This window comes from Euphorbia lathyris, chromosome 2, assembly GCF_963576675.1.
Source record: "Euphorbia lathyris chromosome 2, ddEupLath1.1, whole genome shotgun sequence".
Lineage (NCBI taxonomy): Eukaryota > Viridiplantae > Streptophyta > Magnoliopsida > Malpighiales > Euphorbiaceae > Euphorbia > Euphorbia lathyris.
In genome coordinates, this window is record NC_088911.1 from 43,329,426 (window position 1) to 43,401,514 (window position 72,089).

The 72,089-nt window shown below is 35.4% G+C and overlaps 4 protein-coding genes and 1 pseudogene across 23 annotated transcripts; 2 read left to right on the forward strand and 3 right to left on the reverse strand.

Moving 5' to 3' along the window:
* The first annotated feature begins 10,029 nt into the window (after positions 1 to 10,029).
* Positions 10,030 to 11,592, forward strand: LOC136217953 (uncharacterized). Its single transcript, XM_066004662.1, has one exon. It carries the CDS (start codon positions 10,343 to 10,345, stop codon positions 11,024 to 11,026), a length of 684 nt encoding a protein of 227 aa, XP_065860734.1. The 5' UTR covers positions 10,030 to 10,342; the 3' UTR covers positions 11,027 to 11,592.
* Positions 11,593 to 12,391: 799 nt separating this feature from the next.
* On the reverse strand, positions 12,392 to 16,370 carry LOC136217954 (uncharacterized). 12 transcript variants are annotated; one of them, XR_010683579.1, is made up of 5 exons: positions 15,442 to 16,370; positions 15,090 to 15,167; positions 14,859 to 14,936; positions 14,184 to 14,251; positions 12,392 to 13,976 (listed from the first exon to the last, which is right to left on the reverse strand). XR_010683579.1 is itself a non-coding variant. In XM_066004666.1 (3 exons), the coding sequence occupies exons 1-2, from the start codon at positions 16,036 to 16,038 to the stop codon at positions 15,093 to 15,095; spliced, it is 672 nt and encodes a 223-aa protein (XP_065860738.1). In that variant the 5' UTR covers positions 16,039 to 16,370; the 3' UTR covers positions 12,394 to 13,976; positions 15,090 to 15,092. The 12 variants fall into 12 exon arrangements, 5 of the variants coding, with proteins under 5 accessions (XP_065860738.1, XP_065860740.1, XP_065860739.1 ...); XR_010683577.1 differs by having other exon boundaries at positions 12,393 to 13,976; positions 14,859 to 14,942; XR_010683575.1 differs by having other exon boundaries at positions 12,398 to 13,200; positions 13,281 to 13,976; positions 14,859 to 15,167; positions 15,442 to 16,369.
* Positions 16,371 to 33,550: 17,180 nt separating this feature from the next.
* Positions 33,551 to 36,438, reverse strand: LOC136216900 (serine carboxypeptidase-like 40; annotated as a pseudogene).
* A 2,102-nt stretch (positions 36,439 to 38,540) lies between these two features.
* Positions 38,541 to 42,066, forward strand: LOC136217957 (uncharacterized). 5 transcript variants are annotated; one of them, XM_066004675.1, is made up of 5 exons: positions 38,541 to 38,977; positions 39,166 to 39,251; positions 40,172 to 41,322; positions 41,444 to 41,522; positions 41,602 to 42,066. In XM_066004675.1, exon 3 carries the CDS (start codon positions 40,238 to 40,240, stop codon positions 41,255 to 41,257), a length of 1,020 nt encoding a protein of 339 aa, XP_065860747.1. In that variant the 5' UTR covers positions 38,541 to 38,977; positions 39,166 to 39,251; positions 40,172 to 40,237; the 3' UTR covers positions 41,258 to 41,322; positions 41,444 to 41,522; positions 41,602 to 42,066. The 5 variants fall into 5 exon arrangements, with proteins under 5 accessions (XP_065860747.1, XP_065860746.1, XP_065860745.1 ...); XM_066004678.1 differs by having other exon boundaries at positions 38,542 to 38,977; positions 39,122 to 39,251; positions 40,172 to 40,343; positions 40,432 to 41,322; positions 41,444 to 42,066; XM_066004674.1 differs by having other exon boundaries at positions 39,122 to 39,251; positions 41,444 to 42,066.
* A 1,084-nt stretch (positions 42,067 to 43,150) lies between these two features.
* LOC136217955 (zinc finger protein BRUTUS) lies at positions 43,151 to 57,731 on the reverse strand. 5 transcript variants are annotated; one of them, XM_066004671.1, is made up of 15 exons: positions 57,274 to 57,731; positions 56,143 to 56,352; positions 54,568 to 54,762; positions 54,115 to 54,479; positions 53,468 to 53,696; positions 52,964 to 53,132; positions 51,617 to 52,858; positions 51,326 to 51,497; positions 50,399 to 50,620; positions 50,178 to 50,315; positions 47,571 to 47,805; positions 47,409 to 47,468; positions 46,376 to 46,447; positions 45,808 to 45,970; positions 43,151 to 43,526 (listed from the first exon to the last, which is right to left on the reverse strand). In XM_066004671.1, exons 1-14 carry the CDS (start codon positions 57,550 to 57,552, stop codon positions 45,833 to 45,835), a joined length of 3,726 nt encoding a protein of 1,241 aa, XP_065860743.1. In that variant the 5' UTR covers positions 57,553 to 57,731; the 3' UTR covers positions 43,151 to 43,526; positions 45,808 to 45,832. The 5 variants fall into 5 exon arrangements, 4 of the variants coding, with proteins under 4 accessions (XP_065860743.1, XP_065860742.1, XP_065860741.1 ...); XM_066004670.1 differs by lacking the exon at positions 43,151 to 43,526 and adding an exon at positions 45,494 to 45,596; XM_066004669.1 differs by lacking the exon at positions 43,151 to 43,526 and having other exon boundaries at positions 45,494 to 45,970.
* Between the last annotated feature and the right edge of the window lie 14,358 nt (positions 57,732 to 72,089).

Consider the following 72,089-nt stretch of genomic DNA (forward strand, 5'->3'; position numbering starts at 1 on the left):
AGCAAAACATGGAGGCATATAGACTGGCTAAGTCTGCCGCTAAAATAGACATGTGGAAGTGCCTAAAGTTCCATTTTGAGGTAAAGAGCATCCCTACTTGCACATAACCAGTCAGAAGCCTATCTACATCATATGACCTTTCTCCACTTGGAGGATAGACATGATAAACCATTTGCCTAAAAAAAATAAGGCTATGCAAATTCGTGATAGTGGTAATAGACCAATTCACCAAAATGGGTTGAAGCGGAGGTATATGTTCAAAATAACTCCTAAGGATCATCATTATATTCGGTATATCGAATACTATAGTGTTAGTCCCAAGTAGGCTAGAAAATATACTAAATGGAAAGGGGGTGAATAAAATATTTACCAAAATAAAATTATTATTGAAAAATAATATTTTTATTCAAAATATATTTGCACTTAAAATTAGTCTTACAAAAAAAATGTGAAATTAAATATTCATACAAATTTGAAAACAGTTTAATAGATAAAACTGAATGAATATTCTAAATTTCTCTAACTGATAATTTTTTCTATGTGAAAGCTAAATTGGTTCTTCTTTAATAATTATATAACTAAATTTATATTTTATTCCTAATTTTGTTACGTGAGAGAATTGAGAAAGAGGCGGTGGATTTTGATTAATTGGCATTCTAATACAAATCACTTTTAGAATAGTTAGAAAAAAAATTGAGTTCGAGTCCCGAACTTCCATTATTTTATTCATAAAGTCTTTAATCAATAATTTTGTAATACTGAGCTTTTGAACTATTAATATTATGATTTCAAACTTGATTTTTTGATATATATTTTTAAACTTAAACATTATATTTATATTAAATATAAAAATTGAAGTGCAAATCAAAGAAATTTTATTTACAAAAATTAACAAAATAATGATTTGGACATGATTTGATGATTTAATTATATCATTGACTTCTTTTTTTATGCATATCCACCATAACTTAAATTATGGTTTTTTTTTTTTTGAACAACTTAAATTATGGTTAAATATCTATTTTTTAATCATCATTTCACCAATATTTAAATAGATTTTTCGGTTTGAATTTTAATATTAAAATATAATATAAAGTTCAAAAATTTTTTATGTCACAAAATTAAGTTCATGAGCATAATATTAGTAAAGTTATAATCAAAGATCATGAATATATTTTATCTTTATTTATACATAAGGCATGTATTAATTATTTGATTACATTCAACCTCTTAATTTTCATCATTTTATGTTTAAAGCTCAAATCAATTATGTTTTGGTAAAAAATTATTATTGAGAGACTAGTTTATATAAAAAATCAACGTGTTGCAACCTGTGAAAAACAAATCATATCCAACGGTCGAAAACACTATTCACATGTTTCTAATAGAATACGAGTATGCCCGCGATAAAAAATGTAAGTGAGCAGTGAGTTAATGTGGAAAATAATACTATTTAAGAGCTTAATGTGGTAAAATAATTGAATATTATGATCTACTTATTTATTACAAAATATTGTGCAGAAAAAGTTTTTACTAATTTTTCAGTATTTGTTTACTCTGACAATAATTTTTTTAAATTAATCAATATATTATATTAAATAAATTGAAAAAAATGTTTTAACCTAAAAAAAACATATTTTGCTAAGCTTTTGAAGAGAAATTATACGGTGTGCCTAGCACACCACATCAAAATCTGATGTGGTATGCCATAGCCAATTAAATTTGGACACGTGTCATTAATATTTGTTTTCCAAAAATTAAAAATTTATTTCACTTCTCCACCGCCTGCGACTTTGTTTCAGGTGAACTCCACCATTACCCCGTTTGTTCTCCTTCCTTGGACACAATACCCAGACATTTTCTCCCTAACTCTAACTCGTTTCTTAATCTTCAGTTTTGTGTTGTTTCTGATCAAATTAGCAATCTTTAATTATTTATTTATCTGATTTTCAGATTTAAATTTCTTATTTTTATTTACTGCTTCAACCTCAAATTTTTGGGTTTCTTATTGGGTGATGTTAATCTTTTTTTTTTTAAATTATCTCTAATTCGATTTTCACCCTTTTTTTCCCAGAACCAAACTATGAATATGATGGGTTTTAAAATGAAATTGGATTTGGATTTTTTGTTTGTATGCCATTAACAGTTTCAGATCTGAGAAAATTTTAGAGAGAGAAATTCTCTCCATTACAGAATTGATTGTCGTTGTCCTTTTAATCTAATTAAAGGGCGAACGGAGAAGGACGAGGTGGTGCCGGAGAAAAGCGAACGAATATCTGGTGGCCAAGGGAGCAGCAGATCGGCGGTGGTGTTGAGAGGGAGCGCTGCACAGTTGAGAGAAGCTATTTTTGGGATTTTTGAGAGAAGATAGTTTTGGAGCAGATTCGGAATAGGAAGGAGAAGGGAATGACGATGGTGAGATGTGAAATTAAAAAAATTAAATAATTTATTATGTGTCCACATGTTTTATTATGATTGGCTATGGCACACCACATCAGATTTTGATGTGGTGTGCCAGATGTCACGGGGGTAATCCTAGGCCCGGCCTAAGCCCCGTGTGGCGCCTCGACTTCCCCAAGTCTCGGCCAGCCAACTCCTACCGAAGGGTCCCGTCAATGCCTCTGTCGGTATTCCGTCCCGGAAGGGTCTCTCTGTGGGGCGAGCCTCGCCCTAGAATGAGCTCGCACTATGGGGCACTCACCGGCCCCCATAATGTCCGTAGGGTTCCACCCTACGGAGACATCCGCCTTCCTTCTCGAAGGACGTATGCCCGACTCTCCTAGTCTCTAGTAGACTAGGGCGGATCACTTAGGCCAGTACCGATTACTGACCCCGGGGGCGGCGGAGATCCATACGCCAGGGTAGTCCCTGTCCCCCTATAGTGTTTCTTATACCAACTCGGGTCCTCCCATCCGCGTACGTTGGTAAGCTCCATACGCCACACAGCTTGCCACTAGGGTTGAGTTTGCCTATGGCCAAACTCCCCCCCTTACACTCTCCCCCACTTAGAGGATCAACGTCCCTGTTGATCGGGTTTGCCTCTTCTGACGAAAGCTTCCCCTTTTGGCTTGAGTGTCACTAATGTTTCGCTAAGCTGTCGGCCTTCTTCCACTGATCTCCGCTTGCCTTTGAACTTTACTTGAGTCTCTACACTGCTCGCTTTTCTCTAAGGACGGCTTGAACTTCAACCATCCTTTACTTGAGTTTTCACATTGTTCACTTGTCACTAGAGATGGTTTCCACTCCGACCATTACTTTGCTATTTCTGTAGCCTGCGACTTGAACATCTTTGACTGAAGATCTTTTCTTGCGCTGCAATTATAAGCTTTCTTCGTTGGTGCTAGCAGAAGTACTTTTCAAAGGGTTGTGAAGTTTTTGACAAATTCTTTTCACATCCGCTAGTGTTTCCATTTGAGTACTCTTCCTCCACGGAACATCCTCTGATACTGTTGCTCCCCGGATCACCCTTTAAGTCTTTTTACTGTTCCAAGTGTCTCCTCCCGAGTTCCCATACTCTATCACCACATCTTATTATATACATCTCATCATATACTAGAGGGTCTTCCTCTAAGTATTCTAACTCTTCCGTAATATACCATAGTATACCTTAATCTCCTATGATACACCATAGGGAGGATTTGCATAGGGCCTACTTGAACTCTCCCCCACTTAGAGGGTCAATATACCATAAGGAGGGTTTGCATCACTTGAACTCTCTCCCACTTAGAGGATTAATATACCATAAGGAGGGTTCACATAGGGCCTACTTGCACTCTCTCCCACGTAGAGGATCGACGTCTCTGTTGATCGAGGAGATTTTGGAACGTCTTCGAAAACCATCGATGTCGATGAGCCAAGAAAGAAGTCGCTAATCCTTGCTTCGATTTCAACATGTTCATCTTGCAATTGTTGACCTATTTCCTGTCTTTGGAAAGAATTTACCTTGCAAAACGGACTATAAGGAAACCACAGTTTCGTAATATGAAAATGTGAATGTTGGTAGCCGAACACGTTTTTGTTAAGCCTACCCACATTCGCAACGGAAGCAAAATATGAAGACAATAATATTACCATCATTATTCATAATAGAGGGATAAGAACTCTTACACGATTTTGCAAGTATTCAAATACTTGATTTACCAAAGGGTTGATATTGATGGTAAGCCGGCCAATGGAACTAGATCACTCTAGCTGCAAAGATCACACGCAAGGGTTAGATAGGAACCACATATAGTGAATATAATAGCGTACATACGATACCAACATAAGGGCAAATATCTCAATCATACACACATATGGGTAACATACAGAACACTCAAGAAAGAATAATACACGGATGATGTTATTCATAGATAAGTAACAATGTTACACCAAGGGTCCCATCTCGTAGTAGTAGGGGGGCAATTACTAGAGATAGTAGACTACCAACAATCGAGTGACTGTTCAGGATGACAGGTCACTCCCCCCCCCCCCCCCCCCTCTTTTTACCCTTATTGAATTGTATCGCTGAGATATACTCCTTCGCTCGAATTGAGCTCATCGTTACAAGTATGATGCACTGATCCTGGTTCGGAAACAAAAGGCAACTTGCTGATGCCATGGGTACTGCAAAAACTCTGTTTCCGAAAATCCAGCCCCAACACGACATCAAAGTCATCCATACGTGCTATTGGGAACCCTATCATGCCCGTCCAGGGTCCCAATTTGCAAGGTACATGTTGGGCCGTTCCAGTAATCGACTGAGCAGCTGAGTTCACCGCCTTCATCATTCATATCCCCCTTACCACATGGAGTCCTAAGCGGGAGGCTTCAGTGTCGGTCAAGGCTCTCGTGTTCTCTCCATTTATTACCATCTCTACATACATGAGTCCCTTCTCTGAACTATCTCCTGTCTCTTTTATTTGTTTTGCCAGGGCTCCCATGAATTGAAGCGATCCCATTACTGAGGGTTCTGAAGGTTCGCGTTCCCTTCCCCTTTTCGACACTCTATTCTTCTCGTGTCGCAAGTCGTGAAGCCAGAGATGATCTCTGTGTGTAGGGACTTGTTGTTCTTGGAGGAAGGTTTCTTCTTTCTGAGTAGTTCCCTAGGTAGGGTCGACGCTCAGAGTTGTTGGCGTTCCACGGTCGCCTTTCACTTCCGGATGAGGAATAGTTTCGGTCATCTCCCCCATTCCATGGTCTGCTCCATTTGTTAGTCCTGGGGTTTGAGTCTACTCTAGAAGGGGATTTCCTCTTCATGTTACTATTAAAATCCTCTATGCTTTCAGCTGCCGTGATTGCTGAGGAATGATCTGTGGCTCCCCTTATGATGTACCAACTATGTAGCCGACATCCTCTCATTGTCATTTATAGCCGAGGAGGAGACATGCGGCAAGTTTGGACTTGTTTGCTGACGGTTCAGACCCTGCTTCGTTTCCTGCCTCCTTTTCAATTGGACTTCTGCCTCTATTGTCACCATTGTTGGGTTGTTTCGCCTTCTCCCTCGAGATGAGTTCAAAGTCGATGGTGAAACTCAGAATTATAACTCTGGAGTTTTTCCATCGATGGTCTTACAACTGGCCTCCGTCAATTCTCTGGTTGAACTCGAACTTTACCGATCATTGCTTTCATAGGATCTGATAGGATCTCCTGGATGTCTTACGTTTCAGCTCACTAGTGGAATGCCTCTTATTTTGTTGGACATGTCCACAGTCTGCTAAAACCCTTTATTTGTTACTTGTCAGTCGTTAGACTCGTTTGCTTAATGCGCTTGTCTGACTCGAGCTTCATATAGCTCAAATACCTGCATAAAACACATATGGTACAAAAATATGCCATGTATGGGATATATTCCACACCAAAACCATGTTCTGCAAGATACTGCGTCCTACAGGAAACATGTCTTGTCTAGAACATATTATGTCTGTTGTTGAGACTGCTCGCCTTCGTCACGCTTGCTCGGGTTTTCAACACACCAAACCACCCTCATTTTCCTCTTGAGGCTCCGCACTTTCTCAAGTTTGTTGGGGTGCCAGTACCTGCACAAAACACATTTCAAGTACAAAGTATGACCTGCATGAGGTACATTTTGCACCAAAACTAGATTTTGCATAAGAACTATATTCTGCACGAAACTACGTTCTGCATGGAACACGTCTTGTTCGACACTTATCCTGTTTGGTGTTGAGATTTCACATGTCCTCCAAGTTTGTTGGGGCTCTGCAAAAACGTGCCCCTTTTTGCACATCAATCTTTGCCTTCATGAGTCCCACTAGGACTTCCTTGTTGGTGCATGTTCTAGCTCGCTAGTGGAATGTCCCTTCTTGGAACGGACATGTCTACCATTTGCTAGAACCATTGCTTGCTGATTTGCCAGCTGCCATTTCCCTTTTGCTTATGCCACCATTTAATTCGTTTTATGTTTGCTTGGGTAGGCTTTAAGCCGCTTCGAGTTTGCCATCGCTTTTTTGGGTGTTTTTGAATGCTCCATTTCTTTTAATGGAATCCCCCTCACTCGTTTGACAGTCGAAACTCCTCACTTTTCTCAAGCTTTTTGGAGTACCTGCACAGAAAACATGTCCTTCTTGTACATGAGTTTGTTTTGGGTGTCACAGAGCTCATTACAAGCAAGGATAAAACCTATGAATTATCTCAAGCATCCCCTCGATACATTCATAGTATTAGAGCTATTCATCTTCAATATCAGCCTTTGTGGCCTCGGCCCCTGCCGGAGTTGTATTTAGCCTTCATGGCCTCGGCCCCTGCCGGATTTGTATTTAGCCTTCATGGCTTCGGCCCCTGCCGGATGAAAATTAGCCCTCAAGGCTTCGGCCTCTGCCGTATGTATATTAGCCCTCAAGGCCTCGGCCCCTGCCGGATGTAGATTGGCCCTCAAGGCTTCGGCCTCTGCCGTATGTATATTAGCCCTCAAGGCCTCGGCCCCTGCCGGATTTTTTTTTTTTTTTTTTCATGGTCTCGGCCTCTGCCGGATTTGTATACTCGAGTGATCTCTTTTCCATGTCTCTTTCTTTTCTTTTCCTTTTTTTTTTTTGTATGGACTTGCAACCATAATCTTTACTCAATTTCATCTCGTGACCATCTATGGGTCAGATGATAATTTCGCAAAAGATATATATGTATATTTTTTTTCCACGACCTTCTATGGTCAAATGAATCTTCCGTCATTTCATCTTCGCAAGGCCTTCTATGGCCAGTGAACCATTTCACTGGGTTGTTCTCACCCGATAATCCCAATTACATCCGATGTCTATCCTTTGCCACGATAGACTTGGGCCAATATATCTATTGTTGCCCACAGTTTCCGCATAAGGGTCTATTTCCGTATGATGGACAGTGTCCATGTAATCCGAAGACAACTCTATAATGAGTTTTCCTTTATTCTTGAGAAGGCACACACAACGGAATTCAACAATCCATTCATGTCCTTCCCCCGATCCTTCAAATCCCACCTGAGTTTTCTCGACTCATGGAAGAGGAAAAGTAATGTCTAACCGAATCAGAATGATTCACGCACAAATTACGCCTCAATAATTTGGCCATGATAACCATCTATTCGCTAGATCATCCCCATGCTACTTCACATGAGTTCCGAATTCCGAATATCCATTACACATTCTCCCCCCATTAAAGGGATTGAATCACACGCAATCCCATCGCCTACTACCGTAGGGGAGTATGCATTCACTTTCTAGCATTCACATGCGTTAGTGAACTTAGTTCCCTTTTGTTATTTCCGCATTCCCACACACTGGGTAATATCTCGCCATGCTAGCCTTGGTAAACCATAGGCTTTTATCAATCCGAAAAGCATCATAGATTTCCATCCGTCAATTCTTTGGGGAAATTTAGGATCTTTAGTATCGCAAGCCCGCATCTCCAAGGTCTCGCTTAGTTAAAGATATGTTCGCTCACACCACGATGAACTCGATTAGTTAAAGCAACGTTGGCTCACACCACGAAGAACTCGTTTAGTTGAAGCACTGTTGGTTTATACTACGAAGAACTCGCTTAGTTAAAGCTGGCACACTCTCTTCAGGGAGAACTCTTTTAGTTAGAGCTTACTTGCCCACCTTGCAAAGGTCTTGCTCAGTTTGAGAAACTACCACATACTTCGCAAGGCCTTTGCTTAGTTCTGGCTCTGATACCAAATGTCACGGGGGTAATCCTAGGCCCGGCCTAAGCCCCGTGTGGCGCCTCGACTTCCCCAAGTCTCGGCCAGCCAACTCCTACCGAAGGGTCCCGTCAATGCCTCTGTCGGTATTCCGTCCCGGAAGGGTCTCTCTGTGGGGCGAGCCTCGCCCTAGAATGAGCTCGCACTATGGGGCACTCACCGGCCCCGATAATGTCCGTAGGGTTCCACCCTACGGAGACATCCGCCTTCCTTCCCGAAGGACGTATGCCCGACTCTCCTAGTCTCTAGTAGACTAGGGCGGATCACTTAGGCCAGTACCGATTACTGACCCCGGGGGCGGCGGAGATCCATACGCCAGGGTAGTCCCTGTCCCCCTATAGTGTTTCTTATACCAACTCGGGTCCTCCCATCCGCGTACGTTGGTAAGCTCCATACGCCACACAGCTTGCCACTAGGGTTGAGTTTGCCTATGGCCAAACTCCCCCCCCCTTACACCAGACATATAGTATAATTTCTCGCTTTTGAAACAATAACTACTTACCACTTTTTTTCAATTTTCTAATATTGTAATCACATATTAATACAAAATTTTTCCTTAATTTTTTTTCTACATATATTAAAAAGGGGACAATTACAAAACTAGCACCTTTTAAGGTGTTAGTTTTCTTTTCTAACTCCTTTTGAAAAACTAACCAAAACTAACACATTTCAATAAGTAACTTCCAAGTTTACCCTCATCTTCTTCCTTAACATAACTGTCTTTGTCTTTCCCCCTCTCTCTCTCTAAAGAACAGAACAATCTACAGAACGACTACGAATACTACAACAATCCATCCAACCAATAGTTCCTATAACAAAATTTCTATAATCATATAAGTTTTTCATTGGGTTTTAATTTTATTGAAAAGATTTAAAGCTTAGTATATTCATTGTTAAGGTGAACGACGAACGGCGAATGGAAGAGGAGGAAGAAGCGACCATTTTTTCCGGCAATCTCGTCCCAATATATATTGTTTCTCTTCCCTTTTTATGTTTTTCCTGGTCGTGCGAATCCAAAAAACAGTGGCATTGTTATCTGAAAATGGATTTGAGTTGGAATATCAATTTCAGATTTTTTCCCCGACAGTGTCGATATCTGTAGATATTTGTAGATATCTGTCGATATGTAGATATCTGTAGATATGTGTAGATATCTGTAGATATGTGTTGTCGATATCTGCAGATATCTACACATATCGACAGATATCGACAGATATCTACAAATATCTACAGATATCTACAACACATATCTACACATATCGACAGATATCTACAACACATATCTACACATATCTACAGATATCTACACATATCAACAGATATCTACAAATATCTACATATATCGACAGATATCTACAAATATCTACAGATATCTACAAATATCTACAGATATCGACACTGTCGGGAAAAAATCTGAAATTGATATTCCAACTCAAATCCATTTTCAGATAACAATGCCACTGTTTTTTGGATTCGCACGACCAGGAAAAACATGAAAAGGGAAGAGAAATAATATATATTGGGACGAGATTGCCGGAAAAAATGGTCGCTTCTTCCTCCTCTTCCATTCGCCGTTCGTCGTTCACCTTAACGATGAATGTACTAAGCTTTAAATCTTTTCAATAAAACTAAAACCCAATAAAAAACTTATATGATTATAGAAATTTTGTTATAGAAACTGTGGGTTGGATTGATTGTTGTAGTATTCGTAGTCGTTCTATTCTTTAGAGAGAGAGGGAGTGCGAGAGAGAGAGGGGGAAAGACAAAGACAGTTATGTTAAGGAAGAAGATGGGGTAAACTTGGAAGTTACTTATTGAAATGTGTTAGTTTTAGTTAGTTTTTTAAAAGGAGTTAGAAAAGAAAACTAACACCTTGAAAGGTGCTAGTTTTGTAATTGTCCCTATTAAAAAGAACATCAAGGTAAAATAAAGTGGTAAAATTAATAATTCCCTCATTCTCGGTACTATATCAATTAAGTCTTTTCCTTTCCTCCTCCTCTGACTGTTTAGCTGACAACTTCCCTCTGAAATATCCATATCCTGCTTCATTTCAGAGGATAACATTCTTCCTCCAACTCCAACTACTTCCTCTCCCTCCTTTCAAATCTTTGAATTTCTGCTTTCTTTGACCCTCCTTTTTCCATACTCTAACCATCTTTCAATCTTCTCAATATGTGCTCCGAAACAAGCCCTCGTATTTCATTTTCTAACGATCTAGTTCCACAAGATGACCAGGTTCGAAGAGATATCGATCTCCTGGAATCAAATTCTGATTTCGAATTCAGCATATGCAGCAGCTTAGGTCACCAATCTTCTTCAGCAGACGAGCTTTTCGCTGACGGCATCATTCTTCCCGCTGCTGCAAATCAAACACATCCGCGAAACGTTTCGCTCCCTCCTATTCCTTGTAATTCCAAGAGAGAAGAAGACAGATCAATTTTGAATCCAGAGTCGGAAGAAAAGATTCAAAGCAAGTCTTTCTGGGGGTTTAAAAGAAGCAGCAGTCTCAATTGTGATATCAAGAAGACCTTAATTTGCTCTTTACCTCTTCTATCCAGAAGCAATTCAACTGGATCGGCACCGAATCCGAATTCAAATCCGAAGCAGAAAGCGTCATCCTGCAAGGAATTTAACAAGCAAAAGCAACAATTAGGGAAGAAAGTAGCAGTGCCTGGTAGTAATTATGTCTATTCGTTACCGCAGAAGCCGCCATTGAAGAAATACTATGGAGGATCTAACGGAAATGGTGTTAATAAGGTCTTAAATGTTCCTCCTCCATACATTGGTAAAGGAGCTGCAAGTCTTTTTGGTTTGGGATCTTTTTTGCGCAATGGAAAAGAAAAGACCAGAAGATAATTTTTCTTCATTCTAATTCATTTTGATTATTGTTTGTAAGCTTAGCGTGAGCTAATTGTGTCCAAATATGATTATATATTATTATTGTTCGTGTTACGGGATGTAGCTCAGTCGATAATACAAACTTAAATCGTGACTAAATCTCGATCAGGATTACGGACTTAAAAATGAAGAAGATGAAGAACAGGGAAGGATGTTCTTGGAGGTGTAAATATGATAGACATAGCAAGAGGTAATCAATCCTTCTTTTCTTTCTTGGGTTGTCTATTATGATTTCCTTATGGGAAAGGCAACATTTTGATTTTTTTGGGAAATTGTTGTTATTAATGTACATAGGAGAAATTAATGTCGCTTAGTTAGGGTTATCTTTTGTGGGATTAAGACAAAGGTTGCTTTTGATCAACTTTTCTAAAATTGTTTGCATAATTACTTTGGGTTCAGTTGCCCATCTAATCTAAATCAATGAGATAGGGCCACTTTTTTGCCATATCTCTCACGTGCTAACATAGCTCTAATTTGTGTGTATGTTTATTAATGTCAAACAATCTCCTCAAATTAACACTTCATTGAAATTCACAAATGTTGGAGAAATAAATAGTAGATTTGTTTCTTTCTGTTGTCTAATTAATCACAATTTGTTTTATTTTAAAATATTTGTTTCAAGGTTTTTGGAAAAGATAATTTATTCTTTACTGTTTACAATTTCACTTCCAACGTTTATTGTTTATCAAGTGACACAAACAGAATTGACAAATCAAGGGTACGATTGTTTCGACTTTTCTTGTTTGCTAATTCCTGTTTAGGATAGGCAGCAGATATTAGTTGATTTTTATCTGGAAAGCAGCTGTTTTGAATTTTTACCAAATAGGCAGTTCCAAAAAAGGGAAACAAACACACCAAATGAATGTGTCATACATACAAGCACCATGTCATGCTTCCACCTTCTACAACTGTTAGTTTGAGATTTCACACTGTAGAGTTAACAATACGTAAACCCTTTTAATTGCGTTATTTGACAAATGTTAGAACTGAAATTATACTATTCTGTATTCTGTATACGTGAAGGTTACATTAATTTTTTCTTAAAAACTTTGAGATTATTTTGATAAGTCATCTCTAAAATTAATTGGTTGGAGATTAATTTATGCATCTTTTAGATAGCTTTTTCTGTATCATCGCTTGCACTAAAAAACATGGACCATTAATCAAAGTTTCATTGTAATAAGGCCCAAATAAATTGCAATCGAGCTACAGCTTTTGTGGGGGATGTTCCCCTAAAATGTCATGAAAATGAAATTACAATTGCATAAAAGTGGGGACTAGCAAATTCCAATAATTGTACGTGGCCTCCTTACAAATAATTAAGCTAATGATTTGAATTATTAGATTGTCAAATAGGTTACTGTTTCCTTCATAATACAAGAGATTAAAAAAAAATGCATTCTTTGGCATCCACCTTCTTTGTCTTCTCTGATCTATATACAGAAGAATTTTCAATATCTTTTATTTATTTTGTTCAGTAAAATCAAGGGCAAATCAGAGCCTGTTAATCTTAACCATAGTAATTAGTCATATACGAAATTACTTCAGTATTTCAACTTAGAGCAGCCTAAAGACTTGACAAATTTACAACTTCTGAATTTATGTATCCATCTGCAACCTCTTATGATGGCAGGCAACCCCATATTTAGTAAGTTCCCATAACAATTTTTTAACATGAAATTCTGCAAAAGCACCAATCATATGAAAAACCCGGATAGGAATTTACAGTTTGTCAGCAAACTTGCAAAAGGGAAATGCCAAATTAGCACTCAATGGTGAGTGCAGATTGCAGAATCAGCAATATTTTTGTTCAATATTCAGAATGAGAAGTACTTTCACTTTGATATGCATGAGTTGATTCCAGATTTATCTGTCTGGACTATGGTATCGATAAGTCTTTTTCATCTGGAAGCTAAGTAAACTTTGAGATGAGATTAAATGCTTGAATGCAGAAAACATATTATGAAAATGAAATTTACCCTTGAATGATGAAGTGAGGAGAAGATGCAATAGCTGGTGGCTTTTCATGTGCTGCTTTCTAAAGGTTGAAGAAGATCCTGGTAAAAGGATCATTTTGGCATCAACCAAATCAGGAATTTTGATGGGATGTTATCAGATAGCATGAATGAGCCCTAAAATGAAAATTATGACAGAATTAACATTTAACAAATTAACAAATGCTAGAAACTAGATGCACAATGTCAAAGACAACCATAAGAAGCTTCTCCTGTAATAGGTGTAATTCACTCTGATATCATATCTTGGGAATACTGCCAATGCTGTGCGATAATTTCTTATCATACTAAAAACTGTTTCTGTAGAAGCAAAGTCTTGAGTTCGAGTTTTGTGTATGACAAAAACAGCGGTTGGGAGAGCTTTATTCCTTTTGAGCGTCCTCAGCGGCTTGAATCTAGATTCCACCGGACCATAAAATACCAAAAAAAAAAAAGGTTCACTAGACTTTAAAGATGGGAAGAATCTTATTAGTCGTAAACTTACAACCATTAAGAACCCAATCTGCATTATTTGTAATCTTGCTATGCTATATGCAGCAGCTATAAGCCAATCCCATAATTAAGAACCACCTCAAATTTACTCCTTGTCCATATATCCGACCTGAGAACAGAGCCACAAGCTAGCATTTCCCCACATTGTTCATGCAAAGTTATCGAAGTTCTTAAAAAAGGCAAGCAATTTGGCTCTGAGTAATAGGCATTTGAATAGCAAAAGAGGATATAGCTAAATGGATTACCCATTATAGTTAACAAAATGATTTATAACTGTAAGAAGTATTCACAAAATTGGCAGCTGCATATGCACACAAATTTTTAACTGCTATAGACTCACTCTTGTGCTCCTCTGATGCCTACCAATATTCATACCAAAATTCTGCAGTAGCTCCCATCTACTGCTGACAAAGTGCCAAGAAATGGTTGTATATTAGTGAGCTTACTTACTCGAGCAATGACCAAATATCGCATGATGAACTGAAAACTGCTGTTTTTTATTTGCTTTCACTTTCCATGCTCTATCACTAGTACCGAAAACTAAGTCAAAGGTAAAACAATTAAGACATGGATATAAGTTACTATAGCATGTAACTGAGTGCCAGTACCTTGAATATAAGATTGCTTAAACAAATATTCATGTATCCCTATTCTGTCGAGCCAACAGCAGCAATACCTTTTCAAATGCATAAGAAGCAGCTTCATATTATTCATTAACTCAGATATTGAATTAGCTTTTGCAATGTCATTTAGAGACCCCGAGTTAGCTCTAGGAAAGTAATTTGAAAACTTTGTGTTAATAAACAAAGCAAATTAAAACAAGTATAACATGTTTTATAGTATCTGATACATGAACACAGAAACAAATATTATTGGCAGCTAATCTACTGAATCAGTTGAGGAAGCTTAAACTGCATGACCTCAAACCAGGAACCGATTAACTTTGTTAAGCTGTATATATATATATACAAGTACACCAAGTATCTATCTAGTCATAGAGTGTGAGATGGCTCCTTTACATTGCGACATCATGATGTGAAATAAATGATCCAGAAGAAAAATTCAGATATATGATCTTTAATTCAAGATGGGGCATAGTTAACGTCTGTGAGAAGTGCGGTATGAACTTCATCCAAACAAGGAATCAATTTGCAATAGTGTTTTCATGCCAAAGAGGAATTAGGCAATGATATTACATCTCAAAGAACAAAAAATAATTAAGAAAAGACATTTGAATCTTTATTTCATTAAATTTCGAATTTACAAAGATGGTGCAGTGTTACCATTAATTGAGGTCAAATGCACCACTGTTAGAAATCAGAATAAAGAAATTCCCCAGAAAAATTGCTAGGCTTTCATATCTGCCCCTGACAAACCAGTTTTTGATTGTCAACATCCAACTCCAAGAATACAGAAAACCCCATAAAAATGGAAGCAGGGAATACTTGATGAATTGAAAATTTATCGGAAGAACAAAAAGGAGCAAAAACACCAATAATGAGAATAATCATCACCTCTCATGACTCTGGTACTTCAGGAACCTTATATGCATCGGCTGTAACTTCTGTTAGCCACAATCCCGGAAAGATCGACTGCAGATCAACCATAAGCAAAATTAGAATCAAACATTCTCAATGCAAGTTATAAAAAACTAGATCAAAACTAGCAAGAGGAGATAAGGAAATAGGACATAAATGAAATTCACGTTACTAGATGACAAGAAAAGGAAAGAACTTTTCAAAAGTTGTGTGCATTTAAATCTTATCTCAAGAACTTCTAAAACTGAATTGAACTACTGAGTCCCCAAATTGAAAAATTACGAATATTCAACATCAAATAGAAGAAGAGAAAAAGAAAAATCCTTACGTCCAAATACTTCTGCACAATTCGAGGTCTCTTTTTAGGTCTCCTTGGAGGCCTAATCTTAGCCATCTCCATGAAATCCTGCTCAATCTCTCGTTTAGACAAGGGAACGGAAAACTTGATTTTCTCCTTGACCGGCTGGACACAGTGCTTGTTTACCAAAGAAGTCTCATTCCGCCTTGGGGTATCAATCTCCAAAATTTGTCCTGAAAAATCAGCATTCCTCTTCTCTTCTGACCGTAGTGGTGCCTTACACGCTGCCCTTCTGGTCCTCAAATTCCAAGGCTTAGCAGAATCGTCAATATCAGCGGCTTTCTCTTCTTCGAGAAGAGGAGAAACCTTCAATCGCTTAGCACCTCCATTGAATCTAACATCAGGAGAGACGGGATTTTGTTGAATTGAGATTGATTTATGATTCTTTTGGGTATCGAAGTTGGATTGAAAGCCATTCGGCATCGAAGAAGAAGAAGAGCGACGACGATGATCACCACCAGTGACTTTGACACATCTAAGAACTCTTTGGTTACCCCATTTCAAGCAAGGCAAAGAGAAGTTGTGTAGTGATTTTGATCTATCTTGGGATTGGGACGCCATCGCCATTGCTGATTATTTTTCTCAGACGCTGTGTATAGAGAAAGAGAGAGAGTCTGTATCTGTTATTCGTTAATCATATGTAAAGCTGTTTATGGTTATTCAGGTCAGAGTTTCTTTGATTGATCTGAATAAGGTTAAAGTTTTTTAGGAGATTGAGGAAAAAATTTCAAAGAAAAGAAAGAGAGAAAAGAGATTTGGATGTTGGGTGTAATGTGATAATCGCCGGGAAATTCATATGTATATATGAGCTTAAAAGAGAGAAGAGAGAGAGGGGGGCAGGCGGTTTTAACGTTCGGGTTGAGTTTCGGTGGATTGCTCTTTCCAAGCAGATTGTTCCTATTTCCACAAGGAGTCCTTTTTGAATTTTTTTTTTCTTTTTCTAGAAATCGTTGAATGTGTAACTTTAATAGATTTATAAACGCCTAATGCATACCCAGACCTTTAAAGTTGTCTGTTTTGTTCATTTAATCTTCTCATCTTACGGGACAACCCTTTAACCCCCTAAACTCCATAAAAATGGTATTTCTCACCTCCTTAACTTGTCCATTTATCCCCCAACTCATAGAATATTCTATTTACCCCCTTAACTCCATAAAAGTGGTATTTTTCACCCATTACAATCCGTTATCGAAGCCTAAATTGATAATTTTTTTAAACGTTAAACCTATATTTATGTTTTCCATAAAAGTAGAACCTAAATTGATACTTCCCCAAAAATCATAGGCCCATTTCGGTATATTATCTCTACATATAATGTATTTAACTTGTTTATATTAATGTTCTTGTTATTTGTATTTTTTATTCGTTCTTTCTCCATTCAACTTTTTTTACTACTCATTTTTATGAAATTAAGAGGGTAAATAGGATCATAAGTGGTGAGAAATACCACTTTTATGGAGTTAATGGGGTAAATAGGATATTCGATGAGTTGAGAATGGGTAAAATGACAAATTTGGACAAGTTAAGGGGGTGAGAAATACCATTTTTATGGAGTTTAGGGGGTTAAAGGGTTGTCCCGTAAGGTGAGAGGGTTAAATGAACAAAACGGACAACTTTAGGGGGCTGAGTATGCATTAGGCCATTTATAAAACATAAAGTCCAAAAATACTTTAATTTTGACGGAATTTTATCATTAACATCTAAAATGATGCAAGTTTACTTTTCAAGTAAGCCGATAAAAACAATTTATCCATAATGTCATCAAGTTGGTTCAGTCTCAGATATCATTATAAATTACACATATTTTGTTTATTATTCTGTACCGATTACATATCAGTTGATTTTAGAAAAAATATTTAATATTTTTTATAATTAAATAATCGAATTAAAGATTAATATTTATAAATTGGACGAAATATTTATGATCTATTATCTTTTTAGAGAAAAGAGCATTTCATTAAGATTAAACACTCACATACTTACATAAAGCACCCTCTAAGAAACTACGAACACAAAAAATATAAAAGGATTAGCATTGGAACAAGAATGACGAGCTAACTCGTGAGCAACTTCATTAGCTATCGAGGAATAAACGTCATTGAACAAATCAGACGATTCTGAAAAAGTTTCGTGATGTCCTGAACTACTCCACCATACTCTGTAAGATCATTATGGTTCAAGCACCAACTATTCGGTACTCCTTTTGCGTTAACTTCAAAATTGATATTGGTTTAGCCTAAAGAAGACGTCCAAACAATACCATTTCGTAGCGCCAACACTTCAGCCAGATCGGCCGATATCAAACCATTCGAAACCGAGCTATAACAAGATATAAACACGCCCTCGTGATTACGTAGAACATTACCATACCAAAACGAGAGGAGGTCTGCAAAATAGTTTGCATTTCACTCGCTCTTCACTATTCTGATCCCCCAGTAAGTCTAGATTCAATATTGGTCATCTGCCCTTGCCCCCAATCATGTAAAAACTGCATTGAACTTCTTATGCCTTCACTGGGATTCTGGCATGACTTCGACTAAAGCTGAACATTCCTCTGTGTCCAAATCGACCATAGAACCACTACAGAAACAAATACTGATTCCGGATTCACCGCTTCATACAGATCAATAAACCAATCTTCGACGTGCTCTCATTCCACTCTAAAAGCCGGTAACTGAATTGATGTCCAACATTGCTTTGCGTTTAAACATCCCGCAAAGAGATTCCGGTTGTGTTCAACATCGTTCGTATAAAAAAGCTCCTAATAAAAACACTAACATACTTCCTAATGAGGCAAATTCAAGTACGCAACATCTAAAGGAAAAACTCCAGTTTAGAGGCAAGGACTAAGCTCTATAAGTTTATCCATCCTTTTCGGATTTGCACCATGCTACGAGCAGACTCAATAATTCGATACCCAACTTTTGATGCGTATAGCTTGTCCTTTAAGAAATACCAAATGAGATAGTCATCCCTATCCGAGAAAGGTACCACCATATTGCAAATGATATTTGCCTCTGAACGATTGAACCAACTCTCGACTTTGCCTCGATCCACAGTCTCATACCAAGGATAAAAAAAGGAACCCATAGTATCATTACAATTCTTCTTAGTAATACGTGATGTAACCATCTTATTATCAACATTAACAAACCACAGATCCTTCAAAATAGACACCTTTTCTCCCCTCTTAATTTTTCACTGTAAACCTTGATTAAAGACCTCAATAGAACTCTAGAGACTCCTCAAAACCATAATATGGTTACTGTCTAATTTAGAAGAAAGGAAAGACTCAATAGGGTAGTATTTAGCTTCGAACAAACGACTCACCAAGATGCGTGGATTACCAATAAACTCACATCCCTGTATACCCAATAACAAAAGATTAAAATCCCAAAGATCTATAAACTCCAACCCCCCATTTGTCTTTATTGGTCAAAACTTTGTCCATCAAACCAATGTATATTCCTCTTTTCATCTCCATTCATACCCCACAAAAATGAATTCATCATCTTTTGTAGATCACCGCACAAAGTTTTGGAAAGAAGAAAAGTGCTCATCATAAAGTAGGCAGAGCCAGAGCCACTAATTTAAGTAGAACATCTTTCCCTATTATCGAGAGAAAATGAAAACTCCAACTACTAAAACACTTATTGAGCATGGCTTTCAGAAAATTGATCAAATATTTAGATCTACCAATAAGGGATGGTAGACCCAGATATCTCCCAGTATCAAGAGGTGAAACAACACCCAAAATAGAATGAATATTATTATGAACCTCCTCCTTCCCATTTGAACTGAAAAAGAAGCCAGACATAGCCAAACCCACTGCTTGCCCAGAAGCTAACTCATATGCTGAGATAATCTTAGTGATTTCATTACTTTCCTCAGTCCTAGCCCTAGAAAAAGGAAACTATCATCATCGAAAAAAAGTTGGGACACACTACGACAAATGCAACAACTTTGCAGAGTGTCATCCACCTCTGCTGTGACGATCAACTTAGACAACACTTCTGCACATAAGATAAGCAAATATGGGGAAATCAGACCCCCTTGTTTAAGACATATTCTAGGAAAGATACGCCTCACAGAATTACCGTTTAGGGCCATAGAGTAAGAGGTTATCGTCCCATGCACAACATCACAACTTCTAGAAAGCCCTAGTCGACCCTATGATAAGCTTTACTAATATCTATTTTTAGTGTCACGTCTCCCTATACTGCCCCGATTCTTCCTCTTCATATAATGCAAAGACTCGAAAGCAATTTAAACACTATTAGTTAGTGATAAAATGACGCACATGTGAAGTGTAGATGACAAGATTCATGACTGAAAAGACAGTTCGATGAATTATTTCTCAAATTGACTCAACTTGCCAATGTTATGGGTAAATTTTCTTGTGAGTAAATTTTTATTGTGAGTAAATTTACGCTATTTAGAAATTAAGAATAAAATTGTTTTTGGCTATCAACGTAGAATGTATTTTTTTCACCTTATAATATTTATTAATTTTCATTTTTATCGTAAATCCTTAATTTAAAATTAATTACTTTTTTAGAAAAAAATTAAATATTTCTAAGATCTATCATAACATAGACTCCATTTTATTATTTTAGATTTACAGTTATCAATTTAATTTTTTTTATATAGTTTTTCCACATTCCTAGTTCGAGACTTGTCAGACACCCTTTAAGTGGATCCTCTCCCAATTAAAGCTTTTACAAAATTTTAATTAGTGATTTAAAGAGTTCATAATGTTTACATACATGAGGTAATTTTTTTTATATTTTTGGAATAATTTAAATGAAATTTAAAATTTTAGAGAAAAAATATATATGAGAAAAACTTTATATTATTTTAATAAAAGTTGAGATCGATAAAAAAAAAAACTCTCAATATTCTAATCGCCCTCAAAACCATTCAACCATTGGATTCGAATATTATTAAAGAAAAGAAAAGGAACAACAAGTATTAAAATGGTTAATTATACTCATGATCCTGTAAGTATCAGAAATAAAACACTAATGTCATAACATTTAATTTCTTAACATTAAAGTCATTCAACTTTATACTTGATTTCTCTAGTGGTCCTTTTATCCAAATTTCGATAATACAGTCATTGAAAAAGACATATAGACGACACATAAGCTAGATTTTTATATATGGATTAAAAAACAACAATAAAGTACATATCATTAAATTTAAGTCAGTCAATTTTATTCATCTCATCCCTTTCTATTTCTCACATCAACAGTGTTGGGTTTTCAGATAGAATTAAAATAAATAAATAAAATGGTAGAAATAATAAAAATCAAAGTATCGGTATATTCACTTTTTTTTTTTAGTAACCACTAACCTATTGATTATAGGCTTAAAAAAATAAACAGAAAATTAGAATATTTTGTAACCACTAACATATTTATTAGTTATTAACTTTACTAACCTACTAATTAAAACAAATTATATTTTCTTTTCAAAACCGCTAAGTCAATTTAATTAATTAATTTTGAATCAAAATCTCAACCGTCTCTCTTGATTCAAAGTTATATTTTTCTTTTGTTTTTACATATGTACTTTGTATTATCATCCTTGTAGTTGGAGCACTTCTCTCCACAACTTGTTTTTTGGTACACTTCTTACCAAATCAATTTGTTGATGCACTTCTCACCAACCTTGAATTATTGGAGTACATCTCTCCAATATTAAAACAACAGATCTTCTTCTTCTTCAAAAACTTGTGTCAAATTGACACTCTTCTGTCTTATTTCTCCAGTTCTTTAGTATATGTTGAAACTTTGTGCACTTGAAACATTGAGGTTTTCTTTTGTTCCGACAATAATTTTCTTCATGACCTTCCTTCTTGCAATGAGAAACTTTAATTTTTTCTTTTGTATTTTTTGGTTAAGTAGGCTCCTTCAACCATCAGTTTGATTTCTCCATTTCTCATCGTTCAATTAATTCTGTTAAGGCTAATTGACTTATATTTTTTGAATCGTTAAGAGATGAAAGTTTTGCCTTAAACCTTTCAGACAAGCTTACGAACAATTTCTCTACAATTTTGCTATAATATAGATCTTCTCCCATCAACCGGATTTTGTTCATCACTGTTATAAACTTGTCATAATACTCATTTATAAAGTCTTTTTTTTTTCAAGCTTAAAGTCTCAAAATTCCTTGTGAGATTTAAGAATTGCATTCTCCTTGTTCTTTCATTTCCTTGATAAAGTTTTTCAACTTATATCTCAAGCCTATTTTCCTGTTTCGCAAGTCACGATTCTTGTGAAAATAGATTTCGAGACAACAACATGAATTATAGATAAGGCTTTTGGAGTTTTTATTTAGTGTTGGATTGTTTTCAAGAGGTGGTATCTCCTCTTTAGATTCAATCCACTGCCACAAACCTAAACCTATCAGATGAGCTTTCATTTTGACAACTCAAACTTGGTAATTTTTCCATTAAAAAATTAGAGAAAGAGTTGACGAGTGGTTGAAAGACATTACTATGTTATCTCTTGACGATCATATAATCAACATACACTTCAACTTTATCTCCAATGATGTCTCTGAAAATCTTGTTTACCAGACTCTGATAAGTTGCTCCCGTATTTTTTAGGCCGAAGGGCATAACATTGTACATGTATGTCCATTCGTCCGTTTTGAAACACGTATTTTGAATATCTTCAGGATTCATTGGAATCTGATGATATCTGGTCGCTGTATCTAGAAGGGAATAAATGGCAACGCCAGCTGTTGAATCAATACGCATATCAATGCATGGCAATGGATAGGGATCTTTGAGGCATGTCTTATTGAGATCTGTAAAGTTACACACATACGCCATTTTCCATTGGCTTTTTTCATCAGGACTACATTGGCAATCCACTTTGCGCAGATTACCTCCTTGATAAGCCGACGGTCCAACATCTTCGGCTTTAATGATTTTTTGTTTCTCCAAACCATGATTTCTGAGCTTCTGTTTGATAGTAGGATCATTATTTTGAATGTTTAGAGAATGCATCATAAGATTTGGAGATGATTAATAATAATTCAAATGCTCACCCGAGCATTAGCCTTAAAATATATTTTTACAGGTACTTTTTAGAGAGAGAAAATAGAGAGGGAGAGTGAGTGTGTTTAAAGAGAGAATGAAAATAAATTAAAGAGTGATGTGAGATAAGGAGGAGATGGTGAATTTGATATTTTGTTTTTGTTTTGGGGTTTATTTGTGATAATTAGATAATAAGAGGGTTAATTTATAAAATAAATAAATATAAAGATAAAAATAGCTCTTTACCATTTGACATTTGACTTTTTTTTAAACACCGTTAGTCAATTTGGACTGTCTTTGCTAACGAAATTAACCACAAGGTACCAGTTTGCAAACTTTTAAACTGAGTAGAGATTGGTTAAAACCTGGAAGCAAGTAGTTGTGGAGAAGCCTTTAACTACCACTTGGACCAATTGTGCAAACTTAATTTTGTGTTATATAATCATGTCCTATCGTATAAGTACTAATTTAACTATCTTGGGGACTGCTCGGGGCTGCACCATTATTCTTTAGGAATGGTGCCGGAGATTGGGGGGCTCCAAACCCCCCGAGCTCCGCGCTATCTCCGTCCCTAGGGGTGGCACATTTCTTGAATTAGGTGAGGACAATATGTATCACTCTAAAGTCTCTTGGGTTTACTCAAGCATTATAGCGGAAATTACTCAAGCTCGAACCTCTATTGTTAGCTTGTGGGATTCTATTGTTGTTAGTGCTAATTCGGATACCCCTAAGAACCAACCGATTTCAACTGATGATGATGTTGTAATGTACTAAAATCAGTGGATGATGGTTCCTCGTCGCAAATATGTTGGTCCCGTGTGATTAGTTCCAAGGGGGGGGGGTTAGGAACTAATGTAACTTTTTCGCTAAATAATGCTGACACAATTAATTCTTTAAGTTACTTAACTTAGTTTAGGTCAGCACGGCCGAGAAATGTAAGACAGCTTTAGTCAGATGCTGACTAGAACTGTTTTACTTGTGAGTTGAGAATTAACACTTGAGGTCAGCTTCCAACTCAGCACCAAGATTACTCAGTGTCAACTTTTACAATTTATATCCTGAGCAATTTGATCAGACAACACATATATAGATATATTGAGAGAGAGTTAGAAATTACTCAGCACGACTTATCCTGGTTCGGCCTCTCCGCCTACGTCCAGTCCCCAGAGTCCCTCCGGACTTTTTCAATCCAATACTGGGCTCTTTAAAGGTAGAGCACAAACCATTTACAAGGCAGTTGAATATGCAAGAGTACCTTCCTCTATTCGTCTACTCAACTCCTACTAAGTGCTATAACCGAACACCTAGATTTCTCTACCACTGAGTACTTAAAACCGAGTACTCAGTGTCATGGGGGTAATCCTAGGCCCGGCCTAAGCCCCGTGTGGCGCCTCGACTTCCCCAAGTCTCGGCCAGCCAACTCCTACCGAAGGGTCCCGTCAATGCCTCTGTCGGTATTCCGTCCCGGAAGGGTCTCTCTATGGGGGGAGCCTCGCCCTAGAATGAGCTCACACTATGGGGCACTCACCGGCCCCCATAATGTCCGTAGGGTTCCACCCTACGGAGACATCCGCCTTCCTTCCCGAAGGACGTATGCCCGACTCTCCTAGTCTCTAGTAGACTAGGGCGGATCACTTAGGCCAGTACCGATTACTGACCCCGGGGGCGGCGGAGATCCATACGCCAGGGTAGTCCCTGTCCCCCTATAGTGTTTCTTATACCAACTCGGGTCCTCCCATCCGCGTACGTTGGTAAGCTCCATACGCCACACAGCTTGCCACTAGGGTTGAGTTTGCCTATGGCCAAACTCCCCCCCTTACACTCTCCCCCACTTAGAGGATCAACGTCCCTGTTGATCGGGTTTGCCTCTTCTGACGAAAGCTTCCCCTTTTGGCTTGAGTGTCACTAATGTTTCGCTAAGCTGTCGGCCTTCTTCCACTGATCTCCGCTTGCCTTTGAACTTTACTTGAGTCTCTACACTGCTCGCTTTTCTCTAAGGACGGCTTGAACTTCAACCATCCTTTACTTGAGTTTTCACATTGTTCACTTGTCACTAGAGATGGTTTCCACTCCGACCATTACTTTGCTATTTCTGTAGCCTGCGACTTGAACATCTTTGACTGAAGATCTTTTCTTGCGCTGCAATTATAAGCTTTCTTCGTTGGCGCTAGCAGAAGTACTTTTCAAAGGGTTGTGAAGTTTTTGACAAATTCTTTTCACATCCGCTAGTGTTTCCATTTGAGTACTCTTCCTCCACGGAACATCCTCTGATACTGTTGCTCCCCGGATCACCCTTTAAGTCTTTTTACTGTTCCAAGTGTCTCCTCCCGAGTTCCCATACTCTTTCACCACATCTTATTATATACATCTCATCATATACTAGAGGGTCTTCCTCTAAGTATTCTAACTCTTCCGTAATATACCATAGTATACCTTAATCTCCTATGATACACCATAGGGAGGATTTGCATAGGGCCTACTTGAACTCTCCCCCACTTAGAGGGTCAATATACCATAAGGAGGGTTTGCATCACTTGAACTCTCTCCCACTTAGAGGATCGACGTCTCTGTTGATCGAGGAGATTTTGGAACGTCTTCGAAAACCATCGATGTCGATGAGCCAAGAAAGAAGTCGCTAATCCTTGCTTCGATTTCAACATGTTCATCTTGCAATTGTTGACCTATTTCCTGTCTTTAGAAAGAATTTACCTTGCAAAACGGACTATAAGGAAACCACAGTTTTGTAATATGAAAATGTGAATGTTGGTAGCCGAACACTTTTTTGTTAAGCCTACCCACATTCGCAACGGAAGCAAAATATGAAGACAATAATATTACCATCATTATTCATAATAGAGGGATAAGAACTCTTACACGATTTTGCAAGTATTCAAATACTTGATTTACCAAAGGGGTGATATTGATGGTAAGCCGGCCAATGGAACTAGATCACTCTAGCTGCAAAGATCACATGCAAGGGTTAGATAGGAACCACATATAGTGAATATAATAGCGTACATACGATACCAACATAAGGGCAAATATCTCAATCATACACACATATGGGTAACATACAGAACACTCAAGAAAGAACAATACACGGATGATGTTATTCATAGATAAGTAACAATGTTACACCAAGGGTCCCATCTCGTAGTAGTAGGGGGGCAATTACTAGAGATGGTAGACTACCAACAACCGAGTGACTGTTCAGGATGACAGGTCACTCCCCCCCCTCTTTATACCCTTCTTGAATTGTATCGCTGAGATATACTCCTTCGCTCGAATTGAGCTCATCGTTACAAGTATGATGCACTGATCCTGGTTCGAAAACAAAAGGCAACTTGCTGATGCCATGGGTACTGCAAAAACTCTATTTCCGAAAATCCAGCCCCAACACGACATCAAAGTCATCCATACGTGCTATTGGGAACCCTATCATGCCCGTCCAGGGTCCCAATTTGCAAGGTACATGTTGGGCCGTTCCAGTAATCGACTGAGCAGCTGAGTTCACCGCCTTCATCATTTATATCCCCCTTACCACATGGAGTCCTAAGCGGGAGGCTTCAGTGTCGGTCAAGGCTCTCGTGTTCTCTCCATTTATTACCATCTCTACATACAAGAGTCCCTTCTCTGAACTATCTCCTGTCTCTTTTATTTGTTTTGCCAGGGCTCCCATGAATTGAAGCGATCCCATTACTGAGGGTTCTGAAGGTTCGCGTTCCTTTCCCCTTTTCGACACTCTATTCTTCTCGTGTCGCAAGTCGTGAAGCCAGAGATGATCTCTGTGTGTAGGGACTTGTTGTTCTTGGAGGAAGGTTTCTTCTTTCTGAGTAGTTCCCTAGGTAGGGTCGACGCTCAGAGTTGTTGGCGTTCCACGGTCGCCTTTCACTTCCGGATGAGGAATAGTTTCGGTCATCTCCCCCATTCCATGGTCTGCTCCATTTGTTAGTCCTGGGGTTTGAGTCTACTCTAGAAGGGGATTTCCTCTTCATGTTACTATTAAAATCCTCTATGCTTTCAGCTGCCGTGATTGCTGAGGAATGATCTGTGGCTCCCCTTATGATGTACCAACTATGTAGCCGACATCCTCTCATTATCATTTATAGCCGAGGAGGAGACATGCGGCAAGTTTGGACTTGTTTGCTGACGGTTCAGACCCTGCTTCGTTTCCTGCCTCCTTTTCAATTGGACTTCTGCCTCTATTGTCACCATTGTTGGGTTGTTTCGCCTTCTCCCTCGAGATGAGTTCAAAGTCGATGGTGAAACTCAGAATTATAATTCTGGAGTTTTTCCATCGATGGTCTTACAACTGGCCTCCGTCAATTCTCTGGTTGAACTCGAACTTTTACCGATCATTGCTTTCATAGGATCTGATAGGATCTCCTGGATGTCTTACGTTTCAGCTCACTAGTGGAATGCCTCTTATTTTGTTGGACATGTCCACAGTCTGCTAAAACCCTTTATTTGTTACTTGTCAGTCGTTAGACTCGTTTGCTTAATGCGCTCGCCTGACTCGAGCTTCATATAGCTCAAATACCTGCATAAAACATATATGGTACAAAAATATGCCATGTATGGGATATATTCCACACCAAAACCATGTTCTGCAAGATACTGCGTCCTATAGGAAACATGTCTTGTCTAGAACATATTATGTCTGTTGTTGAGACTGCTCGCCTTCGTCACGCTTGTTAGGGTTTTCAACACACCAAACCACCCTCATTTTCCTCTTGAGGCTCCGCACTTTCTCAAGCTTGTTGGGGTGCCGGTACCTGCACAAAACACATTTCAAGTACAAAGTATGACCTACATGAGGTACATTTTGCACCAAAACTAGATTTTGCATAAGAACTATATTCTGCACGAAACTACGTTCTGCATGGAACACGTCCTGTTCGACACTTATCCTGTTTGGTGTTGCGATTTCACATGTCCTCCAAGTTTGTTGGGGCTCTGCAAAAACGTGCCCCTTTTTGCACATCAATCTTTGCCTTCATGAGTCCCACTAGGACTTCCTTGTTGGTGCATGTTCTAGCTCGCTAGTGGGATGTCCCTTCTTGGAACGGACATGTCTACCATTTGCTAGAACCATTGCTTGCTGATTTGCCAGCTGCCATTTCCCTTTTGCTTATGCCACCATTTAATTCGTTTTATGTTTGCTTGGGTAGGCTTTAAGCCGCTTCGAGTTTGCCATCGCTTTTTGGGTGTTTTTGAATGCTCCATTTCTTTTAATGGAATCCCCCTCACTCCTTTGACAGTCGAAACTCCTCACTTTTCTCAAGCTTTTTGGAGTACCTGCATAGAAAACATGTCCTTCTTGTACATGAGTTTGTTTTGGGTGTCACAGAGCTCATTACAAGCAAGGATAAAACCTATGAATTATCTCAGGCATCCCCTCGATACATTCATAGTGTTAGAGCTATTCATCTTCAATATCAGCCTTTGTGGCCTCGGCCCCTGCCGGAGTTGTATTTAGCCTTCATGGCATCGGTCCCTGCCGGACTTGTATTTAGCCTTCATGGCCTCGGCCCCTGCCGGATTTATATTTAGCCTTCAAGGCTTCGGCCTCTGCCGTATGTATATTAGCCCTCAAGGCCTCGGCCCCTGTCGGATGTAGATTAGCCCTCAAGGCTTCGGCCTCTGCCGTATGTATATTAGCCCTCAAGGCCTCGCCCCTGCCGGATTTTTTTTTTTTTTTTTTTTTTTGTATGGTCTCGGCCTCTGCCGGATTTGTATACTCGAGTGATCTCTTTTCCATGTATCTTTCTTTTCTTTTCCCTTTTTTTTTTGTTTTTTTTTTTTTTTGTATGGACTTGCAACCATAATCTTTACTCAATTTCATCTCGTGACCATCTATGGGTCAGATGATAATTTCGCAAAAGATATATATGTATATTTTTTTCCCACGACCTTCTATGGTCAAATGAATCTTCCGTCATTTCATCTTCGCAAGGCCTTCTATGGCCAGTGAACCATTTCACTAGGTTGTTCTCACCCGATAATCCCAATTACATCCGATGTCTATCCTTTGCCACGATAGACTTGGGCCAATATATCTATTGTTGCCCACAGTTTCCGCATAAGGGTCTATTTCCGTATGATGGACAGTGTCCATGTAGTCCGAAGACAACTCTATAATGAGTTTTCCTTTATTCTTGAGAAGGCACACACAACGGAATTCAACAATCCATTCATGTCCTTCCCCCGATCCTTCAAATCCCACCTGAGTTTTCTCGACTCATGGAAGAGGAAAAGTAATGTCTAACCGAATCAGAATGATTCACGCACAAATTACGCCTCAATAATTTGGCCATGATAACCATCTATTCGCTAGATCATCCCCATGCTACTTCACATGAGTTCCGAATTCCGAATATCCATTACACATTCTCCCCCCCATTAAAGGGATTGAATCACCCGCAATCCCATCGCCTACTACCGTAGGGGAGTATGCATTCACTTTCTAGCATTCACATGCGTTAGTGAACTTAGTTCCCTTTTGTTATTTCCGCATTCCCACACACTGGGTAATATCTCACCACGCTAGCCCTGGTAAACCATAGGCTTTCATCAATCCGAAAAGCATCATAGATTTCCACCCGTCAATTCTTTGGGGAAATTTAGGATCCTTAGTATCGCAAGCCCGCATCTCCAAGGTCTCGCTTAGTTAAAGATATGTTTGCTCACACCACGATGAACTCGATTAGTTAAAGCAACGTTGGCTCACACCACGAAGAACTCGTTTAGTTGAAGCACTGTTGGTTTATACTACGAAGAACTCGCTTAGTTAAAGCTGGCACACTCTCTTCAGGGAGAACTCTTTTAGTTAGAGCTTACTTGCCCACCTCGCAAAGGTCTTGCTCAGTTTGAGAAACTACCACATACTTCGCAAGGCCTTTGCTTAGTTCTGGCTCTGATACCAAATGTCACGGGGGTAATCCTAGGCCCGGCCTAAGCCCCGTGTGGCGCCTCGACTTCCCCAAGTCTCGGCCAGCCAACTCCTACCGAAGGGTCCCGTCAATGCCTCTGTCGGTATTCCGTCCCGGAAGGGTCTCTCTGTGGGGGGAGCCTCGCCCTAGAATGAGCTCGCACTATGGGGCACTCACCGGCCCCGATAATGTCCGTAGGGTTCCACCCTACGGAGACATCCGCCTTCCTTCCCGAAGGACGTATGCCCGACTCTCCTAGTCTCTAGTAGACTAGGGCGGATCACTTAGGCCAGTACCGATTACTGACCCCGGGGGCGGCGGAGATCCATACGCCAGGGTAGTCCCTGTCCCCCTATAGTGTTTCTTATACCAACTCGGGTCCTCCCATCCGCGTACGTTGGTAAGCTCCATACGCCACACAGCTTGCCACTAGGGTTGAGTTTGCCTATGGCCAAACTCCCCCCCCCTACACTCAGCACCACTCTCTCAATTTTACAATTGATACAGACTTGTTCTTTCTAGATGAAGAACACTTTAGATGATTACAAAATCAATCTAGCTTTTACACAGAAATAGAAGTTTGGTGTAAGATCTTTTTCTTGTTTGAATATGCTTTGTATCTTTTCTCTTTTTCTCTTGTATTTTTCTTGGTGAAAATCGGCAATGATCCAAACATGAACTTGTCCTTATATAGTTGAGACCTGAAGCCACAATCATTTGAATCCGGAATTATCCGTTGGATTCAAACGGCTCTTTCTTGCGATATTGTTCTAGTCAGCTCCAGACTTGCAGGCCAATCCTGTCGTCTGAATTCCGTAGGCATCAGGCTTGTCTTCTTCCCGCAGGTGTGTCTTCTAGTGCCAGTTCGTCTTTTAGCTAACGGACAGTTGACCCATGCATCTCGAAATTAACTCTGTGAGTAATTCCAAGGTTTCTATTATTGGTGCAGACAGTTGTCGGATCTTGTCTTCTAGCAAACAGATCATTCATGCTGTCCTGACGAACACTCAACTTGACTTTATTGACGTTGCTTTTGTTCTTTGTTTCTGAGTCACTCTTACTCAGCTTCCGTGGTCAGCTTCATCTGCAAGCTTTAGTTTAGAGAAGGACTTCTCTTCCTTGATACTGAGTTGCGTCTTACTCAATTTCTTTGGTCAGCTTCATCTTTAAATATTTGTTCTGAAGATGGCTTTTCTTCTGTTATGCTGAGTTGCACTCCACTCAGCTTGTGCTGTGTTCTCATGATGACTTTGTCCTGTCTTACTTTTTGATTCTGTTTTCATTTATACTTATACTCAACATTGAACAAACATATTAGTACAATTAAATCAAAGCACTTAAATTTAATTGCACCTTAATCATGGACTAACTTAAATAATTTTGTCAAATCAAAACCATGTGGAAAGGTATTTCAACAAAATATAAGCTACATGTTAAAATAATTCCTATTTATTTTTATAAGGGCCCTATGGAGATCCATGCTCCTTTGTTTGGAAAGTATTCTTTTTTTTTTTATCTTATTTGGAAAGTATTCTAATTGAGGGGATGTACTCTTCGATAATACAACTCCCAGGATGAGAATGCTCGTGGGGGTTTCAAATTTGTTTCCAATCATGATCGGGGTGGTCGTTCAAGTAGAGACAAGGGGAGAAGCACATCGTGGTCTGCTTTTTTATTTCATTTGATATGAATGTTGTTACTTGGAATTGCTTTTGTGTCGGTAGCCAAGTTTTATTAACCGGACTTTGTGTTTATTAATCAAGATTAATGATCTTACTATATTGGTCATGTTGGAAACCATAATTAGTGGTTCTCAAACTGACATAGTTTGATCGAAGGTTAATTTTCCAAGTGTGTTCTGGGTGGAAGTAGATGGTTTTAGTAGTGAGATTTGGCACTTTTGGCATGATAGTCCAGTGAATGTTCGCATTTTGCAAGAGAATTTTCAGTTTATTTATGCTCATGTGATAAATTTAACTTATTCTATTAATAGGGCTCCCTAGGATTCGATTGTTATTTATATTCGACCCAAATGTCACACAGACGTACTTTTTTTTATGATATTCATCGTGTCAGCTTGTCTCTTACTGGTCTGTGGATGATAACAGGTGATTTTAACTGTATCTATTCTACTAATAAGAAAAAGAAAGGGCTCCCAATACGTTGGATCATTGGAGTATCTTTGCCAATTGGATTGATGAATTAAATTTAATTGATATGGATGTTACTGGGGCAAAGTTCACTTGGGCTCACCATATAACTCCTCGGACCCAATTCATCACTTATCATTTAGATTGTGCCATGTGTAATGCAGATTGGAGACTTTGTTTTCCCGAGGTTTTTGCGAGACATCTTCCAAAACATAATTCTGACCAGTCTCCCTTGATGATCACGCGTGTGTACTCAGTCGAGGAATGGTTATTGCAATCAACTGCTTCGGTTCTAAGAAACTTTTAGCAACTTTTGCTAAAAAAAACTCTCAAATAGTAAGCAACTTTAAAAATTGACACCATGACCTCAACCATTACTTTTTATATAATTTATTTTCATCATAAATATTGTCATAAAAATGGGCCAATAGTAACAATTACATCTTTTTTTTTATATTAAAAAAGGTGAGAACTCTTGCTAAAAGGTTGCCAAAAAGTGGCAACATTGTTTGAAAATTTCAAACACTCACCATCACTCCAATAGATGACACTCTTCAAAAGTTGTTAAAATCATTTTCACATCACCAAACACTTTTCCAAGCACCATCTATTGAAGATGCTCTTAGAAAAGCTTTTTACTGATGTACTTAACTCAGGAAGAAACTCTTTGGTTTCAGAATTTATTCATAATAAATATAAATAGATTAAATTCGTTTTAATTATTTATATTAGATGTAAATATATATGAGAATTGTATGGTTGATGACTATGAAGGATCGACTCTTCCTAGGGGTTGGAGTGACGATATCGCACTCGCCAGACACATAGACTTGCCAGGGATACGACCAGATTCGCGCCCGACATGGAAAAATCTTGTACCTGATTTTCTTTTTAAAAGCCAACTCCAACAGTCTCTTAGTGACTCCTCAAATCACGAAGAGCAAGTCTCTATCCACTCTTAGTCATTTGCTTATTTCATTTTTTATTATTGAAGAGTCTGTCTCCTTTCACTATTGGTAAATAATACTTAATAATTTTAATGATAAAATAATAATCGAGTAAATGGGAGGAGTATTGTTTGAGATGATATGTATTAATCAATCATTAAATTACTAAAAGTCAATTATTTATATTATTTTTAGAGAGGTGAACTAAAAGTCTATCGGAGATGCTGTTATGTAGAAATAATTGTTTGCATCAAGCCTTAAATTGATGATGCAATATGTTATGATTGTGAATAATGACTTTTGTTATGTTGTGGATGTTTTTTTTATGGTTTAGAAAATGACTTATTTATGATTTATCATGTTTTTAAATTTTTTTTTATGTATTTTTATATATTTGTATATAATTAATTATATAAAAAGTCATGTTGCATCCGTGTTTCATATTTTAAAAATGTTGTTTGCCGCACCTGAATCGACGGTGCTTCATATATTGATGATTATATATGGACATAAACACATTTACATTTGATGTATGGTTTTTGCTGGTATTTTTGAAAAAATAGAGCATTTGCATCCTTGCTCTCTCTAATTCTATTGGTTTTTGGTATTTGGATTTGAAATCCTGCAGGCTCTAACTCTCCAGTTGAACCTCAGAATCGTGGCTGATCAATTGTATTTTTTCATACTTGACATGTTTTCACTACTTTGAAAACCTCAAGGCTTGATATTAAAAGTCAACATTTTTTAACAAGTGCAAATGACCTAATTTTGTGGTCTTTTCTTCCAAATCGATTCCACAGAACCTTACAGAATCTCCTTCATAAGTTTTGATCATAGGATACCCAATCTAGCATCAACACTACTCTAAAGGGTTAAATTTTGAACATATTTTCATTTCCATCTAAATAAATCCAATAACAAAAAAAAAAAATGACATTTAAAACAATTTATTAGGAAGAATTCAAATCCCCTAGCTAGCTAGCCAAAACGAAGTATTATTGGCTAAGTCCTGTTTGGCATTCTAGGTAGATTTTTTCCTGAAAGAAAGTATTTAATCAATGCTAATGATCTCTTAGGCTGATAGGATGGCACTTCATGTCCATCTCCTCTTACCCTCTTACCGTAGCAAATGTCAAATTTTTCTTATAAACCTCGACATACCCACCAACCTGAAACATCATATTTAATAATCAGATATATTAATATGTTTCATAATTACTTATGAACGAAACAATTATATTTCTTCTAAAAAATATGTTTCATAATTTGATAATTGAATAAAGCGAAGGCTAATTATAATTATAATTACCTCTCCATTGAGAATCCAGGGATACCATTCTATTTGGGTTGTAAGGTTCAACTTCTTCAAAGCGTATTGAGTGGAAGTAAAGGGTACCATTCCATCAATATCACCACTGTATATTTTCAACACAAAATTAACCTTAAGTTAAGTGCTAATTAAGAATATTATTTATTAATTAGTATATCATGTACATGAATATTAACATGTCGAATTTGACAGCAAGGTTGACATGGTCGGTCATTGATCAAATGAAGTTAAATCAATTACCATTAGATTAAAATCTTAGCTTGGATAAATTTATGACTTATTTAATTAGTTAACTTCTCCGTAACCTAGGATTTTAATCTAACGATAACTAACCAAACTTCATTTGTTGCAGGGGATTTGAAATAATTACCTATATACCAAAAAATTTAATCCCTTATCCATGAAGTCTCGTAGTAAGAAAAGGGTGCTTTGTGGAGCTATCTTTCCAACTTCTAAAAAAATCGGCACAAGGTTGCCAATCATGATCAATTAAGTTTGGTGACATTAGCATGCATTGCTTCTTGGACTTGTGCTCTATTTAAATATTCATACATATAACTATTGCATGGATCAAAATTCATCACCTGCAACACCAAAAACATTAATTCATTAATTAGGGTTTTAATTTTAATTTTGAGGCTACTTAATTATTAATTAAGAAAAACTTACAGAGTCGTCGTTGGGTTTTAGATAGAGATCATCCTTATTGCATAAGGGGCTATAGATGTTGTAAATATTAATATCCTTAGTATCATCGTCGGCCTTATCAAGTGCTAATCCGCACTATCTGCAGTGATCGTCGTAGATGGGGCATGATGGGATTTTCCGAACTGGCGGTGTGAAGCTACATGTTTTTCGAATTTTCTCACTAGTTTCTGGCGATATTAGAGCATGGGTTCCAAAGTACTCATACCTTCCTACCTCATATGTTTCATCATCTATAACTGCATTTCCAATCTGCATTTTTCATATCAATAAAAAAACCTATATTGCAAGGATAGAGAAATCAAAATGGAAACCTATACGGAGAAATGTAATTTCTAAAAAATATAGGAAAGGAAACTGTAAATATTAAAAATATAGAGTATATTTATAAATATTTTTTTTATTTAAAAGATCGGCAAAGGGAAAGTGTTAGACAAACATTCCAACTAGGTTGGCACTCTTTCAGAACACAAATTGATGATGGAAAAACCAAAAATGTATAAAAATATAATAACATCTTTAAAAAAACAAGAACCAAGACGAGATGAATAAAATCTAAACTCAATTGAGATTTAAGAAATAAAGATTACAGGAGAAAGAATATATAAATAAGTTTTGGATACGAAGGAATTATCAGTCAAATAAAAAGTTTCAATACTGAATAGGAATTGCAAAATAGAAAATTTGAATTTCCAGAATTTTAATCGAAATTGCCAGACAAAACTGTTTAAAAACTGAGAGAAATGTTTCATATTTTGGGTAATTATGAAAACATGTCCGGAAACATTTTGTATCAGTTTTCGAGAGTTTCCGTTTCCCATATTTACTGAAAAAGGTGAAAATCTTATCATAAAGAGTTTCTGTGCATCATACACATAAAAACCTATTCTTGCACGAAAAAGTCTACTACAAGTACTGGTTCCTACTCAGATGATACACATCAGCAATTGGGATCACATGAAGGGGGCCATTGAAAATGAAGAAAAACATACCACAATTCCTTTGAGATTGATGTGAGGGTTTCCTCCATGGGATAGAATAGTATGTGCTAACTGGGGAACAAAATGGCCAGCATAACTTTCACCAGCTATGTAAAATTCAGTCCCTTTGTATTCTGGAAATCTCTCAAACCATTTCACTAGAAAATTATAATTATCTTTTGCAGTTTGCAGGTCTCCACTGTTTCTATAATCTGATGTTGTATTTGAGTATGAAAATCCCACTCCAGCAGGTGTCTCCAGAAATATCACATTTGCAACTGAATATCAATACAACAATTTTAGTACACAAAGGGCTAAAATAAGAATTTTAATCAAATCAAATAAGTATACAAATAAATTAAAGAAAAAAATACCATTATTCCAAGCATATTTGTTCCTGTAAAGAGTTTTGGCATCACTATGGACTCTAAATGGTCCAAGCTCCTCCATAGCCCCATAACCCAGAGATGAACACCCTGGTCCTCCATTGAGCCAGAGAACAAGAGGCAAAGACTTAGAAAATGGCTGATCGGCTTCAACAAAATAATAAAAAGAGATCTTCCGGCGGTAACATCAACGGTCACATAACCACTGTACTGTGCAAACTTAACCGGAGGTTGTCCCGACAATTTTTCTATCTTATCTTTTTCTTTTGATCCTATAAATTCACTCTCAATCTCAACAACACTTTCTAATTCCTCCAAATTGACCTCAAAATCAGATAAATCAATATCAGATTTTTCACTGTACTTTTCTTTGTACAGTTCGTGCAGTGCATCTGTTTGCCTCTTCAGATGCATTTTTTGAGCTGCACAACAAGAAATTATCAGAAAGAAAGTAACAACTATACATGGCTGCAAGTAATTGTTTCCCATTTTTTTTAATTGTTTGAAATTTGTTGAATCTCAAGGTGATGATAATTGTATATATATATATATATATATATAAGTGAATATATTCATAATCTGGATTGGATAGTAAATCTAACTAATTAAAATCTCATACCAATCCAAAATCTCCTGCCTATCCATCTATATGTTTAAGTAGCAAGTTCCCTGACTTTCAATTTTAGGGCTTATATTGTAATCCAATTATTAATTACATTAATTTCTTAAAAAACATTAAAATCATCAAATTTAGCATTTTATTTCTTTTGTAATTCTCTACTTGGAAAAAACTCCCGAAACTAGTTTTTTTTTTAAATTAGTGGTTTGAGTCCATCCGCTATCTCAACCCGTTTTTCACCAAACACTACTGTTAAATATTTTAGCTAATCAAATCTCTAAAAGTAGTCCAACACTCTAACTTTATTTCAATATTTGCCACACAATGCCAAAATGAATTCAACTAATAAAAAATGAAATGCATACCACCTCATTGAAAAATTATGAATTTAAAGAATAAAATTATACATTTGTTATCTTTTCATTAGTAAAGTTCATTGGATTTAGATAATAGTAGAATTTCTCTCCAATCCATTTTTTTTATAAAATATAAAACTTATTTCAATTATAATAATATAATGATTATTAATATTTTAATTGTTAAAAATTATCTATATAAATAATTAATATCACGTATTTAAATTTAATAGTAATTATATATATATATATATATATATAATATAATATAATCTGATAAAATAAAATCGAAAGTCGATAACAATAACAAATATTGTCTCTTTTTTTTTCAATCATCGCCCCTCAACAACAATAGATAAAAGAGGGTCTCTAAATTTATTTCACAACTTCTCTCTTAACTTAACAACAACTGAGATAAATTAGAAATTAGTCCTATGATTATTTGCAGAGAGGCGATTTAGGCTTCACATATAAAATAATACAATTTTAAAGGAAACATTTATCAAACAGTGCAATTTCAAGTTATACACTTAATTTAATATAGACATACTTAATTTTCTTAAAAGCTCCAATCTTGTATTTCTCGGTAGAATGAATAGTATATATAAAAGAAAGGGTTAAGGTGCAAAAATACCCCTAACGTTTTGGGTCAGGAGCAATTTTACCCCTAACGTTTAAAATGGTGCAATTGTGCCCCTAACGTTGGAAGTCAAGAGCAATTTTACTCCTAACAGTAATAAATTGGGTCAATTTCAGACACTATTATAAAACACATATATTTTTATTTTTTATTCAGCACCAATTGCATAACAATTCGTTCTGGAAAAAGGATTTCATGTTTTTTATAATTTAATAATAGAATTTGAGATTAATATTTATAGATTTGGTGAATTTTTTAAATTTATTTTGTTTAATTCGTACAAAAAGACAGTATATTTTTTTTTCACATCCCAACGTATGTTTATGATTTGTTACTGATAAAATGACACACGTATAAAGTGTAGATGACAAGATTCATTACCGAGAAGATAGTTTGATGAATTATTTCTTAAATTGATCCAATTTATTAACGTTAGGGGTAAAATTGCTCTTGGCTTCCAACGTTAGGGGTAAAATTGCACATTTTAGACGTTAGGGATAAAATTGCTCCTAGCCCAAAACGTTAGGGGTATTTTTGCACCTTAACCCTTTCTTTTATATATACTATTCATTCTACCGAGAAATACAAGATTGGAGCTTTTAAGAAAATTAAGTATGTCTATATTAAATTAAGTGTATAACTTGAAATTGCACTGTTTGATAAATGTTTCCATTAAAATTGTATTATTTTATATGTGAAGCCTAAATCGCCTCTCTGCAAATAATCATAGGACTAATTTCTAATTTATCTCAGTTGTTGTTAAGTTAAGAGAGAAGTTGTGAAATAAATTTAGAGACCCTCTTTTATCTATTGTTGTTGAGGGGCGATGATTGAAAAAAAAAAGACAATATTTGTTATTGTTATCGACTTTCGATTTTATTTTATCAGATTATATTATATTATATAAGGCTGATGCAATTATCATGAAATAAGTATTTACATATACCCCTTAATAAGGACGGATGCAAAAACCATTTATATATATCATTTGCATCAGCCTTGATGCAAATGAAAAATCTCTTTTTTTTCCCCAATTCCCTTTTCACGAAAAATAGAGTAGACCTCATACTGAAGAAAGAAGTTTACTGAAGAATATCCAGAAGGTCGCTTTATGTAAACTATCAGGTTGGCGACATTGTCATCTCTTTCCCTAAGTACTGTTCCTTCACTTTGTTCGTGCTTCTGGCCTTTCAAGAATTTGTATTTCATCTTCAAAATCAGAAGTTTCGCATAAAACGCTTTACCTAAAGAAAAACCTAGTCTGGCCTGAACGTCCGCTTTCTCAAAACTGGTCGTACTGCAATATAGAAGGCTTGTTCCTCATTCTGGAAACCAGATTCTCTACTATCTCATTCTCCCGTGGCTTGTTCCTCAGCATTCTCGATTTCCACCTTACTCCTTATGATATTTTTGGTAATTTCCCTTCAATCTTGTTTATCCACTTGTCTTCTACTTTCAAATTATGCTGGTTAGGTATTTTGATTTGAATAATTTCACAAGCTTGGATTGAAATACCTGTTACAGTTTGATATGGGTCTTGTTTTTGTTTTAATTTAGGTATTTATCTTTTATTGAAGTTCATTACCTCTGTAATTTATCAGTTGGCTTGCTAGCTACCTTCAATATTGGCGAGTCCTCAATCTCTGAGTGATCTGCATCTTCTTATATTCCCTTCTACAAGCTTCCTGTGAGTGATCTTCATCCTTTATCCGTTTTTTTCATTATTATGAGTGAAAATCTTGATTAATTTGACACTATGACTGCTGGATTCTGTTTATTTCTTAAGATAAGAAAAGAGGCCTACCTGATATCCTCATTTGTAATAGTACAATTATGAATCTGTTTTTCGTTAGCGCATTGTATTTCCACTCTAGTTAAGCCTGCATATCTCTTTTCCAGAAAAGCTCCTGAATCCTGAATACATATCATCTTATCTTATCTTAAGGAGGTTTATCTTAACTTAAATAAGGAGGTTTGTTTATGAAGTTAGATATAATTATACCGGTAAGCCAACCATAACACTGAGTAGAGATATATTATTGATGGTTCCTTGATCATTTATGACAAGTTGAAGTGGCACTTCCATTATAAATGGTCCCTTTCCATTTTTACTTCCATGAGCTGACCCTACAATGAGTTTGAGTATAGTATATTACATAGTAATAAAGTTTAAGAATTAGCTAGGATAGAAAAGGTATTTCTTTCCATTTCTTTTTGCCTTTGAAATCTCTACGTTTTGTGGTAGCTCTTGACTTCTTGTTAGTTGATGATCAAAATTGCTTTCTCAACTCTCGTCGTTCTGTTAGTTGATGGTTTTGTGGTAGCTCTTGAAATGGGAATCATGGAGAGTAGAAATGGTATAGAGCTAATTAATATGAAATTTCCGGAACAGAGTAATCATATTAAGCTACGAAATGATTGGTGGATCTTAATTTGTTCATATATATATATTACTCTAGAAAAACTGAATCTTTTATTGCATATAGAAGTAGTGTGATTTTTGGGTTTATTGAGCGTATCTATTGTTCACTTTCTGTCTGTTGGTTAAAAATGCATCATATATTTTTTTTGGGAACTGAAGCAATAGTGATCATTTGGGCCTTCCAGGTGTTTGATGTTTTACCCCACTGAGAACTGAGTTCTCAACTCTACATTTTGATTTGCCTATTCAAAATGGCTTTATTTCTCTCGAAGAAACCCACTAGTTTGTCATCGCTTCTGAGTCCCCATTTCATCTCAAGAGTCTTTACTATCTGCTCAAAGACTTCCACTAGTATTGGTAACACAGCTGCAAAATCTTCAGTTTATGAGAGACAAAAACATTGTAGCAATTCTGTTAGTAACATTCATCTTTCTCCATTGTTCAGTGATCGGAGACCATTTATGGATGGTTATGATATTGAGGTCGTGGATAATGAGATTTGGCAGGTTAAAACAGGTTTACTGCATGCTTGGAATGGATTAGACAGGGAAAAGGAAGAAGTACAGCAGCATGCTAGTGAATCATTTCAAGAGAAAGTTGATGTAGCATCTTCGCTGGGTGGCTCGGATTTTGACGAGATTGATAATATGAGAGTTCGAGACCATCTTTTTTATAAGCTTGACAGGGACTCCAAAGAATATGAAGAGTACAGTTATGACTTTCACCGGAAGAAATCATCGCAGAGGAATGTAAGGAAGGATGATGATCGTAAAGAAAACAAAAAGAAGGAAAACCAAGTTGAAAAGCTTCCCCAGATAGTGAGAAATAATAAGGCTTATTCTTTGCATCTGCAGAAGATGGAGGGTCATGATGATGTTGAGAAAAAGAAGATTAGAAAACCAACTTACAATCAGCTTACTGGGCCTTATCATGAACCATTCTGCTTAGACGTTTACATATCAAAAGCCTCTGTTCGTGCGTGCATTGTTCACCGGGTCACAAGCAAGGTGGTGGCTGTTGCACATTCGATATCCAAGGACATAAAATTTGATCTGATCTCAACAAGGAATGCAATTGCTTGTGCTGCAGTGGGATCAATTCTAGCGCAAAGAGCTTTAGAAGATGATATTCATGATGTGATTTACACACCAAGAAAAGGGGAGAGGCTAGAGGGTAAGCTTCAGATTGTGCTTCAGTCTATTATTGATAATGGCATTAATGTGAAAGTGAAGTTTAAGCATAGGAACCGTAAGAAGGTTCGTTTACCATGAGATCTTGGAGTTCACTTAGCTATTTGGCTGTGTATTGACTCTCATCATCAAGAGAAGGCTTACTTGTAAGTTCTTGAACTCATAGTATTATTGCATTGACTGTGACGTAGAATCTGTAGTAACATCCTTTTCGCCTTTTCGGTTCTTCTGAAATCCGTATCCATTTTCATTTCACCTCTGTTGCAGTTGGGAATATCATGCAATGCTGCTACAAGAACTGCAATTAAGATTCCAAAGAGGCCTGAGAATGGTGAAAAATGGATTTGTAAGTTTGATAATCTACACCCTTCCAAAGTGATTGGTGTGTGTTTTCTGTTATGATAACAACATTTCCTCATTTGCAGTCCATACAAAACTTCTCTATAAACCCTTGTCTTCTTCCTTTTCTTCAATTCTCACTCACTGAAGAAGAAGCTTCTCTACCTCTCCAATTGCATTGGACCACTCAGCCTCTCCCCTTGTCTATATTCTACAGTTGATATATATTTGCTATAATTGCTATATCTGCTGAACTTTTAACAGCTGTAGTTATTAGTTAATGGTTCAAAAATGTCCTTAACACTTGTTCCTTTCATCATAATTGGCACTCTAAACTTGTTTAACCTCAATTCTAATGCAAAAGACAATATACTTATACATACAAATTTTGGATAAGATAGTGTTTTAAGTTGGTCTGAATATTGTTAAGTATGTGACTATGAATTTAGAGCCATACCACACCCTAAGTTTTGGTCTTTAGAGGTATGTAAGTATATATGGGTTACATGAAAGAACAATATCAATATTTTTTCTTCTGAATTAAAAAAATGCAAGCGGAAGAAGGAATTAGCAGAAACAGTGTGAGCAAGAGAAGGAAGATGAAGATGTGGTTCTTAAGGAAATTGAAAATAAAGGAAGCATGGAGATACAGATTGAAGTTTCTGGGTTCTGCTTTTCTTGATAATTTTGTATTCAAGATCATGTCTGTTTTTGAAGCCATTGTTTTGGTTGCTACCGTCAGTTTCTTCTTTCTCTGTTGTGGATGCCACTTCTGAACTCATCCCTCTCTGCCTCTGCCTGTAATTACACTAATTCATGTTTTATTTTTTTGGGAATTTGGTTTATCCTTGTGTTGGGGGATAGAGTTTTTGTAGTACTGGGCATTTAATTTTAACTCAAAGTTATGTTCTTTGGCTCATCTGTTTACTAATGGAAACTTATTCAAGACTACCATTTTCATGTACAGAGAGAGAGAGAGCTTAATTGCTTGAATTTATGGGTTTGTTTCCTTATTTGCTTTTAGCTATGTAAAAAAATAAAACGTTATAGTAAAGATTTAGAATCATGAATTAACCTTTATTTTTTCAGTTTTTATTTATTTTCACTTTAAATAAGTTTAGGAGGCAAATGGTCATTGTGAGCAAGTTCAGGGGTCCAATAGGTTATTTTAAACAAATCTAAATGACAAATAAGTTATTTTAAGTAAGTTGAGGGGACTAAAAAGATACATTATAAATTTAAGGGATTAATTAAACTTTTTAGATATTAAGCCAAAGAAAAATGTGAAATTTACTTGATATGCTATTTTTTGAAGTTGAATTTCACTGTGTAAATATAATTTTTTCACAAGTGTCCTTTTGATGTTTTCAATTGTATTTTTTCATTTTTTTTAATCCATCCTTGAAGAAAGTTTAATTGGTCTATTAGAGCCAGTTTCCAGTCTAGACGACCACTTAGAACCTCCGATATAAAGGGACCTCCAATCTAAAATGTATTTCAATCCGCAATACTAAATATATTTCAATTATAATAATTATTTAGATCTCAAATTTAAAAATTATGTATATAAATTATTATTAGAGTATCTCCAACCCTAACTAGCGCTTTGATTTTTTAAAATAATATAAAATATTACCTAACTAAATTTAACCAGCCAAATTTATAGAGTACAAAACGTAGAAGCTTAGGGCCTTTAATATCTCATTCTCTTATCCCAAAGGGAAAAATATAAAGATAATTGCCTTTTATTGCAAGAAATTTCAGTCCAACAGGACCTCCCATCTCATCCTAGCAGCATGCATTCCATCAACAGAAAAGAAAAGATTCCATCAATCAACTTTTAAAGTGTCACAGAAGCTTTCTTAATAGAGATGATAACGGGTAGAGTAACCGCAGATAGTGTCAATCTCAAATCCTTAACCCATTTATTTTTTCATTATCTGTACCGTCTCATTACCTTAACGGGTATACTTCATGAATTGCGTACCCGTCCCATTTAAATTATGGCTACCTGCAGATATTCTTATCCGTTAAGAATCAATACATAAAACAAAAAATATTACAAATTCAACAAAAGTTAAATTTAATAAACCAACCATAAATAATTCATTTATAAATTTACCAAATATTGCAAATTCAAAACTCTTAATCAATAAAAATAAATTAATTTAGTGGTTAAAATAGATGGCTGAAAGTCAAATATATAGTGGGTACTCGATGGTGTTCATACTCGTCTCATACCCATCACGAGTATTTTTTTTTTAGTACATACCTGTCCCATATCCTTTTATACAGGGTACATACAATCTCATTAGGGTCGGGTAGCGACGGATACCCATGGGTAGAATATCTGTTGCATCCCTACCCATTGACTTGCTTAAAATATTCCGATAGCCTCCCTCAAATTGCTTAAATTGTAGTGCAAACGTTCTGATAGCCTCTCTCAACTTGTTTAGATTGTAGTTAATTAATGCATCGATTACAAAGAATAAACTGCATGTCAAAAATGTGTTGCACGCTTCTTGAAAAAATCAAACAAATTAACATGTAAGTGACACGCCAGACTTGGACTGACACGTAGATAAACAAAATGGAACTAATTAATTCTTTTTCATCATGAAAGCCCTAACTTTGTGAATTATTTAAGTACATTATTCACTTTTCGTTATTTTTTAATATCAGATATATCGGGATAAAGAGTATTAAATAATAAAGATTAGAGATTAATTTGTTATTAGTTAAAAGTTGTTGGATAGTTTATTATAAGTTTACTATTATTCATATAAATTACCTTGAGTCTAATAATTTACCTTTAGACTCAAGGATAACATTTGTTTCTATATAAATAGGATATGTTGACAGTTTTAATTAACTTTTTCATTCATCATCTTTTTCATCAATATACTGAAAATAATAATCAATCCCATTTTTTTTCTATATGTCAATTCAAGTATGATATATTACTTATGTGTTAATTCATTTGATTTTTTTACAACAAAACTTATATACAGTTTACTTCTTTATAACTGAGACATTTTAAATAATTTAAAAAGATTATTTGAAAACTTTGAAAATTTAGAAAATAATCAAGCTTCTATTTAAATAAGTTCAAAATACAGATGATATATTTAATCAAAAAGATTTGAAAACACAATATATTTACAGTGAAATTCAACCTCTAAAAATAAAATATCACGTAAATTTCACATTTTTTTTATGTATCCTGCTCATTCTACGAGAAATACAAAATCAGAGTTTTCAAAAAAAAATAAAATAAAATAAAATAAAATAAATTAAGTATACGTCCATCATAACAGTCGTTTCTCTATTGTCAACAAAAACATGTAATAAAGTGTTATTTGACAAACTTAAAAAATACATGGGATATTAAAAATATTAAAAAAATGCTTTCCAAAAAAATAATATTAAATTTGTATTATTGATATTGTTCAACTTTATATAGTAAATTGACATTTTGACTTCTCAGGAAAGATGCTTTTTTTTCACTTAATTAAATAAATTTTTTAAATAGTATCATCAAACAAACTAAAATTCAATAAACAGACATCATATTAAAATATTTTAAGTGATTAATCACATTATCAAACACCACCCAACCTAGACACGTGGATAATACAATTTTCACTTTGCCAAAGGTGCATTACAAAATTTGTGTTTTTTTTTCACTAATTTATAGGAACGAATCCTTACCTAGAGCTGCTGACACCCGGTTTAAGGCACCAAAGAGAGGAATGTTAAAGCTGCATTCGATTTGCTCTCTAAAAAAATTAAACACACTAATACAATTGTGGAGATTTTGACTTGAGTAATAGAATTCACACCAAAGAAGAAAAACTTGAGGAATTAGTATTTCTTTTCTTTCCTTGCTTAATTTGATCGAAAGTCTAACCATTACCATCAGCGAAATTGAAAAGAATGCATTAGACAGAACCAATAGAATCCATATTCAGAATCGTCTAACAATAAAAATAGAAAGAGGGTCCTTGAATCTTCTTATAACGACAATATTGGCAATATCCAGGTTTTCACGAGAAGAACGTCAAAATTTGATGAGCTGGATCTGAGTAGAAAAAAAACAAAATCTATACATTGCAGATGCATTTTAGGACAAAAAGACAGGGTTTACTCAAACCATTTAAACAGAACTCAAAATGCTATAAAATTCTATACAGGACAAGTGTAAACCAGAAACTCAAACCAAAGAGACACCTTCTAGAGGGGGAAAATTGAGTAACATGACTAGCAAGTATATACAGGGCTAATGTCTATACCTCATTGCTGAAAAGAAACCTCTTGCTACTGCGAATTGGGTTCGGGTTTTTCTGTCTCAATCTTAATCACTCGAGTGTTGTAAGATCCACAAAATCCACACCTATGATATAACCAGTGGAAGCGGGCAGTGCCCTTTCTATCACAATCATTACAGAGTATATCCTGTATTGTCAAAATAAACAACACACCATTCAAATCATCGCATAATCAGGATCACTAAACAACATTTCAATATTTATTTAAGGGCTTTCCCATTATTACTTAACTTTGTTTTATCACAACTTAGCCTTATCATACAGAATTGATAACAAATCAATCAATTAATACAGAGTCAAAATCCTACATATCCTTCGTGTATTATTATGCTTTTAGTCTTTTCATTATTTTCCCTTTTTCTTGATCAGAAAAATGTAGGCTGTAATTCATTATCCTTGACACCGAGTGCATTTGGAAGGTGAAGAGGCTATCTATACCCTAATACACAACTTGTTTTGGACACAAGTGGAAAAATCTAGAAACACTCTGGAGGGCTGAAACTAGAGAAAAGGTTGTTGTAGGAAGACGTACCTGACAACGCTCCCGGTATTCTTCTGGAAGCTCCTCAGCAGCCAGCAACGCATCAAGCATGCCAAAGTAAACCTACATTGGTAACAAAAATAATAAGATAGATTCCTAAGCTTCATCTATCAGCAGCTAAGTAAATCATACTATTCCTAAGCTCTTTTCCGAATTTGTGTCTATTAGATACAATTGATAAAGATGCTCGTAATAATTTGAGTTAAATCCTGTTTACAACACAAAGTTGTCTTAATTCTCATCCTCCTCATTTGACCCCTGTTATAACTAACAAAAGAATGTAGAAACTTCTATATATAATTATTACCACTGACTTGCTGGAATAAACTAATAAACGAAAATATTAGAAGTTAAGCTTTCTCAATACCAGAATGCATAACCACCTATGTTTGTCGATATTAAAAAAAGCTGACATGGTATAAAAGTTAGATAACTAGACACGTACATGTTCCAGGATTAATGGATGAGCTTTGATCAAATTAAAGCCAATGCTTTTAACTTTTTCCATTACAGATATAATTAATCAAACATTTTAGCCAAAGCTTCCAAAGGCATAAGCTAAAACATTCAATATGACATGAATACATATTCATTCAAGAAATTTATCTTTTAGAATAACATAATATATTCAAGTGTAAGACCTTCAGAACATGATTACTTTATTAAAAACGAATTCTCTATTTTTCCCTTCCTTGAAGTAAGAGTGCTTATTTAAAAACTTTATGACTAAAATATATGACTGTATCAATGATTAAAGTGTTTTGGCACCATTGACGCTAGTGTGAAAGCTTGTTTATGAGATTGATAAATTCAAAGTTATAGGCCAAATTGCAGAGTTGACAAAATGTTTGGATTTCTTGTGAATAAGATATTAACCAATTCAAAATTGCAAAGAGAAAAACTCGTTTATAGTAAGTACCAATTATTTGACGAATGTTTGTCATCTATATCATGGGAATTTTATATCAACTATAATAACATAGAAAACAATTCTATGAAACATAGCAAGAAAAGTTTTTCTCACAGCCATATCTCCTAAAGATTTGCTGCATATTGGACAGGTGTAGTGACTGCAAGTGTATGCCTGCATAAGAGAACCTGAAGCATTAGTAATGTCAACCACTCCATAATAAATTTAAGAAGAGATAAAAAGAAAACGTAACATCTCAAATGGAAGAAAAGATACCTGAAAGCAAGCTGAATGCATGTAATGGCCACAAGGCAAAGCTCTAACTGTTGCACTTGATGTGAACAAAAAATCACAGCAGATGGGGCAGTTTGTCTCTAGACCTTTCTCTAGACACTTGTGATTCACTAACTTAATCCCCAAACAACAGTTACACGTCATGCAATGAAAGTAATCAATTCCAAGTCCTCTCCCAACACGACATAAATTGCAAAAGGGGCAATGATATACTGTCCTGAAATGGCAATAACATTAATGAGTGTAAGCACAATGTCTGTACTCTCTAAGCAATCATAATGAGAATAAACTTCATCGAACTGTGCAGAGTAAAATGATTGTTCTGTCAAAACGGAAAAAAATAAATAATAGCATGCTAATTCTAAAGAGCAAAAAACTAGCTTGAATCAATGTAAACACTAATCTAAGTTCAAACCTTCTGGAGAAGAAAAAAGAAACACTTAGATTGTGAAGCATAAGCATGCAATAATGTTATAAAGCTGCACTACAAGCTAATTTTTTAAGCTTCTGAACAAGGCACAAATAGTGTGTGGTTTCATTGCAAACCTCCAGCACTTTTACTAGCAAGACCATTCATCAATATTGTTTGTCAGTCTGTCAAGATTCTGGTTCTCTGACTAAATGCAAGTTAAATGCTCTTTTTTTTTCAAATTGACAGCTCCATTTGTCTTTATCTTTAATCTTATCACCAACAGCATTCGATGTTTCCAGTCAACTTGACCATTGAATAGGAAATTTAGCTAGAGATGCAAATCAGGTCCATCCTGACAAAACTTGAATTATGATGTACCAGGTGCAAATCTACAGTTTAACATAGCCAAAGACATAGACACCAACTTGGATTAGAAGTAGAAACTAGAAAGCATAACCAAGTTGAGATAATTACTGCCTTAAAAGGGCAAAACTTGAACCTTCCTTTTGGATTTACTTCATCTTCTAACTCTAAGGCAACAACACAGCAAAGGCACCCAAAGTGTATAGAAAGAAGAAGTCCAGACAAAACTGTGGTTATTACCACTGCTCATTATTGTTGATCAAGCCGGATTATTAGTTATCATTATGACTACTGCCAGTTGTTGGGTTTTTCTTTTACTTATTTTCTTGCACAAACCTATTTTGGAATTTGCTATGATGCATATCTAGGTAACTATCTTTAGCGGAGAGAGTTGTTTTGTTTCTTTCCCTGAGTTCTCCATAGAACGAACGTCTATGAAATCTAGAAGATTCTCAAGCCGGGGGAAAAAACAAATCTTGATGCTCGTAGCTGCTTCTCCTATTTAAATTTTGTGATGTCAAGAAATATCAATATATATAAGCAAAACAAATAGAATGAAACATTAGCAAGTTATGTAATTATCCCTCCGTTAGAATGTGTTAAATAGAGAGAAATCCATGGGATACCATGTAGATTAAGAGCCTACGCGAATATATTTTACTTAGGAACAATACACATATATATGTATATATATATATATATATACAAGTAGCTCCTGATATTACTCCTACAATCAAAGAGACATATTGACCCTACCAGAAGCCTAAGCAGCCCTTCAGCAGCCCTAGGCATGCTATTCATTAATTACATTGACTTCTTATGTAGCACTCCCCCTCAAGCTGAAGAGGGGATTTTAATCATGCCCAGCTTGCTACAGATATAGATAACAGTCTTAGTCTTAAAGACAGTACACTCAACATACTTTAGAATATAAAATATAATCCGGGAGACGCAACCTATAACATCAAGCTTTGTCAAAAACATAGAAGAAAAACTCAGTTGAAGCAACACGCAAGAGGCTGTCAGCAACGTCAATGCACAGAAGGAGATTCACTAGAAAACTAACCGGACAGACTGGTCGAAAATAGAGAGGCAATGGTGGTGGAAGAAGAACTGGGACTTGGAAGTCTAGGTCCAAACAGTCTGCTCACAAGGGCGGACAGTGAAGCTGAAAGAAATAGCCCAAAAATACAAACCCAGAAATTCTGAACACAAGGGCAGAAACTGAAGTTGAACTCGGCTCTGATACCATGTCATGGACCATGGAAATAGAGAGAAATCCATGAGATACCATGTAGATTAAGAGCCTACATGAATATATTTTACTTAGGAGCAATACACACATATATATAAAAGTAGCTCCTGATATTACTCCTACAATCAAGGAGACACATTGACCCTACCAGAAGCCTTAGGCATGCTATTCATTAATTACATTGACTTATTATGTAACAGAATATTTCAAGATCAGTTAAAATTAGTTTCGAACTTTCTTACATCAGCAACATTTCAGAAGATTGTATGAATACGCAAAAGATCAATACTTCAATCTAATATGCGAAATAAAAGGTTCTATGAATATAACTCTAAAAGAGAAAACATAGACACACTGAAGCCTGGGAAAGGATGTTCCTCTTTCCAACATAAAATAAGGCTAAGGATCTTTTTGTCAAACATGGTACATTCATATTACAGTTTCCTCTTGTTTTATTTCAGTTATTCATTTGCTTTTCTGATGAGAAGAATATAATATAACTATAGAAAAAGAGACTGAAATTTTTATAATTATAATAAAATTTCCAGAACTTGTGCACCTTTCATCATCAAAAAACTTGCATATATTGCAGTAATACTTTGCCATTGAAAAGCCATTGCATGCAGGTGTTGTGCAGATTGGTCCAACTCCCTGAACCTTCATACAGCGCATGCACATCATTTCTGACGTTGCTTTTCTGCAGTCACTCAAAAACAGAAATATCAAATATTCAGAAGCTCTAGTTAAAATATGGAACTAATCAGTAAAATCAACAAGTACCTGTCCATAGAGTGGTCGCTTACTTCGTCATGGCAAAATCTACAGGTAAACAATTTCCCACAGCAAGCAGCATGAAGTTTACAGTTTCGCTTGTAATGTTCACATCCAAATACTTGTTTTTCTGGATCTCGAAATGATGGAGAGCATCCTATTACATCATCACTATCAGAAGTTTCACCTGGTGTTGCTTGAGGTAACTTTTGCTGAGCAGCTATCCAACGGCTAAAATAATAAGTTTTTACCAGCAGGTTAATTTAGGATAGAAAAAACAAAATAATTATCATAATCGTCAACTATGAAAGTATATTCTCCACCCAAAGTAAACCATAAAAAAAATTAAGGCCAAACACCAAATACTTCACAACCATTATGCAATAATGCAATAATAATCCTTTTAATCTTTATGAATTTTATCCTCAACCTTGATATTTACAACATTATATATATACATATACCCATGAAGATGTCAACAGTTTATCATCTCCTTTGAAACTTCTATGGCTGGTATAGCTGCAGTATGCGAAGGCCAACAATATCTTTCCCGTTCTACAAAACACTTTACCTCAAACTTTGATAGTAGTTCAGGAAGGAAATAAATAACAAGATTTTCTTGAACAGGAAAGATGCACAGAGGTTAAACACTTTCTAATTAAAAAAGTTGGAAAAACTATTAAGCAATAGTTTGATCGGGCCACCAATAGAAATCATATATTTTATCAAGGTTACTGATCTCACTTAACTTGTCATAATGTCAAAGATTTAGGCGAAAGCTGACAATGTTTAAAAAGATTGGCTAAAATGAAAGGACTTGAAAGGTTTAGAAATTTATTCTTGGTTCATTTGGCCAAAAAATGAAGAAGTTATAACTGATACATTGGCTCATTTTTATGGGAACAGTATAAAACGATTAAAATCAAGACATCTAACCTCGTCAAGAGATTTTGAACCAGATAAGCTTTTCTCCTTGGATCAAGAGTCGAGTCCCTGTAAACCTTTCTAATCTCAGACTCGAGCTCATTTTGATTCATACGGAATATATCGTTCCAACCAGGCTTAAACATTTGATCATTTTGGTCCATATTTTCTTGAAACTCTTTGCCTACAATAGATAAAGCTGAATCAGAAGAATGTGTTCGAAAAAAATAAAATAATTGTCTTCATCAAAATATTCAAGACTGCATGAAACTGCATTATAGTTCTAAAACTATTAAAAAAAACCTTCTCCAGAAGTCCTCGCTTCTGATGGATCAGTCTGCCTAGATGATTCTGTCGGTCCTTTCCAGCATTCATTAAGCCATTCATTAAACATTGTATTCTTGGTAGCCTGCTTCCACGTGTCCATCATTTTGTTCTGTTCATCTTGAGTAAGAGCAGAAGTTACCCAGGGTAACATAGATTGCAGAACTTCTGCACCAGTAGTGCCAATTATGCGGCCAACTATTTTGTCTTGCTCCTGAATCGAAAAATGCCTTCCAAATAAGGGCCACAGCTCAAGTTCTTCCCTAAAAATATGGTGATCAAGAGTAACTCTTATCGATTTGCACATCCCTTGCAGCTTTGTTGCTAGCTCACTATACTTAACAATACAATCATTATCATCAGCAACAGAAACAGAAACCTCCATGTTACTTTCTACTAAATCCTTCGTCATGTAGGCTCTTTGTGCACTTTCATGAAGATGTGAAAGCTCAGAAAGGACAAATGAAATATCTTCAAACAATTTTTCCTCCTGCTTATGGTCGAGTGTGTACGAATGACTCACATTATGAAGTGCCTCTTTGGATTCCAATGCTGGGAAAACAACATCATCTTCAGCATTACTATGAGCTCTGTGTAAGCCCCATAACAGACGGAATCTTCCGATAAATTGTTGAAGGAAAGTATTATCACAATTGTTGAGCTTCCCAGATTCAACATCCAGATACTCCAAGTCTTTGCGTATGGCTTTATGAAACTTGAATATCGTGTCAATTGGTCGTTCTGTACACCCAATATCAGAGGAGCTACTATCTACTTCCCAAACAAAAAGACTGGAGTTAAGAGATGGAGCTGAGGAACTTAAAGACAAGGACCGCAAAGACTTGGCTGTATAAAGAGAACTCAATCCTAAATTATTGTTATCTACTCCTAAACCGGGTACGCAACAAGTCCTATCAGTACAAGATGATTTAGGGGAGCCTATTGACTTTGAGGTAATAGGAGCATCATTAATTTTGCTTAACTCTGAAGAGTTTCTTTTGACTGGCCTTTTGTGTTCATCTCCATGAACTGACACAGTGCTCTCCTTAGAACAATATGCAGATGTACAGTAGGAACATGATGGGAGAATATGTTCTTCAATGTCACTGAAATTTTTAGCAGGACAACAACCAGTTGCACCTGACAAACATGCACGCTGGTTACGACCCTTGCAAGCCCACCCAGTAAAAAGTGTTACCAAAGCAGCATCTGCTGTCGGAGCTGAATGAAAATCATCACAAATTTGAAAAGATGCATATAGTGAGGTGACTTGTTTAAGTACGAAATATCTCATAATTAATAGCTATTTAGAGGTGGATAAAGAACCTGCCGACTGCATGTTTTTGAGAAATTTCTTGGCTTCATCTTCAGTTAGTGAACCCACCAACCATGGCAAGACACGCTCAATCAATTTCAGGGGCATAACACACAAGCTTTGGTACAAAAGTTCCTGTTGCCTTTTGAAGCTAAAGTGCTTTTGGGCTAGTGGCAGAACCTAAATAAGCAAGGGAGTTAGCAGATGAGCTGTAAGAATTGAAACAGATGTTTTGTGCTATAAATATCTATCTATGTAATATCTATTGAACTTGCTTTTGAAGCCTGTATAGTTTTCTATCACCAGCTTTGAATTTGAAATAAGAACTGGTTAAGCAAATTGTTTCGAACTTCTTTGAACACTCCCATGCATTATCACATACACTAACTCTCAGAGATGGCTCATACCTGACTTTTTACTACTTATTCAGTACTCAAAGAAACAAAGAATATCTTCGCAATTTACAGACTGCCAAACATCCCAAAAGATTTATCACATCAATTATGAAATCTTACCTGAACTTCCTCATTATAGAAGTGCCTTTGTGTAGTTTCTATTATTTGATCAGCATGTGAGCATAACTTTGCATAAAAGTCTGCAGCTGAATTAGAATTTGCACCAGACTTCTGAATATTTTCAATCAGACTCCGGAACTCATTAAATTGACTTTCTTCTTCAGCATGCTCTTGAAAGAAAGACAATTCTCCATCTACTGCAGGAAATATGACCTTGTCCTCGGCAATACTGTAGCAAAACAGCAAAAATGATTGAAAATTAGATAATTTACAGGAAGCTTCATACATTTTGAATTGGAATAGCTGGATGATTGGTAGTACTGGCGTTTGTCGGATAAAGTTCATTGAGAGAAATAGAACAAGTTTTAGAACAAGTTTTTCATTGAAGTATTGCTGGAATTGGCCACTAAGGTATACCCTAGATTATTAATTTTTCTATGCCAATAATTGAGAACGGCATCAGAAAATAACAAACATGGGCAGTACACTTAAGGATAACAATATCATATCACCATCATATAAATAGTTCTGAATTACTTCAACATTGTTATAGGGCACAATCGAAGAACAAAGAGCTTGTTCTTTTCCAAATCGACAATAATGGTATATATCTTCAAGAGAACACCAACACCTATATATAAAATTACCTGTGGAAGATACAAACTTCAGCAATGAAGTGCAATCGGTCATCAAAGGCTGATAAATTAGTAAAATCGCCAGAAAGTTTTATCTTCCTAGCTTCCTCAGCCAACTCATTTAACTCCCTTTTTATAGCATTATGCCAAAGCAATATTTCATTTATCGGGTGAGTCCCAATATCTGAAGCATCATTACTTGACTCCAACCATTTCCTTTTCCCAATTTTGTATTGCTCGCACACACATGTTGTGTAATCCAATCCACAAGTAATTGTTCTAGCAGTAGAATTGACAGAGGGTAAATCTTTAGGATTATCTGCACGGATGTCAACTTCTTTTGCTTCATATCTTCTCTCCATCCAGGTGAAAACAATCTGCACCAAGAAAAAACTAAGTCAGCTATGGGCACTTAGCAAATACATCCACCAGAAATAAAATGCAACACAAGAAGTGAAGTCTTACCTGTTGAAGAAGCTTCTCTTCTGGGATTATCTTGCTTAAGCACTTATGCATATCCTGACGTTCATTCATTGAAATAGAAGATGCTAACCATTGCAAAAGCACTGACACCATGTTCACAGGAATACTGCATAAAAATTGCCAAACTAGACTTGCCTGCTCTTTGAGAGAGAACTTCTCAATAAGCAACGGAATGACCTGACAAATTAAACAAAAAAGAACTGAATATTAACATTTAAAAAAGAATCGTTTTAAAAATAAACATTCTTGAATAAAAATTACCAACATTTTAGAATCAGTGTCGTTGTACCTGCTATAAATTATTTTAGCAAGGAATGCATAAGAAGACCTCAATACCACCTTAGTGGTGCTCTACAACAAACAAGACAGCATATTTACCAATAGTAAACTAGAGTTCAAAGAAGAGAAAATGTCAGCATTACATGAGCCCATTGGAAATTTGTATCACTTTTAAAGGGTTGAAAGGACTAAAGAAAGTTTAGCTTCAATTGCACAAGGTGAAAAGTAACAAATTAAATGTTTTGTAGTTGGGAAATAAGGACATTGAAAGGGCTAAAGAAAGCTTAGCTTCAATCATACAAGGTGAAAAGTAACAATAAATGTTTTGTAGTTGGGAAATAATGACAATATGTTTAAAACAATCCAGAAGATAATACACAGAGTTCCTGATAAACTATAATTACAGAAAGACTGGGGGAAGAAAGAAAAGCTGGCAAGGATCACAAGGAAAATGATCTGATCCAACCTTGAATTAAACAATCAAATACATGATGTAGAAAACATCTCAAAGAGTGCCTAGCGCATTGAGGAAGGTAGACCATGGCATAATTGGAAAATTGAGCAGAAGTTAAGCAAGAAGTATGGAACAGCAGAATCATGACTGCAATTAGTTCATAATTTCATATTTTTGCATGCACTCTAACAAAAGGTCCATAAAGAAACACATGTATCACATACCAAATCCAGTATAACAGATGTCCTAGAAGCAACTATCAAGAAAAATAAGATGGATTATCTTGTCGCATGCTAATAAAATTGTTTAATCTCTCTTAGGAGCACTACATTTATATTTTAAGTCAATTGCTATTCTTTGGATTTTCAACAGAATGTGACCAGAGCTGCATTTGAATGCTTCCTTATCTTTTCAAAAGACATTAATGCTCAGGATAAACACAACATTCACTTACAATGCCCAAAAGAACCTCTTAACAAGGATTAAACATAAACATTCACATTATATAGAACATAAATAATGAGGATGACAACTGCCAAGGAAAGCTAAAGATGATGAGAATTATTTAATAATCTAGCCGTCCATTCATGTGGAGGAAGACAATCTTATATATTAGAAGAATCTTTTCAGTATAAGCATAATTAAGGTAATATGTCTGTAATATTCTAATTTCTCAAGGTACAAGTATGTAGATGATATGTTTTTTTTTTCCTTTATTTTATTTCTATTTAATGGAAATTACAATTGCTGCAAAAATGTTTACCAAATAAAATTAATCAATGCCAGGATAAGATATAAAAGGAACTAAATCAAGCCTCACTCACCTGCTCCTCTTCCTTTGCCATATGCTGAATCAGTGATGTCTGAAGGGCTTCCGTGCAAGATGCTAATTTCCTTGGGAAACTTTCATCATTTTGCACATAAGAACTAAGCAGCTCAGACAATTGATCAAAAAGATTGCTTTCCCCCTCATGTTCGAGTGAATATGCATGTGCCACATTCTTGACACGTATGTCAAGAGCTGCAAAAATAACCTGCACAAAATATTAACTTCTCACATGTACTCTCTCTCTCTATATATATACATATATCAGGATATGAGATGGTAAGGATGGAAATGAAGCAATTTCAGTCAAAAAGAGTAACGATTGAGATACCATAGACACACTTAATCTTAACTACTCTGTGGAGATCATTTCTAGGAGTTTGAAAATGTCTATCTTTTCAAAAGCAACAAGCAGGTGAAAAGGTACCTGTCATGTATCAGATGCTAAGTTCTAAATTCTGCAACATAAGGAAATAATCACTTGCACAAAGCATACTTTTGCAATAGTTGTGTTTACAAATTCTAATAATCAAATGGACATAAAAAAAAAAATACGGAGAATATTAAAAGTTCCCCCAACAGCTAATCGATCATCTCAAAACAACACGAAAACATGTAAGGAACAAAAGGTTAGCAGCGAAATTAAAGTAAGCACGCTCAACGGAAAAGTGATCTTCACTCCCACTCAGAATGAGCATAATCACAAAAGATTGGCCCTAGTTTCACAAAAACATTAAAGGCACTTCTGGTATCTCATTCGACCATCTATGAGTTATAAAATAAACTTCCAAGCTAAAAACAAGAATAACTATGATCGCAGAAAAGCAGAGTAACCAAAATTCATCTTCTAGAACCGACTGTCAGAAAATACACAAAAATGTCTAACAAGTGTAATATTTTTTCAGGAAGAGAACACTAAGCACAACAGGCACAGCAGTATATTAACTCTCTTCATCTGCCAAATTAGTTGGTCCTACAATCAATTTGCACTTGAAAAACATACTTTACAGCAATAGCGGCAAATAATCAGGAACTGAGCAAACAATTCAATACATTCTCAAAAGCAGCAGAACACAAAACAAATAAAAAGAAACAAATAAAACAAGCAACTAAAAGAAGAAGTCAGTACCTCGTCTTCTGCACTAGAATGGTGCTCATAAATTAATCTGAGAAAACGATAGCGTTCGAAAAGAGACGTAACATCCACGGTCTGTCCAATGGCAAAAGCCATGGCTAATGTATGTAGCGCATGAAGCTCATTACGAATGGCCTTATGGAAGTAAAGAAACAACAAAACCGGCGATTTTTGCTTGTTTACTTCCAAACATCCTTTGGAATCAACCTTCTTGGCGGATTTCGAGAGTATCACACCTTCTCCTCTCTGCAATTCCGGCAACGGCGTAGCCATTTATCTGCCTGCTACTGTTCAACTTGTACGTAGAAAGGTCAGAGGTGAGGTCAGAGGCCTATATTTATCTTTGAAACTAAATTATTAATTATTCAGGAAAAGTAATAATAATTTTATAGTTTGATTTTTTTGGTTAAACGGGGAGGAAGAAGAGAGAGAGAGGATTTTTGGTTGTTTGCTTGTTTGGTTGCAAACTGGGGATCTGATAAAGAGAGCTCTATATAATCGGATATAGGTGAAACGTGTCATTATGACAAGGCAAATGGATGACGTAAGCAGACCCGTTGGAGGTGATAGTTTTTTGAGTAATTAATTTATTAGTTACAAAACACACTGTTTCGTCCCTGTATTTTCAAAAATATATGGTAAGGTCTCTAACCTTTTTCTTAGTAAACTATTTAGTCCTTCCGTCTGTTTGTTAGATTTTTTACCGTTTATGACTTCGGAAATGACTAAATACCCTTTACTATTTACCTTCGAACTTTAGAAAAGAAAATCCAATTTAGAAGAAAAAACTATTTGTATGGAGAACAAGAAAAAGAACAGACCCAATGCTTACGAATTTGAACGATTAAGAAGAAAATCAAGAAGAACACTCAATGTTGATTTCAGAAGCATTAGAGTTTAAAGGAAAGAAAATAAAGCAAAAAAGATCGCAAATCCAAATTTTGACTAACAAAATCTTCATAAGAGTTTAACGGCAGGAACTAAAGAGTTCACAAAAAAAAACGTTAGGGAACTAAACAGTTCATTGAGAAAAAGGTTAGGGACGTTATATGTATTTTTGAAAATACAAAAACTAAATAGTGTATTTTATCAAAATATATGGACTAATAAATTAATTACCCTAATTTTTTTATTCTTATGGAATTTTGTTAATGCTAACTAAATACTTATATTATACAGGTTTTAGGTAATAAGAGCATCTTTCATCACCTTACGTATCAATTCAGCTCATATTCAATTGAATTTTAATATGCATAATTTATCATTTTATTATTTATAATTTAATGATGTGTATCATATTGAGTATTGAAAATTCAACCTTGAAGGCTTATTCAAGATTCTTTTAAGCTTACTCAAGATTTATTATTATTTTTATCAAAAATAAATTATTGATAGAGCATCTCCAATGGGGGTATATATCCCATTGTATCATACTCTTCTATTGAAAATAGTATGATAAAAAGTAATATTTATCAATCATTCAATGTTTAATCAGCTTTTGCTTATATATATATATATTTAAAATAATATGATTGGTTTAATTAATTGGTGGATCTTTTGTGATTGATGTGTCCATTATAATTGAGTGGTTATGGAATTTAACCATTGAAGTTATATAGTTTAATAAAATGAAGTTTATTAAATGGATGATGTGGCATGTACATTGAGTGGTTGTGGGTAACCATTAGAGATACTCTAATTAGAAGGCACCTCTCATATAATAATTAATACAATAACAACAAAGCCTTAGTCCCGAAATGATTTGGGGTCGGCTAACATGAACCATCATATAAAACCGTGAAATCAAGTCATGTCAGCGACATAAATTCGCTCCCTCCACTCCGTCCTATCCACTACCATATTTTTCTCAATTCCCAGTAAACTCATATGGTACTAAAATCAAATTTTGAATTAAAAAAGTAATAAATATTTAATTTAATTCAATTGTTTTACACCACGATGCAAATATACTTTAGTTAACAAGAATAAAATAAATAGGCTTAATACATTATTTGCTCCTTTATTTTTTGTTTTTGAAACAATACATTATTTGCTCCTTAATTTGTCCTAAAAGCTTAGTAGGCCTCTTAAATTTTTAAAATATCTCGATAACTCCTCGAACTTATATAAAATGTTCAGTGAGCTCCCTAAACTTGTGTAAAATGTAATCAATTAATCATTCGATTATAAAAAAAAAATTAAACGTGGAAAGTGTATTGCACGTATCTTTAAAAAAAAAGTAAAACGACCAAAGTCATGGTATGCGATTCTAATATTAGAGAAGACTTTTTTTTTATAATTGAACAAGTAAAAACTTCATTTTTAATATGTTTTAATTTATTTTGTGAATTATGTAATAACATTCTAAGACACGTACAACATATATTCCGCATTTAACTTACATTTTTACAATCGAGTGGTCAATTGATTATATTTTATACAAGTTCAGAGAGCTAACTGGACATTTTATGCAAGTTCAGAAGGCTAGTGAGACATTTTGAAAGTTCAAAAGGCCAATCAAGTTTTTTGAATAAGTTCATGAGGCAAATGATGTATTAAGCCAAATAAATATTTAGGAGGTGTTTGATTGTTGCTTTTCATGCTTTTGTTTACATTTTCATTTTAAAATGGAGAATTTTAGATGTTTGGTTAGTGACCTCCTATTTACCTTTGCACCTGAAAAGTAGCACTTTACAAAAACAGGGAATCTCTGTTTAAAAAAACGGGTCTTTAAATTCGGTTCATTTAAAAAAAAAACATTGTCTAGAAAAAAATATAATATTTATCATTGTTTTCGTCAATATATGTGTGAATGCATTTTATTATCAACGTAATGATTAAATATATAAACATGAATTAAGAGGATCATAATGTAATTAGAATGCTAACTCAAGAGTTAAAAAGATAATGTAAATCCCATTAAAAAAAATCTTAATACAGTAAAACCTCTATATAGGAATACACTTCGGACTATTTGTATAACAATTGAGAGGTTATTATTAAATAGAGTTTAGTCATAGAGATTATTATCAAGTTTGGACCGAGTTTTTTTTTATAACAAAATAGAGGTTATTCCATTTAGAGTATTCCTATATAGAAACTTTACTCTAAGCCTCATGAACTTATCTGTTTATATCAATTGACTCTCAGAACTTAGTGGTCAATCTTTCAACCTATTAAACTCAACAATTATAACACATTTAGCCTCTTTTTACCAGCATAATAGTGACATGACACATATTACCAACATTAGGAGGCACATAAAGAGTGAATTATTCTTTTTCTCTCATTCTAATGGTAAAATCCCTTCCTTTTGGCCTTCTTCATCCTTCAATTTCTTCGGACTTGTCTTTCTTCATCTATTTCCCTTTTCTTCATTTGTTTCAATTTCTTCGAAGTCGTTGATCTTCATCCTTCGATTTCTTCATTTGTTTCTATTTCTTCATTTTATTCTTCAATTTCTTTTTCATGTTCGATTTCTTATTTTGCTTTTTCTTTTTTGATTAGTTCTTTGTCTTCTTCGATTTCTTTTGATGTTTTTTCTTCATATTCTTCTCATGTTTCTTCTTCGTCTATTTCATCTACTTTGATTTCTTCTTCCTCGATTACTATTTCCTTGTTTTCTTCTTCTTTCTCGCTTTCATCATCTTCGATTATAGTTCATTCCTCTTCGCAGTACTTCTAATTCTTCTTCTCCATTTGCTTATTCTTCACCCCATATTACTTCTAATTTTTCTTCATTTTCTTATTCTTCACCTCTTGTTCTGGTTCTTCTTCTTCTTTGTTGTGCTTGTGACCAATTTCATGGAGACGAACAGTGGCGCCCTTTGACTCCTCCCCCCCCCTCATCCCTTAAAAAAAAAAAATTTAATCCAAAAAAAATGGTTAAAGTATAAAAATACCTCTAATGTTTTGGGTCATGAGCAATTTTACCTCTAACGTTTAAAATGGTGCAATTTTATCCCTAATGTTGGAAGCCAAAAGCAGTTTTACCCTAACGTTGATAAATTGGGTCAATTTGAGAAATAATTCATCAAATTGTCTCCTCGGTAATGAATCTTGTCATCTACACTTCACACATGCGTTATTTTATCAGTAACAAATCACAAACACATGTTGGGATGTGAAAAAATATTAAAAATATATTATCTTTTGTACGAATTAGACAAAAAAAAATTCAAATTTTTTTACCGAATTTATAAATATTAATCTCCAATTTTATTATTAAATTACCAAAAACATTATATCATTTTTTTAGAACAAATTGATATGCAATTAGTGCAAAATAAAGAAAAAAATGATTGTATGTTATAATAGTGTCTGAAATTGATCCAATTTATCAACGTTGGGGGTAAAATTGCTCTTGGCTACAAATATTAGGGGTAAAATTACACCATTTTAGACGTTAGGAGTAAAAAATGTTAGGGGTATTTTTGCTCTTGGCTACAAACATTAGTCTAAAAAAATTTTACTTAGAGTTTTGACCCCCCCTCCCTCAAATCCTGGATCCGCCACTAGAAACGAATCATTTTATTTGTTTCTACAATGAATTTTCATTATTTAAAGTTTTTAGGAAGCCTGAAAATCCAGGGAGACCATCTTATGGATGTCCAAATTATGTGGTTAGTTGTTAATTAGCTTGATTGATGAGGAGGTTGAATTCATTTAACTGTCATGATTTATGAATTAATGATTGTGTAAATGTGGAATTGTAGTGTGATATGTTGGGAATAAACGCGGAAAATTTATTCCGTAAATATATTGACGAGCAAAATAATCAATTAAAATGACACCGATAATTTTAAAGAGACTACGTCCACGAACAAGCTTGAGAGTAAATTATTCCACTATAAAATAGTAGGCGTACAAAGAGGATGTTCTCTAGAAACCTTCTAGAGTTACAATGAGATAAAACCAAAATAGTAGCACTCAGGTGTTTCCTGAAAAACCCCAAAATAATTATCTTTACTATTTTGTCTCTCCCCGAAAACAATTACACTACCCTCAAACAATCACTAACTCTCAATAAAGCTCTCTACCTTACACCCAATTTTGAAAACTCAAAATTGACTCACCCTTAAATCTTCTATACTCCCTCTCTGGATTTTCATCCCTCAAAATCCAAATTATTAAACTATCTCCTTGGCTTTTATAAGCCAAGGAGTTGAAAATGTCAGCAACAATTGTTGCTGGCAATTAATGCCAGCAGCAATTGTTGCTCAGCAGCCACACTTGACCACCGAAATTTCGGTGGTCAAGATCAATAATTCTTCCCCTCCCAATTACATAAATGATCCCTCATTTAATTGAGACTTTAAACTAACAATTCTTCCCCTCCCAATTATATGGGGGCTTTTGTTATCCCTGCGGCCATTCGACAGTACTCGAACTTCTCCCTTGGTAAAACTTTCGTTAACATGTCCGATCCATTTTCATCAGTATGGATCTTCTCTAACTGTAGTAGTTTCATCTCCAACACATCCCTGATCCAATGGTATCTCACATCAATATGCTTTGATCTGGAATGGAAAGAGGAATTCTTTCCAAGGTGAATAGCACTCTGACTGTCACAAAATAACTGATATTTTTCCTGACGGAAGCCAAGTTCGTTAAAGAACTTCTTCATCCATAATAGCTCTTACACGCTTCCGTTGCTGCAATGAATTCTGCTTCAGTCGTGGAAAGTGCAACACACTTTTGTAATCTTGACTGCCATGACACAGCTCCCCCCTGCAAATGTAATCAGGTACCCTGATGTAGACTTCCTTGTGTCAGTATCACCAGCCATATCCGCATCTGTGTAGCCAACTAGCACAGGTTCGGTATCTCCAAAACATAAACACATTTTTGAAGTACCACGAAGATACCTGAATATCCATTTAACAGCTTCCCAATGTTCCTTTCTTGGATTTGAAAGGAATCTACTTACGACACCAACTGCATGTGCAATATCCGGTCGTGTGCATACCATGGCATACATTAGACTTCCAACTGCTGAAGCATACGGGACTCTGCTCATTTCTTCCTTCTCTTTCTCAGTAGAAGGGCTCTGCTTGGCACTGAGTTTAAAATGATTAGCAAGAGGACAACTAACCATTTTAGATTTATCCATATTAAACCTTTGAAGTACTTTCTCAATGTACTTCTCCTGCGACAACCATATCTTCTTGGCGCTTTTGTCTCGAATAATTCTCATGCCAAGAATTTGTTTTGCTGGCCCCAAGTCTTTCATGGCAAAAGACTTGCTCAACTGTTTCTTCAGATTGTTAATTCTGGAGATGTTCCTGCCAACAATCAACATATCATCCACATAGAGCAATAAAATAATGAAATCATCATCAGAGAATTTTTGAACGAAGACGCATTGATCTAAAGTAGTCTTCTTGTAGCCTTGCTCCCCCATAACTGACTCGAACTTCTTGTACCACTGCCTTGGTGCCTGCTTTCAGCCATAGAGGCTCTTCTTTAGCTTGCAAACATAATCCTCTTTTCCTTTCTTCTTGAAACCCTCTGGCTGCTCCATGTATATTTCTTCTTCCAAATCGCCATGTAGGAAGGCAGTCTTCACATCCATTTGCTCAACCTCCAGGTTCTGACTTGCTGCTAACCCCAGCACAGTACGAATGGATGTCATCTTCACCACTGGTGAGAAAATCTCGTCAAAGTCGATGCTTTTTCTTTGACTGTATCCTTTCACAACCAATCTGGCTTTGAATCTTGGTTGTGAGCTAGCTTCTTCATTCTTGATTCTGAACACCCATCTGTTCTTCAAAGCTTTCTTGCCTTCAGGCAACTTTACCAACTCAAAAGTTTTATTCTCATGCAAGGATTTCATCTCATCTTGCATGGCCTCGAACCATTTTTGCTTGTGTTCATCATCCATGGCTTCTTCAAAGCTTTCTGGTTCTCCCCCGTCAGTCACTAGGACATAATCATTCGGAGAATATCTGGTAGAACGTTGAATGGCTCTACCGGATCTTGTTCGAACTGGAGAACGTTCTGCAACTGGTGGTTGATGGTGAACTTCTTCATCAGCATCAACTGGTTCATTCTGAATAGGAGCGTCTTGAGCAACTATCTCTGGTTGATCAATTTGAATTTCTTCTCCAACCTGTCTTGGCACCGTTGTTGGAGGCACTAACTGAAGGCTTGGTGAGCTAGTTTCAGGTCTAGAAGCATCTTTTACAGACTTCTCAATGTCTTCAATTGTCTGGTCTTCCATAAAGACCGCATCACGGCTTCTGATTAACTTCTTATGGACTGGATCAAAGAACTTATAGCCAAATTCATCTTGGCCATAACCAATAAATATGCACTCTTTGGTTTTGACATCAAGCTTGGATCTTTCATCCCTGGGAATGTGGACAAAAGCTTTACAACCGAACACTCGCAGATGTTTGTAGGAACAGTCTTTTCCAGACCACACCTTTTCTGGAACATCGTAATCCAGCGGGACACATGGTGAAAGATTCAGAATATAAGCTGATGTGACTAGAGCTTCACCCCAAAACTCCTTTGGCAACTTTGAATGTGAAAGCAAGCATCTGACTCTTTCCATTAAAGTTCTGTTCATTCTTTCAGCCAACCCGTTCAACTGCGGTGTTTTTGGAGGAGTTTGTTGATGTCGAATACCATGCTCCTTGCAGTACATATTAAATGGACCAGTGTACTCTCCACCATTGTCTGTCCGAATGCACTTCAGCTTCTTGCCAGTTTGTCTCTCAACCTGGGCTACAAAGTGCTTGAAAACCTGTAAGACTTGATCTTTTGATTTTAAAGTGTATACCCATGTTTTTCTAGAGTGGTCATCTATGAAAGTCACAAAATAATGAGCACCACCAAGTGACTTTGGAAATGGACCACATAGATCTGAGTGTACCAGATCTAATATATTTTCCACTCTAGAAGGAGAGGAACTCTTGAAAGCAACTCTATTTTGTTTTCCGGCCAGACAGTTAGCACATTTATTTAAATTAACATGATCCAATCCAGTCAGAATATTTTTCTTGGCCAATTTTGTCATGCCTTTCTCGGGCATGTGTGTGAGGCGTCTATGCCACAATTCAATTGCATTTTCATTCTCCACTGCGTTGATCTCTTCTTGGGAGAGCTTTGTCTGTATAAGATACAACCTTGAATATTTTCTGCCTCTTGCAATCACCATCGAACCTTTGGTGAGCTTCCATTGGCCATTGCAGAAGGTATTACAGAAGCCTTCTTCATCAAGTTTGTCTACGGAGATCAGATTCAGGCGCATATCTGGAACATGCCTGACATCTTTCAATACTAACTTCATGCCATTCTCAGCTTCTAGGTGAACGTCACCTTTTCCCACAACTTTAGAGAAGTTGTCATTTCCCATCCTTACAACACCGAAATCTCCTGGTGTGTAAGATGAGAAAAATTCCCTTCGAGGCGTGGCATGAATCGTAGCACCACTATCAATCACCCAACTAGTCTCCTGGGTTACAAGATTGATAATATCAGCATCGTAGACAATATTGAACTCGGCAGCAACGTTTGCTCGTTCGTCGTCGGTACTGTCATCTCTCTTCTCTTCCTTGCCTTTGCCTTTCTCTTGCTTGAGCTTCCTGCAGAATCTTCTGATGTGGCCTTTTTTCTTGCAGTGATGGCATTCAACATTGGCATACTTGTTGGATTTTCCCCTGCTCTTGCTTCTGTCTTTGGATCCTCTAGCTTCGCTCCTTCCTCTGGAATTTACAACCAGAACATCTGATTGTGGTGTAGAGGCTCCTTGCATCCTGCGTCGCATCTCTTCATTTAAAATTCTACTTTTGACAAACTCCATGGAAATTTTGCCATCTGGTGCTGAATTTGAAAGTGAAATTCTTAGAGTCTCCCATGACTCCGGTAAGGAAGCCAGCGTTAGTAAAGCAGTGAGCTCATTTTCAATTTTAAGCCCCATACTAGAAAGTTGATCCACAATCCCTTGGAACTCGTTCAAGTGATCTGCGAGAGAAGTACCGTCTCGATATTTTAGTTGAATCAACTTGGTCAAATAAAATAATTTGTTGTTGCCGGTCTTTGAGGCGTACAAATCCTCGAGCTTATTCCACAACGTCCGTGCATGAGTTTCTCCAGCAATGTGATTATACACATTATCGTCAACAAACTGTCGGATAAATCCGCAGACTTGCTCATGCTCGAAACCCTAGTCTCCATCCGACTTGCCGTCGGGCTTGTCTGTCCCGAACACCGGAAGATGCATCTTCGTCACATATAGGAGATCCTTCATTTTGCTTCTCCATATGTGGTAGTTCGAACCATTTAGACTGGCCATTTTGCTTGTCAATTTTGCCTCCATGTTAACTAGGCTCTGATACCAGTTGTTGGGAATAAACGCGGAAAATTTATTCCGTAAATATATTGACGAGCAAAATAATCAATTAAAATGACACCGATAATTTTAAAGAGACTACGTCCACGAACAAGCTTGAGAGTAAATTCTTCCACTATAAAATAGTAGGCGTACAAAGAGGGTGTTCTCTAGAAACCTTCTAGAGTTACAATGAGATAAAACCAAAATAGTAGCACTCAGGTGTTTCCCGAAAAACCCCAAAATAATTATCTTTACTATTTTGTCTCTCCCCGAAAACAATTACACTACCCTCAAACAATCACTAACTCTCAATAAAGCTCTCTGCCTCACACCCAATTTTGAGAACTCAAAATTGACTCACCCTTAAATCTTCTATACTCCCTCTCTGGATTTTCATCCCTCAAAATCCAAATTATTAAACTATCTCCTTGGCTTTTATAAGCCAAGGAGTTGAAAATGTCAGCAACAATTATTGCTGGCAATTAATGCCAGCAGCAATTGTTGCTCAGCGGCCACACTTGACCACCGAAATTTCGGTGGTCAAGCTCAATAATTGGACTACCCATTTGGGTGGTCCAATTTCATTAATATTTTTTTTTATTTTTTTTTTAATATTTACAAATTACATAAAAAGACCCTAATTAATACAAATTACACAAATGATCTCTCATTTAATTGGGACTTTAAACTAACATGATAGATATTGTGGGTTTTCAGATGGTTTGATCCACTAGTTACTTGTCATAACAGGTGCCATTATAGGGTTGTTGAACAAGGTTAAAAATAAGGATGATGGAAAAGATAGACATGATACAATACAAAGGAATAAGGTGGATCAATTTAATGGTAGTGGACGGAATGGAAGAAGTTCATAGTAATTTTCATACTGTGATTTGTATTAGAAAAGTCGATGATAGTAATTGAATTGGTTTGATATATATGTAATTAAATTATTTTGGTATATGTAATTGTCCAAAAGACTTAACAATATATAATTTAACCGTGATATAAAAAAAACTAATAATAGATAACTTAACCACAATGTTCAAAAAATACAAAATGTAAACTACAGAAGCTAATCGCATGTCCAAAAAAGACAGAGTGGTGTCTACCACGAGGAATTCCATATTGCTTTGCCACTTAGATTTAGAGTCTCTAATCTCAAAATCTAATCAAATACTACCCAAGAGTGGGACGGCGTGGCCACTGATCCCGACCAAAGAAGCTGCACTGACGGTTAATTTATATGTCCCAATATCAAGACTCTCGAAAACCTTGCGAGTGATGATGTTAACAGAACTAACTGTATCAACGAAAACTCTTCAGACCTTGAAATCAGTGATTAGCATTTCGATCACCAAGACGTCATCGTGCCATTCATCGAGTTTATTTTTGAGGTTGCCGACGTAAGTCCTCACATTTTCATAAAAGCAAGATACTGTTTGAGGTACACCCAAATATATAAGGATATTCTTTATAAATAACACTTCAAAGTGATATGTAAACAATGTGTGATACTTTTACATTTCTTTTAACTCTTTAAAGATAAAGCTTTTTGGTTTTTTTTCATAAACTCAATTTGGGCCAAGTCACCGAGTAAAATAGTTTGAACCAAAAAAAAGTTGGAGTTTCATTCTTTAACAAAACAAAAAAAAAATGTATATATGAAAATAAAGGTTAATTATAAATTTGGACCTTTTTTAAAGCTAATTTACATATTTAGTATAGTTCTCCTACTTTTTACCAATATAAACACTTTCACTTGATTTTGATAAAAAAAAAAAAAAAATACCATAACCTTTCTCTTTCTCATTTTTTTTTCAAAAAGATAGCATACATCTTCTCCTTCTTCCATTCTTTTCTTTTTTTTCTTCATTTTTTACAATAATTCAGACAATAATCAAGAGAAACTCTGCATATATCAAATGTGTTTTACCTACATTTCAATTTCATTACAATATCAGATGTGTAAGATGATGTATATAACATGTATATGTCAAATTCAAATGAAAATAGTTTAGTTTTATGCATTTCGAAACCCTACATCTCATTAAAACTCTACATTTTATTTGAAATATCGTAATACAACACTTTTTTACAATTCCCGACATTTGTCGCGTTTGTCGCATTTCCAATAACGCGACAGAGAACAAAAACTATACTGTCGTGTTATTTGAAAACGCGACAAATGCGACAGATGTCGAGAATTGCAGAAAAGTATTGTATTACGATATTTCAAACAAAATACAAAGTTTCAATGGGATGTAGGGTTTCAAAATGCATAAACCTAAAATATTTTCATTTGAATTTGACATATATATCGTTTTACACATCTGATATTGTAATGAAATTGAAATTGGAATGTAGGTAAAACTCATTTGATATATGCAGAGTTTCTCTTGATTGTTGTCTGATATATGCAGAGTTTCTGTTGATTGTTGTCTGAATTGCTGTAAAAATTGAAAAGGAAAAAAAGAAGGGAAGAAAGAGAAGATGTCTGCTATCGTTTTTGGAAGAGATGAGAAAGAGAAAGGTTATGGTATTTTTGTCCAAATCAAATGAAAGTGTCTATATTGATAAGAAGTGTAAGAACTGTACTAAAAATATAAATAGACTTCCAAAAAGGTTCAGATTTGTAATTAACCCATGAAAATAATAGATGAGATATTGTGCAAGTAATCTTAAAGAAACAATTAAATAAAAACCATTAGCTTAATTCATATAAATTTATCACAAATTTGAAATTTAGACAAAGCTGGTTTGTATATTTTTGGGTGCGACTTTGCATTGGATAAACGGAAATGATGGATGCCTGCCTGCCTGGGACAATGCATTCCTACTCAATCTACCATTTTTGTCACAAAATTATGTATATTTTTCCTTCTTTGATTGGTGGTGGGTACGACCATAGATAAGTGGTTGATGCATGGGAATGCCATATTTAGATAACCCACTCAAAAAAGTAAATGACGAGGTTGGATGTAGGCAAATATCATGTAGATAATATAAGAGATAAATAACAAATTTAACCCTAATCTTTTATAGAAATGGTAGATTTGATGTTAACCTACGAAATGAAATAAATTTAACTCTAATGTTTCTAAACAAGATCAATTTTAGCCATACGTTATCGGAAATTAGAAAAACTGCTTCAATTTATCAATAAACTTGTTTGGAAAGTCCGATTTGATAGTAAAATAACAATTAAACTAGTCTTTTCAAAGCGCAATAAAATTAATATTGCTTGAAAATGTTAGAATTAAATTTACATATTTAATATGTTATGGAAACGTTAGAGTTAAATTTGGTCATTATCTCCATTTTCAGAATTCGACAGACCATCAAATCAGATTTATAGTTAGGGTATAGGTCACTTGATTTAACCAAGTGATTTGAACGAGTTGGATCAAATGACATAATAAATAATAAAAAATAATATTATATATATTAATTAAAATTTATTATTATTATATATATAAGCCATCAACTTATTTTTAAGCATTTTTATTAGTAATTCCATTATAAAAAATTAAAACCCTCTGTACTTTCTTAGGACATTGTAAAAAACTAATCAACATTTAGCATTGTAAAAATACTAAGTAAAAAAAAATTAGATTGCTTATAATCATGTTGCACTAAAATAATAAAAAAATTCAACATATCTAATCAAGTGATAACAAATGTACAGGGCCCGCTCCGGTATTTTAGAGGTCCTAAGCAGGGCCGGTCCTGACATTTTTATGAGATTTAGGCGAAAAAAGAGATAAAGAATCTCTTAATATAAAAAATTATACTTAGAAATTTAAAATACAAATTTGAGTCTAGTTTAGACTTAAAATATCATATTATTTGGTCATTTTCTAGATATGAATGAGTATTATAAGTACATTTAAAAAAATTATTATATATACAGTAAAAAACAATTTGAGCCCCTTTTGGCTCAGGCCCTAGGCGGTCGCACTCCTAGCCTATACTCAGAGCCGGTCCATAAACATTTGGGCTGAATTATTATCCTACTAGATTATAATTTTCATTTTGAATTTGAAAAAATACTCAGTATAAAAAATTTGATCTGTACATGTTGTTATATAATTAACCCAATATGTTATATTACAAAAAAAAAATCATTTTTATTGAATCACGTCATAAAACTCAAATACCAAGCCCAATCCATATAAGACCACAAAAAATACATATATTATTTTTAAGGATAAGAAATGGTTTGAGATGGTCTATAACGTTTTGTATGGTTTATAAATATTCAGACTTTCTTATAAATTGTTGTCCTACTAGATTATAATTTTCATTTTGATTTTGTAAAAATACTCACCATAAAAAAATTGATCGATACAAGTTGTTATGTAATTAACTCAATAGTATAAGTAAATTAGTGAAAATTAATTGTGTTGTAAAATATTTTTTAACAAGTAAATCAATATATATTAGTCATTTTAGATTGAATATATATTAATAATTTGGTTTAAGAAAAAAATTAAGATTATACAAAAATAATTATTAAAAATATATAATATTAATAATCATAATAAAAACAAAAATAAAAACAAAACATATATGAAAAATGAAGAGAAACGAACTTTATATAATAATAAGAAAGAAAATCAGAAATAAAAGAAAATGAGAACCAAAATATACAATTAAGATTATAAAAAATAATTATTAAAATTATATAATATTAATAATCATAATAATTATAAAAATAAAAATAAAAACAAAACATATATGAAAAATGAAGAGAAACGAACTTTATATAATAATAAGAAATAAAATCAGGAATAAAAGAAAATGAGAACCAAAATATACAAATCTCGCCCTCTCAAACAGCTCCACTACATCTTTACCATTCAGACTACTAGTATATTTTATTATAAGTCTACATAATGTTTAACTATAACAATCTTAATAATTATCAAATTTGAAAGAAATTCCGATCGGAGGCCCTCATAAATAGGAGGCTCTAGGCGGCCGTCTGTGTCGGATGCCTCTGGAGTCGGCCCTGCAAATGTACACATTGAGAAGGTTTTTACTTTATTATTATTATTATTTTTGCAATTAATTTTTTTTAAGTAAAAAATTTCTCAATTGTTGAAGATCAACAAACCTAATTTGATTTAGATCAGAAACCTAGCCGATTCTCAAAGTCCAACCGGTCCGAGTGTATGATAATATTGGATATCATTCGTTTCAACTCAAGCTTTTTTTAGAGTGTCATAGGTTTTGAATATATCTACATGTATTATAAACACAACTTACCAATGTAGCTCAGTCCTTTATTCCATTTTCAATATCATTTCTGCCCATATCGCCATCTTTAGGTTGGTTTTTTATTCAAATCTTCTATCTCGTTATCTCTCACACTCAAGACTAGATCATTACATTCCAAATCTCGTTTTGAGATTATTATTATTATTATTATTATTGTGGAGAAATGATTGAGTGGTATATCCAAAAC

Bases quoted from the DNA above. Each gene is read 5' to 3' on its own strand.
- LOC136217955 (XM_066004671.1), bottom strand. From the start codon at position 57,552: ATGGCTACGCCGTTGCCGGAATTGCAGAGAGGAGAAGGTGTGATACTC. The intron at 54,763-56,142 runs GTGAGTGAGGCT...TTAATTTGTCAG, and splicing joins TGGCAAAGGAAGAGGAGCAG to GTCATTCCGTTGCTTATTGA. The intron at 52,859-52,963 runs GTTCTTTATCCA...ATTTTCATTCAG, and splicing joins CAAAAACATGCAGTCGGCAG to CTCCGACAGCAGATGCTGCT.
- LOC136217953 (XM_066004662.1), top strand. From the start codon at position 10,343: ATGTGCTCCGAAACAAGCCCTCGTATTTCATTTTCTAACGATCTAGTT.
- LOC136217954 (XM_066004666.1), bottom strand. From the start codon at position 16,038: ATGGCGATGGCGTCCCAATCCCAAGATAGATCAAAATCACTACACAAC. The intron at 15,168-15,441 runs GTAAGGATTTTT...GTTGATCTGCAG, and splicing joins TTGTGCAGAAGTATTTGGAC to TCGATCTTTCCGGGATTGTG.
- LOC136217957 (XM_066004674.1), top strand. From the start codon at position 40,238: ATGGCTTTATTTCTCTCGAAGAAACCCACTAGTTTGTCATCGCTTCTG.